General features: G+C 39.7%; 3 protein-coding genes and 1 pseudogene across 3 annotated transcripts; all 4 read right to left on the bottom strand.

The window, feature by feature from the left end:
- Nucleotides 1-11,559: 11,559 nt before the first annotated feature.
- Nucleotides 11,560-15,591, bottom strand: nanos3 (nanos homolog 3). The gene is made up of 2 exons (XM_036560258.1): nucleotides 15,443-15,591; nucleotides 11,560-12,519 (listed from the first exon to the last, which is right to left on the bottom strand). Exons 1-2 carry the CDS (start codon nucleotides 15,589-15,591, stop codon nucleotides 11,748-11,750), a joined length of 921 nt encoding a protein of 306 aa, XP_036416151.1. The 3' UTR covers nucleotides 11,560-11,747.
- Nucleotides 15,592-16,728: 1,137 nt separating this feature from the next.
- On the bottom strand, nucleotides 16,729-26,896 carry si:ch211-286b5.4 (afadin- and alpha-actinin-binding protein). Its single transcript, XM_036560257.1, has 12 exons — nucleotides 26,836-26,896; nucleotides 26,109-26,209; nucleotides 25,854-25,922; nucleotides 23,529-23,652; nucleotides 22,260-22,338; nucleotides 21,257-21,374; nucleotides 20,466-20,643; nucleotides 19,360-19,463; nucleotides 18,604-18,758; nucleotides 17,200-17,315; nucleotides 16,956-17,106; nucleotides 16,729-16,819 (listed from the first exon to the last, which is right to left on the bottom strand). Exons 1-12 carry the CDS (start codon nucleotides 26,894-26,896, stop codon nucleotides 16,729-16,731), a joined length of 1,347 nt encoding a protein of 448 aa, XP_036416150.1.
- Nucleotides 26,897-29,501: 2,605 nt separating this feature from the next.
- si:ch211-286b5.5 (uncharacterized protein LOC100003596 homolog) lies at nucleotides 29,502-37,304 on the bottom strand. Its single transcript, XM_036560264.1, has 3 exons — nucleotides 37,158-37,304; nucleotides 34,675-34,802; nucleotides 29,502-32,595 (listed from the first exon to the last, which is right to left on the bottom strand). Exons 1-2 carry the CDS (start codon nucleotides 37,245-37,247, stop codon nucleotides 34,677-34,679), a joined length of 216 nt encoding a protein of 71 aa, XP_036416157.1. The 5' UTR covers nucleotides 37,248-37,304; the 3' UTR covers nucleotides 29,502-32,595; nucleotides 34,675-34,676.
- A 2,721-nt stretch (nucleotides 37,305-40,025) lies between these two features.
- LOC118800111 lies at nucleotides 40,026-41,005 on the bottom strand (annotated as a pseudogene).
- Nucleotides 41,006-51,308: the final 10,303 nt, after the last annotated feature.

Below are 51,308 nucleotides of genomic sequence, written 5' to 3'. Positions count from 1 at the left end.
CGTTCCCATGCTTTACTAAGCCGTGGCCACGACTTAATCATCTCATTCCCACGCCTTGCTAAGTCGTGGCCATGCATTATTGTTGTTTATACAGGATGTCACCAGTGGGGCTCCGTAGTAAACCATAAAGTTTTGGCTGAAAATGTATTTTAATCCGTTCATGGCGGAGAGGTACATGCAGGATGTGAGGCAGAATAACCTACTTTTTTGACAGTAAATAAAATTAATAATAATTAATAATAATAATTTTATTTATATAGCACTTTTCATGCCGGTGGCAGCTCAAAGTGCTTCACAGACAGGTGATAAAACATAGATATACAAGAAAACATTAGTATGTATTTAGAATCAGAAGAAAATGAAAGATCAAATTAGCAGATAGGTTAAAAACCACGAGACGTAGGTTTTTAATTAAACGCTAAATTAAAGAGACACGTTTTTAGATATTTCTTAAAAGTGAGCGCTGAGCTTGACTGTCTAAGAAAAGGTGGGATTGAGTTCCACAGTTCAGAAGCAGAATAACTCAAAGCATAATTACTACATTTGTGTTGCAGACACTGTGACCCCTGGTTCCCATCCCCGCCACTGTAAAGACATCTGAGTCTGTAAGCTTCTCTACAATTAACCATCTGACATGAAACCACTCTGAATAGCTCAGTTTACATGGACTGAATCATTTCGAAATTTTGAAAAAATGGTGAAATTCCCCTTTAAGTGACTGAAGGCATTCTAACATGTCTTGAAATCCTTCCTTAATATGTCAAGCTTTGGAGAGACATTTAGTGCTACGTGTAGATGGTAGCTGTCATTTAAAGCCATTAAAGCCATTAACAGTGTGGTTTGTGTACTGTTTTATTGGTCTGCTGGACGAGGTGAGTGGAAGTAAACAAGACAGTGACGTGCTAATGGAGCTAAGCTAACGTTAGCAAGCTAGCTGAGTGAACTTAAGCTTCTGTCAGTTCTGGATTATCTCTGCTAAAAGACGTGTATTACTGTTAAAAGCTGCTTTCTGACTGAAAATGTGACCCTAACATCACAATCTGAGTGCTGATATTCTGTAGTGCTCCTTTTATCATTCTGTTTAGAGACCTTGGTGGAGCCACAATGAAAAGGAAGGCCCAAACCACAGGTTAGCTAAACTTCAACTGTAATGAATTTTATTTATTTGAAACGAATTCCAGTTTATAATCTTCATGATTTTTAGGGTGACTGCATGATTGTGGTGCAGTATAGCCACTGCAACTCAACAAATTCAACTTATACATTTTCCACATTGAATCTAAGAAAACAAGCATCTGACTGTTTATCTAATCAAACCATACATCAGACCAAAAATGATCAATTCTGTTAGTTTCAACTCTGTAACTAATTTAAGAAACGTTGGTTTTAAGCATAGAATTAGCAAATACACAAAATGTGGTTATTGGCATCCATGCTGATGGCATAATAAGGAAATTTACTTTCAGTTTTTAAGTTGAGTAACCACATTTTCAGAGTCATTGGCCAATAATACACCGTTACTAAAAAAATAAAGCAAAAAAGAATGAGAGAACTTCTCTTCTTCCCATGATCTTCAGGAAATTCACGATTCAAGTTATTGTTGACCAAGTAATGTATGGAATAACAGCGGTGAATGAAACTAAAATGCAAATTTTTCATGACCTGTTACGGAGCCCTGCTGGCGACATCCCATATAAATAAAAATAATGTGTGGTCACGACTGACTAAGGTGTGGGAACCAGATCCTAATGAGTGGCCACAGCTTAGTAAGGTGTGGGAATGAAGTAATTAAGCCTTGGCCACAGCTTAATAAGGCATGATCTCGTCCCCATGCCTTACTAAGTCGCAGCCATGACTTAATTATCTTATTCCCCTGCCTTACTAAGTCGTTGGCCCAAAATTAGGATCTCCTTCCCATGCATTAATATGGTGTGACCATGCATTATGTTTATTTATGTCACCAGCAGGGCTCCATAACCTATAACGGATGACTCATGAAAAGAGATGTTAAATCACACATTACTACAAAAATCATGATTTTTGAAGTAAATTAATGATAATTTGTCAAGCTAAGTGTTGTTATACTGGGCTGAGACAGCCAGTAATGCTGTTTTCTAGGTTTAATTAATGTTTTAATTTATTTTTCTGTTATTACATTTTATTAACATGCATATTTTGTTCGATTCCTGGCCGGGCGACCTTTCTGTGTGGAGTTTGCATGTTCTCCCCGTATCTGTGTGGGTTTCCCCCAGGTACTCCGGTTTCCTCCCACAGTCCAAAGACATGCAGTCAGGCTAACTGGACATGCTGAATTGCCCCTAGGTGTGAATGTGTATGTCTGTCTGTCTGCCTGCCCTGCGATGGACTGGCGACCTGTCCAGGGTGTATCCTGCCTTCCGCCCAATGACAGCTGGGATGGGCTCCAGCACCCCACCACAACCCAGAAGGATAAGCGGTTTTGATGATATGTATGTGTGTGTGTGTGTGTGTGTGTGTGTGTGTGTGTGTGTGTGTGTGTGTGTGCATATTTTGTTGTTGTGAACGTCACTTTACCTGTGTTTAAAGAGAACCCGGACTGTTAAGACATGTAGGCCACAATGTGGTGTAGATGTCCAGTCCCATTCAAATATTTTGTATAAACCAAGCAAAACACTTTATTTATTATTAAAAATACACAAAATCCTTTAAGTAGTAGGTTGCCATTTTCGTTGCTGCATTAAATGCCTGCTCTCTGTCGTCCACTGAGCGAGGAATAGCAAGCTAAATATCTCATTTGACTGCAGTACATCATGCAGCCTTTCCGACTTTAGCTAGAACCTGACATTTACTTAAGAGAAAAACCCATTTTATTGTCATATTTTCGGTAGGATTGAGTTCAGTGCAACCATATGACATCATCGCAGTTCAACAATGGAGGCTGACTAGAGATTTTTTTTTGTAATAAACAAAACATTCCCATTTGGTTTACTTGTCATATTTTAATAGTGCTAGATAAGTGCACTGTTTTAAGGCATACAACAGTCAGGGTTCCCTTTAAAATGTCTTTAAACTTTACATAGATAGATGTAAATGTAATATCACTGGGACACAAATGGCGCCCCAATCATGCAGTCACCCTTTAAGTGTTTACAGGTTAAACTGTGTTCAACCTAATGTTATAGTATTTAATGAAAAGTGAATATTCTTCACCCTGACAGAGTTCAAACCTCCCCAGCAGAGAACTGCAAGGGTAAGCAGGCCGAATAGCACAGAGAGCGCCACATCTGGTGAAACAACAGAACTACAGCCTACAGACAGCAACCAGGTAGGCCTTATTGTGGGAATGGACAGTGGCCCCAGAAAGTGTTTGGACATTTCTATATTTATTTTTCATATTTTAAACAAATCATGGTGGGACTGTCATTTTCTTTTTTGGGAAAGTATTCTTTCGAAATGTGGCTGGGGAGTTTAAGATCATTGGGCCTCAGTTCATCAATATCTTCCTAAATGTTTTAAAAACTGCTCTCGAGAAAGATCCTAATAAAAAGCCTACGTCAAATTAATGACATGTTCTGAAAGCGCAGAATCTTCGGGAAAACTGCAAAAGTGGGTTTTAAGAAGAAATTTCTTCTTAAGAGCGGTTGGTGAATGAGGCCAGTTATCATTTGAGCAGCTTCTTTGCAGACTGTTTAAGGTTTTCGTCCAAAATGCCACTGTACATTTATGAGTTCATGATCCCCAAACACAAGTTTTCCAGAAAAACAGTCCCCAACATCTACGTCTGTGCTGTAAAGTCCCCAAAGTGCAGTCTGACTGGAATTCTTCTCCAAACTTTCTCCAATATTCCATCAGTTTGATGTTGTGCTAAACGTGTTATCATAAAGTAACTCAGTTGTCTTATGTGTTTCTACTATTCTTGAAGATTGGAAGCCAGAGTTTGCTGTATCTGCAATCAGCATCACTCATAGACAGCTATGAAGAACATCAGCCAGAAATTGACTCCGGCCTTGTTAAAATCCTCGCTGATGTGGAGCAAACCAATATGAACAAAACAGAAAGTGCAGAACGTAAAGACATTAAACACAAGCCCCAGAGTGGTCTAACTTTGGAACATGAACCTGAGGCCGCTGCAGCCGTTGAAGAGATGGATAATGAGACCGAGGACACTTCTAGCCATGAACCACAGACATCTCACATAGCTCAAAGCTCCCCAAACAATCCATGCCATAGATATTCTTTGGACGAGACTGGAGAAGACATTCTTTGTGGAGATGTTCAAGAGAACAGGATCAAAGTGCTGGACCCAAAGACCAGAGGTGTTCATCTAGAAGGGGTTTCAGGTGCCGTAGGTGAAAAATCCTGCTTTGCTAGTGAGACAACGTCACAGGCCACTGAAGAGACAGATTCCTTGAAACCTCCAGCGAAGAAAAGATTAAGAAGGAGAATGGGTATGTGTGGACTAGGAGATAGGAAAAGAAGGTTCCTCCTTGAAGGACAACACTGCAAGCAGGCTCTTAGTGGAGGAGAGAGGTTGGAAGTGGTGGAGGCAGCAGGAGAGAAAAATAAAGACAGTACTATAGTGGAGAATGAGGGTACTGCCATGATGGATGATGGAGGAACAACAAAACAGGTGCTTTTAGAGCAAGTGACACCAGAGGGAGCGTCGTTAACTAGGCAGGATGTGAATAAGGTCCAAGATGAACCATCTGTAGTTGCTGACGTTGAAGTGACAGCCAGTGCTGAACCTTACCTCCCAGGAACTGGAACAATTGACGATCAAGATATGGAGATCACTATAAATCCCAAAGGTCTCCTTGAGGAAGAAGGTTTTCGTTCTAATAATAAAGTGACCGAGGGCACTCTTGAGGTTGCTCAAGAAACAACTGATTCCCTAGTTGCCGAGGAAGCAAGCTATGGCTGTATTGATGTCACTAATGGAGTTTGCGAAGGTCCTAAGGAAACACTTGAGTGCTCAGTTGAAGTTATTGAGGAAGTGAGCTTCATTGGCCTTACCGATGAAGTTTGTGATGGATCTAAGGAAACAACTGAGTGCCCTTTTGCAGAGCAAGTGAGTTATGGTGTTACCCATGAAGTTTGTGAAGGTTCTAAGGAAACAGAGAAGTGCCCAGATGCAGAGCAAATGAATTATGGTGTTACCCCTGACGTCTGTGAAGGTTCTAAGGAAACATCTGAGTACCCAGTGGCAGAGCAAGTAAGTTATGGTGTTACCAATGAAGTTTGTGAAGGTTCTAAGGAAACATCTGAGTACCCAGTTGCAGAGCAAGTAAGTTATGGTGTTACCCATAAAGTTTGTGAAAGTTCTAAGGAAACATCTGAGCACTCAATTGCAGAGCAAGTGAGTTATGGTGTTACCCATGAAGTTTATGAAGGTTTCAAGGAAACATCTGAGTACCCAGTTGCAGAGCAAGCGAGTTCTGGTGTTTCCGATGAAGTTTGTCAAGTTTCAAAAGAAACGACTCTGGGGCCAGTTGCAATTCATAAAGCAGTAAGCTATGGGTCTACCGGCGTTGCTGATGAAGTTTGTGAAGGCTCTACTGAAACTACTAAGTGCCCAGGTGCGATGGATGCGAGCTATGGTTCAATTGGTGTTACTGATGAAATTTATGAAGTTTGTGAAGGTTCTGAAGAAGCGACTCAGGGCCCAGCTGCAGTTAATGAGGCACCGATCTATGGGTCTAGTGCTGTTACTGCTGCAGTTTGTGAAGGTTCAAAGGAAACTGCTAAGTGCCCAGTTGCTGCCGAAGTCATCTATAGTCCTACTTGTGTTCCTGGTGATATTTATGAAGGTTCCAAAGAAGCCCCTGAAGGCCCAGTTGACAAAGCTGAGGAAGTGTGCTATGGCTCATCTGGCATTACAGATGGAGTTTGTGAAGGTTGTAAAGAAACAACTGAGCTCCCAGTTAATGTAGGTGAGGGAGTGAGCTATGGCTCTTCCAGTGTTTCTGAAGAAGTTTGTAGAGGTTCTAAAGCACCAGCTATGAACCAAGTTGAAGTCGCTGAAGAAGTAAGCCATGGCTCTATCGCTGTCACCAATAAAGTTTGTGATGGTTTTATAGATCCCACTGAGCGCCCAGTTGAAATTCCTGAAGAAGTAAGCTGTGGCTCCATTGGTGTAACTGAAGTCCATGAAGTTTCAATAACAGTCAGTAAGGAGGTCCAAGAATCTATAACTGCTTTGGAAGAAAGTGGGAGGGAGATTGAAGAGCAGTGTCTAGCTGATGATGTCAAACACTTAGTGCCCCCCTCTCTTGACCTGGATACCACTACAGAACAAGATCTAGATGGACCTCAGCTGAGCATGCCCACTGCTACCGAAGTGGACCCAGTATTTATGGACCACACAGTCACAGTGGCAACTGCTTCCACCGAGGTAGCATTTTCAGAGATACATGATGCAGAAGATCAGTGTGATGAAGTGGAGTTCCCTCAGACCCCCTCTAAAGCAGTGCCAGGGAGCATAGGACCTAGTGTAGAAGGGGGCAGCAACACAGAGGAGCTCAGTGTGCCAGAAGCACCCACTACTGACCAGGAGGAGCCCATGCATGTAAGTGTGGAGAAACTGGAAAAAAATGACACAAGTACATTTCACAGTTAAAAACTATGGAAGACCATTGCCTCCAGGTAGAGAAGAAGAAAATGCCAGTGTTGACTTACTTTCTTAAAAAATTGCTTAGTATCTTAAAAAATTACTTATGTATTTTTATTCTAAATATTGACTTAGTATATTGAAATAATGACTCATTTTCTATAAATATTGACTTAGTATCATGAAATAATGACGCATTTTCTATAAATATTGACTTAGTATCTTGAAATTACTCATTTTCTATAAATATTGACTTGACTGATTTGAGTGATTTTTAAACAATTATTTATTTTGTTGAAATATTGACTTAGTATTTCAAAATAACGACTTATTTTTGTGATATTTTGACATAATATCTTAAAAAAGACTTTGTTCTTGAGATTGTGATATAATACACAATGATGGTTCTTCAAGGGTCCTTAAGTAAAGAAAATGGTTCTATCTAGAACCCTGAACACTCAAAGAACGTTTTGCATGTTTAAAGGGTTCTTTGCATGGTGTAATTGTTCTTCAGACTGATTGGGAATGTGCCGTACATGGTTCTGTATAGCATCAAAAAGCATTCTTCAGATAGATGGAGGATGTGCCATAGATGGTTCCATATAAAACCTTTTTGAAAAGGGTTCTATATAGCACTACAAAGGGTTCTTCTTTTGTAGCAAGCCTGACATTGTAACAATAGAGAACTCTTTTCCAGATATAGAACCATCTACAGAACATTCTTCATCCATCTGAAGAACTCTTTCATGATGTGAAGAACCCTTTAATAATGGAAAGGGTTCTTTGAATGTTCATGGTTCTATATAATGGTTCTAAGCGTGTATGTCAAAATGATCAGTTATTATTTTGGGTCAGTAAGTCATGGTTTTAACATAATACATTAATATTTGGGAAAAAATAATTTTTCTCATCTACTTGGCGGAAATGGACTTCCACATAAAACAGAAGACGTATAGATAAGCAAGCTTATTTGAGGCTGCTTAACAGTTTGACTTAGATGTTGTAGGCATGCAGTCTGAACAGCGTTAATTGGTGGGGTATAAACTAACTTGTTAGCTACATTTGCCTTGTAACTCCAGTGTAAAACTAAAGAACCAATCATGTCTTGGATGATTGACTATATTTGGGTAGGGATAGGGTTTGGGTATTTTATGTTTGGCCTATAACAACTGCTTAATCTAAGAATAGTGGACTGCATTACAACGTTGTAATAAGATGTAGCTACTAGCCATAAAAATAACACTTTTACCACACTAGTGCTTGTTTTGTATCAGTTTCATCTAGGCCAAGATGCTTGTGACCCAATGGTGACCCTTGCTATTACCCAGAAACCAGTCCCCAACTCCACCCTGACCCCTGCTACTGAGTTTCCTCAGGACCACGACATTGTTGCCTTGTCTCTTTACTCTGTAACAGACTCCCAGCTGAACAGCATCGCATTAAGGTGAGGTTGAGGGTGACTGTGGTGGACTCTGAAGTAACACAGATATTCTAGTTAATACAGGCCTATGACATATTGAGAATATTGGGTAGTATATTATGATATATTGGTGATTCCAGTCTGGTGGGGTTCTCATAAGCATGATTTCCAGTTAGCCAGTTAACTTAAGCTCCAGTGGTCACTCCAATTGTGCCTTCCACACTTTTGTCTTAAATTATGTGGGTAAATGAGAAATCCAGCTTTATGAAACATCCCCTTATGTGTTCACACATGAAGATGGAAGACTGCGAATGTTTTCAGTACATACTTTTGCATTTTCTGTGTTTTATTTGCTTCATATCAGCATGGAGGTGAATGACCAACCTATCCCAGAAGCCTTTCTTCACCAAGAGGATGCCACAGAGCTTGTCTGTGGCCTTGTAAAAGAACTCTCCTCCCTGAAGTAAGAAATTATGAACAACACTGAAAAAAACAGTACATTGAATTTGCTTCACTGAAATGAACTAAACGAATAAACATGAATGAAATATATTAATACAATTATGGACTTTTAGCTCATCATCAGTGGCGATTACTGTGTTTGGGTAATCTATTTTATTCATGTGAAACTGATGGACATTCAAGTAAATTCAAAGCCCTAATTGTCCAGTGCAGAGATGTTGGAAAATGGTCAAATAATAATGAATTATGACTGTTTTTGGTGCATAAAACCACATAAATGATATAAATGGGTATCAAGGAAAAAAAATGTAACAGCATTTTATTTGAAGTAATTTTGGACCATTTCTGTTCGTCAATTCATCATGAACCGTTCACACAGTGTGAAGGGCAGCTGTTTTTAGGTAATGGTCTGCAGTTGCAAGGTTTTGATGTGATAGGGACGATATATACTGCTCAACTATGCAATCTCCCTTGTTTTTTCTCTCTTATTCAAACACGTGTACGCTCAGCCGAACGGTGATGGCGGCCCACAGAGAAACAGAACTCCTGCGCCGTGGAAACCGGCCCCTGAAGGCACCGATTCGCCGCCCTCACGGCCCACACAATTCTGAGATTTAGCATTTACACCATAGCGCCTGGTGGTCAAATGGTCACCTTCTGTCAGAGGACTAATTTAACCTGTTAATAGTCATTCATTTTTGTGCAAAGGATTGTTGAATGACTATTATACATTTTCAATAGAGAATCATCTCTATAAATGCACAGGCTTGGTATATATTAGGTTAGTATTTGGGGCTTTTTCAGGCGAAACGGAACTGAGAAACCCTACTTTGTGAAATACTTGCCCAGGTTTGCTAATACAAGTAAGCTTACATTCACAGTTCCTTCATTTGGAGGTTGTTTTTATGTTTGAAGTATGCCGTTAGATGTTTGGGTCGATTTCTTATAACATTTTTGTCATACAGGTACAGAAATCTGCCCCATTGTTCAAAGAACTCAATAATTTTAATGATGCTTTTCAGTTCAGTTCCTGTTGAAATACATTTTAATATTGTTTTGGTCTTATATATCCAAAATAGACTAGCATATGTGCTGAAAACTCTAAATAACCATATTTGGATTTGCTTTTTAGTTCTAACATTGAAACAAAAGGCCCTTTTTCCACTGTTTTGTCATTCAGCCCTGCATTCCAGCTTGGATTCTTCATTTGAAATGACTGTAACTGTCAGGGATCAGTTAGTATATTGTTTAAAGTGGACCATTTCCATGTTGTTAAAGACTCTTATGCTCCAAAAGAATAAAGACTGTACTTTAAAACCAGTCACTTCCCCATGCCATTTTTATTTTACATACGAAAAAGCTGGTCTGGAAAAAAAGCACATTCTGAATTATATGAGCTTTCACTTCGTTTCAGATTTAGACACACAAAGAAGCAAAACATGGCAATTATTTAACACATTATTAGATATTCAAAATATTTGTACATGCAAACAAACCCAAAAGTGCTGAAACTTCCAAATCGAGCAAAAAGCATGTAAAGTTAAGCAAATACGTGAACACACAAAGTTAGCTTAAAAGAAGGCAACGTTATTTTAAGAGTATAAAAACAACATTTAAAAAGTCATTTTTCCATCAAACACAAGCAGTTCAATCACAAAGAACTTAACAACCATCCTTCATCAGCTGCTGATATTAAAATGATTGAATATGAGCTTCTCAACTAAATGATAAAAATGATAACATTCATACTGAATCGACGCAGATTCGCACCTGTGAATACAAGTTTGTTGTCAATGAGCTTCAACCAACCTAGCTAATAAAAACGCACATGAGTGAAACAGCACACAAGCAAATGCAAAATCCACAAACGATCACCACAAAGTGCACACATCAGTGAGTATAACAAAGTGCAAGCAGTTCAAACACAAACTGGAATCCGCAGGCCTTTCTGGGTCTTTACAGCACGGCCTTTGTAGCTCTATAAACACTTAAAACAACAATAACATTATGACTAAATTTCAAACACTAAAAGTAACATTATACACTGAAAACAGAAATACTGCATTTAAATGTGATTGGCAACATAATTTCTTATACATAAAATAGAGTTGTATGCTACAGTTTTAACATCCCAGTCAAATTACATGTTTCATTGAAAAGAAGTTAACACATCGTCTGCAGGGAACAAAAATATGGTATTTTTCTGCACATTTTACAGTACAATTTCTCTTCACTTGCTGAGTTTAACGTATAAAAATGTGCCATAATTTTTTGCACAGGCCACATTTGATGTTTTATTTTTCCCTCAAATGTGTTACGTTCTGTAATTCTGTATTTAAAAAAGTGCAGTAGTGTGTTCTCTGTAGAGGATGTGTTCACTTTTCACTTAGAAAATCAACAAAACATGGAATTTGACCCAAATGTTTGCACACGACCAACATAATTACGGCAAAAAGTTAGCAAACTTAAAAATTATTTTATGCTGTTGTGGTTTATTTCCTTCTTGTGGTAAATTTATTCCAAATTCAGCCACCGTTTGCATTTAAATAGGTTCATTATGTTACAAAATCACATTTGAATCACATAAACTGCATTTTCTTCAGTGTAATGTTGCATTTTTTTGTGGAAAAATGAAAAACGTAAGAGCATTATAGCATAATCTTTAGATTAAAAGTAGCAGTAAGGTGTCAATGTCACATCACCTTCTTGTTGCAAACCAAATCCGAGTAAACAAAGGCATAAAAAGCACTATCCCCCACAGCCAGCTACTGTATAGCTTTAAATTAAGGGAGTGGTCATGTTATTTTGAACTTTGTACATACGTTCTTCTTTTTTCTTCTCTTGGTCACACTATTTTTGGTTTTTCTTGTCTGGTCATGTTCTTTTCTTGTTTTTACCCCACAGCGTTCTTGTCCTGGGGAGTATTTCACAAAGCAGGATTTCTAAATTACCCAGATAAGCCTAACGGTAAGGACTGTCCCTCAATAGAAATGTCCCTCAGCTCTTCTCTTTTTGGACAGGCTTGAGTTTAGGCTTACGTTATCTGGCTAAACTGAGAAATCCCCCTTCCTCTTGTGAAATACCCTCCTGGGGGATCTTTCACAAAGCAGGATTTCTCAGGTCAGCCAGATGACTTAAGCTTAACGTCAAGCCTGTCCAAGCTGAGGGACATTCCCATTGGACAGTCTTCAACTTTGGGCCAAAGTTATCCAACTGAACTCCAGCTCTGTAAAACACCACCTCTTTGCGAAACGCCCACATGCTCACATTATTTTCTTTTTATTTTTGCCTTTTTTTGTCTTTTCCCCCTGATTTGTTGTACACCGAGCTGTACGTGCTGTCCACCAGGGGGCAGAAGCGGCGGGTGTGGGCATGTGCTCCTGTGGCACCACACTGTGGGCACGCGTACCGGCTTAAATAAGGGCAGATGACGGAACCGCTGCGATCCTTGAGCCGGTGGGAAGTGAACACACTCTCCGACTCGCCGTTATGCCTGCAGAACCCGCACTGCTGCTGCTGGGGCTGTTTCTCCTCTGGAGAGGAAGAAGAAACGCTACTGGGTGATGTTGAGCAGTTACTGACCACATGCTTTCTCCGTTTGGCTGGCGATGACATCCAGTAGATACCGAAAAAGTTATCTGGTGATTCTGAATGGTTGCATGAACGTTGCTTGCCCTGTTTGATTGGCAATGACATCCAGTAGGAATAGGAAATGCTACCAGGTGACGTCAAGTCTCTGATTGGTGGTGATGCTTGATGCTCATGGCTCACAGGATGTGAAAAGTGAACTGAAGAGACTTGCCATTCAATGATCCCACTATGCAACGAGGATGAAGATGGTGACGATGATGACGAAGGTGGCGAGACCGGTGGTGGTGGCCAATCATTCCAACCAAACCCCGAAGCTTGCTCGGAGGGAACTTGTGGAACTCTCAAGCTGGCTTTCCGCATGGATGTGACCAAGTCTGCAAGGCCCAGGTAGTCACGCCATGGATCAAAGTACTTCTGCTTCTGCTCGGAGGGCTCCATCAACACCAGCTGAGAGTGAGCGCTGCAACAGCAACATCAACAGCAACATTAACACCACCAACTACTACACCAAAAACAACTATTTACATTAGACCAATATCAACAACAAAATCAACACCAAAACCAACAATGACATCAAAATCAACACCAACATTAACAGCAACACTAAAATCAAAATCAACACCAACAACACCAACAGCAACTATACCAACATTAACATCAACATCAAAATCAACACCAACAAAATTAACAGCAACATTAAAATCAACATTGCCACCAACTTCAACTACATCAACGTTAACATCAAAACCATCAGACATCAAAGTCAACACCACATCAACTACTTCAACATTAACATCATCAAAATCAACAACATCAAAATCAACACCAACAACATCAACACCAACAGCAACTATACCAACATTAACACTAACATCAAAATCAACACCAACATTAACACCAATATCAACTACATTAACACCAACATCATCAATTATATCAAACTGAACACCAACATCATCTAAATCAACACCAACAGCATTAAATCCAACATCAATTGCAATAACACAAACATCCATGGCATCAAAATTAACACCAACATTAACACAAACATCACCACCAACTTCAACTACATCATTAACATCAAAACCATCCACGGCATCAAAATTAGCATAAACAACATTAACACCAACATCAACTACTTCAACACTAACACCATCATCAACATCAAAATCAACACCAACAACATTAACAACAACACCAACAGCAACTATACCAACATGAACACTAACATCAAAATCAACACCAACAACAATACCAACACCAACAGCAACTATACCAACATTAACACTAACATCAAAATCAACACCAACATTAACGCCAACATCAACTACATTAACACCACCATCATCAATTATATCAAAATGAACACCAACATTAACACCAACATTATCTAAATCAACACCAACAGCATTAAATCCAACATTAACTGCAATAACACAAACATCCACGACATCAAAATTAACACCAACAACATTAACACAAACATCACCACCAACTTCAACTACATCATTAACATCAAAACCATCCATGACATCAAAATGAATACCAATACCATTAACACCACATCAACTACTTCAAAATTACCATCAAAATCAACTCCAACAACATTAACAGCAACATAAAAACAACACCAACTTTAACACCACCATTAACATCAAAATCAACACCAACAATAACACTATCATTATCAACATCAAAATAAAACCAACAACAATTACTTCATTAACACCATCATCAAGGTCAACACCAACAACATTAACACTAACATAGACACCAACAGCAACTACACCAACATTAACACCATCAACTACATTAACACCAACATATTCAACGACATCACAATCAACACCAACATTAACACCAATTTCAAATGCATCAACAATAACACCAATGCTAACAAGAACATCAACTACATAAAATCAACACCGGCATCAGTGTCAACACCAACATTAACACCAAAGCTGACGCTGTAGCTGATGTGGCTGCATCATCACCTGCAACAGCAACATTAGCACCAATGTCAACATAACCACCAAAACCAACATCAGCACCATTAACACCATCTACAACACCAACAGCAACATTAACACCTACAACACCAACTACATCATTAAATCCAACTACATCAACATCATGAACATACACAAACATCAAAACCAAATCATTAACATTAATATAAACATCAGTATTAACACCAACATCAATTGACACAAATATCAGCACCAACATTAACACTAATAATGCCAACACCAACAACCAACAACTCCAGTATCAAAAATAACACTAACTTTACAACAATAACTTAAATTACAACACTAACATTACCACATACATATGCAATACTGCTGTCAATGTTGGTTCTGATTGTGTCTGAGAGAAACATCAGCACTCGAACACAAACCTCAACACCCAACATTGACACCAATAACAACAACTTCATTAACACCATCAACTACATCAACATTAACACCAACTTTGTAAACACTATCAAGTACTTCATTACACTGTCAACATCAAAATAAAAAAACCATCAATAACATCAAAATCAACACCAACAACTACTTTAACACTGAAACCATCACCAAAAACAACACCAACAACATTAACACTAATTTCCACACCATCATTAACAACATCAAAATTAACACCAATCTCATCTACATCAACATTAACATCAAAACCATCAACGAAATCAAAATCAACACCAACAACATTAACACCACCAGCTACTTTAACATTAAAAACGTTAATCAAAATTAACACCAACAACATTAACACCAATCTCAACTACATCAGAATTAACATAAAAAATCAACACCAACATTGGGGGCAACATGAAATTCAACACCAACATTAGCACTTTATCCACATCAAAATCAATACCAACAATATTAACACCAACCCCACCACAACCATCAACACCAGCATTACCACAAACGCCAGCATGAACAACAATATCAACACAAACTCAACCATTTTCACCCCCGAGGTACCAAGAAAAAAGGCGGTGCACGTGCTCTGTGCGTGGCTCAGGTGTGCACCAATCACAGAGCGGACTGAAAATTACAGCGTGCACTTTGAGTGATCTCAATTAGCCGCTGAAGGAAACGGGAGTTCAATGTTTTCCGTCACACAAACTGAAGTTTTTCACACGTGAAACTCTCGGTGAGCCTCTCTGGGAGCGCTCGAGCTACTGTTCGGTTCCCGGGAGTTTTTCACTACAAACTTTAAAACTAATTCACTTTACAAAGCCCACAAACGCGAACAGGAGCGCGAGAGGTTCACGAGAAGGTCAAGTGACAACGTAGTGCTGTTTTTAAACACATTCTCACACTGTTGGCTACTCATCTTCTTCCTGACCCCAACACTGACCTTTCTCTGACCTCTCGTGCGGGATCTCTCGGCCGTGCGCGAGCGGCCACCTTTGAGAACCCCAGCAAATACAGCGAGGCAAGCCTGGGGCGTGGACGGGGCTCATAGACAAGCCCCGCCCACTGACAATCGCTGCCGCTTCAGCCACGCCCCTTTTCATTTCGGCGGCAGTTCTTGAGTTCACGCTGGAAAGTGAGGGCGGGCCTACAGATGTAGCCACGCCCCAGGCTTAATGAACGGTCCTCAGCTTTGCTTTCTCAGCTCGATTGCAGGGCGGAGCTTCATGTTGGGCGGGGCTAAACAGCAATAATCGTGAACTTTCGGCTCTGAGAAGCCCCTAAACCAGCTCATCCATAGCTTTTAAAGTAACCTTTACCCTTTTGTCCTGTCAGTTGATCATATTAAGCATGATTTATCATATTTTAGAAACAAAATTACTGTAGAGGAAATAACATTTATTTGTATCTCTCCACTATGAATGCTTTTTTTAACACATTTTTAGCCCAGTTCTGATCTCAAGACTGTTATTAAACTACGTCATACATCAGGCAGCATATTCATAATCGTTTCAAGTAATAAATTTACATGAGGGAGCTTTTAGAGGTGGACGCCTGGTTCCTATCACCACCACTGTGAACAATTCTGACTAAGTTTCTCTAGAGCAAAGCATTTCACACCAAACCACTCTGAATGACTTTGTTTACATCTTAACCATTTAGTTATGCAGAAATTTTGGAATTCCAGTTAATAATATCATGTTACACCCCCCCCATCCCCTAGCTCAGAGACCCTCATGCCGTGTTTCACTTACAAATATGTCACAGAAGGAAAATGAGTTGATTTCTGATTCACACCAACTTTATCAAAGGTCACACCATCTTTTGATTACTGACAGTTTTGTCTCAGCTTTTTGTCTCAGCACCACAAAAAGAGAAAAACCAAGTTTTCTGAAGCACAACCAGTCAAACATAATGCATGACATTCATAATGTTTTAAGAATTTTATTTAGTCAATACATAAATTTAGAAAGAAATGATGTACAAAACCATTCATTCAACACACACACAAAAAACTACCGAGCGTAATGTGTGTAAATGCTGCCGTCCTTCACCCAACCTAACCCCAACCAAAGCAACCAAAACATCAGCTTTGGCCTCTTTTACTGCTTATAAGTCTAATAAGACTAATAAGTCATTTTGCCTCTCAGAGAGCAGAGTAATGTCATGAGTTCAGCGCAGAGAGAGGCTCTGGTCCCCACACAGTGATAAATACACACACAGACAGGCCTGGGTTTGGACTAAAAAGGCCAGTCATCCATGTTTTGGTGGTCAGGGCTGAAAACGCCTCCCTGTGGCTCCTTCTGAAAAGGAGGAGGACTCTCCACTGACCTGAGAGAGAGAGAGATAGGGTAAGAGTGAGAGAGTGACAGTTTATTTCATATACAGATAAAGACATACAGAGAGAGACAGAGTGTGTGAGAGACGGAGGGAGGGAGAGAGAGGTAGAGAGACACAGAGAATGTACCTGCAGTAGTAATTGAGCTGCAGAACAGAGTAAAGTTCCGGAGTGCTGGGGGTCATAATGTTCTGAGCTGACCCAGGCCCCTCTGACCCCTCAGAGGAGGGAGTGATGGGAGCACAGGGGGAGAGAGCCAGACTGTCTGGAGCTGCCATTCCTGACACACACAGTGTGCTGTAGTTAGCGAGTGTAAAGGCAGTGTTAGGCTGTGTTTGTTCACTGTGGTGCTGGTGTGGGGTTTCATACGTACGCAGCTCTCCGAGTGCTGTGCTCTCTCTCCTGTTTGAGTGGCTGGTCTTCGTTATTGGAGATGTAGTGAGGAACTGCTGCTTCATGAGAGCTGCCTTCTGCTGCTCAAACACACACCTCTATACACACACACACACACACACACACACACACCGAAGTGGTTAGATCATTACTTCAGCCACTTAACACCCATTTTCTATATCGCATCAAGAAGTGGACACTACAGGGAATATTAGAGAATACATTATAATCCCTAATAGGGTATGAAAAGGGGTCCATACCCCCCTCCCCCAAGGTCAGCTTACATTATTTATCCGGTTATGGCAATAATAATAAATTATTCTCATTAAGTTCACCACTGATGGTCAAGATGTAGAAATGGTCAACAGCTTTTGCTTCCTTGGATCAATTATTAACAACAAAGGATCCAGTATTCTTGATATATTACACAGACTGACACTCACCAGAACAAGGATGAAGAAGCCTGAAATGATCTAAACTGGAATAGAACATTGCCGCCACTCGTTGGGAATGCTGCACCCCTCAGTGTGAATACTGTGCCCATTAGCTTGGGAATTCTGAATCCTCAGAAAAAATACTGTGCCCTCCTTAGCTGGTATATTGCAGTCGGAATACTTTGAGCCCTTCTGTGAACATGCTGAACTCTTTCGTTGGGAGTGCTGTGCTTCCACAGAGGAAACGCTGTGCCCCCCTCAGTGGGAATACTCCACATCCTTAATTGGAATATCACACCCACTCAGTGGGAATGCTGCACCCCCTCAGTGGGAATATTGTGCTTCTTCAATTGGAATATTGCTTGCACTCACTGGGTATACTTCGCCCCCTCATTGGGAATACACTGATCCCTTAGTTGGAATACTTTGCCCCTTCTGAAAACTGAATATTGTGCCCCATACTGGGAATACTCAGAGTTGGAATACTGTGAGTCTCCATCAGAATGCCCTCTTAGTGAGAATACTGAGCCCCCTCTTCAGATTTTCCACTATTACATGAAACTACCAGTTAGATCACTGATGACCATTAAATGATCAATGATGATCATTAACATTCCATATATTTATTTATTTATTTTTTGGATTTTAATCCAATTATCTCCCCAATTTAGTCGTTGCCAAATCCACCCGCTAGTTAGGACTCCCCCAGTCACACGATACTATCAACGCTAGGAGGGTGAAGGCTAACACAGGCTTCCTCCAAGACCTGTGAAACTGTTGGTTTTGGATAGTAAATAAGATGGCTGTATTTGTGTTGTAGTCATGGTGACTCCTGGTTCCTATCACCACCACTATGAATCATTTCACATCAAACCACTCTGAATGACTCCGTTTACATTTCAACCACTGAATACAGCAGGAGTTTTTGAAAAATCTTCTCACCTCATGGCCCTAATCGGATTGCAGCATCAGTGAAAGCCTGCCTCTCCTGCTGGAAGCTCCGCCTCTGATGTTTAAGCTCCACCCACCGGTCCTGAAGCCGCTCCCATTCTTCCAGATAATAGGAGTCGATCAGAGCATCTGGAAGAGGAGAGTCCACATTGTCCTGAGAGAGAGAGAGAATTTTTTTGACATTTACAGTAAAACACCACCAGTGCCAGTCTAAAATAAATGATGGTCATCAGTGATCTATCTGGTAGTCATATCAATGTTTAACTGAAATAAGGGCCAGTGAGAGAGAGGAGATGGGTCAGTCACCATCCTCTGTTTAACATACACTCAACAAGCACTTTATTAGTACTATTCATACTATTATTAGTATGATTTCCTGGAGATCTACTTTCCTGTGGAGTTTAAGTCAGACTTGCATCTAACACGCTGCCCCCTCCATACCCAACACGAATGCATCCAAACCAGCCAATCAGGGACTTGAAGTTAATTAGCAGGTGTGGCAAATTGTGGTTAGAACTAGACTCCACAGAAAGTAGATCTCCAGGACTAGGGTTGGTGACCGTTGGACTACAGTCTGTAAACGTAAACCTGTGTAAACCATATGGTTGGTGTTTCTGATTAAACGGCCAATGAAGGTACAAGATTGGTGTTTCTAATAAATTGGCCACACAACATTTGTTTATGTATAAGCCTTGTTTAGTGGACGTGTCGGCCATACTGGGTGCGTATTAGGTCTGTTAGGTATGTATTAAGACCTGCAGTAGCTGCTGCTGAACTTGGACCAACTCTCTGCTCTGCTCCAGCTCTTCTTCAAGCTGAGCCAGGAGCTTCTCCTGATCCGTCCTCACAGCAACAGGGCCTACACATTCACACACACATAACAAAATGACAAATTACAACCACACGTGCACACAAATGCAGCGATCGTTAACGGACGGGTTCAGTAAAAAAAGTTAAACGTTACTTTACAATTATATTATGTTAATTGAGGCCTACCAACTACCATTCATTGCTAGAAAAGTTAGCATGTTTGCTGAACCTATATTTCTTATGCTATGTTTACGTCACCAGATCAAAAATCAAATCTTTTTGCCTTAATTGGCCCATTTCATGCAAATCTTTTCCACTTTTTTCCCCAAAATAAAAGACTTTGATCAAGTAAGTAAACATAGTTAAAGATTCCCAATGCACTGTTCACTCCCCAGTCCACACATGGAAACTCTGCTGCAAAAAATAGTAACTTTACAGGAGACGGCAAAAACATTCTTACCTTTCAATGTAAGTCAATGTACAGAGATTTTATTCCAAGTAATTTTAGAGCATTTCTACTGGTCCATTCATCATGAAATTCTCAGACGACATAAAGGACGGCTGGTGTGTCGAACTGACATAGAAAAATAAAAATCGACAAAAATGGAGATACACGGTTTTCTTTGGACAGGGACGATATGCAAAGTCTAATCAATAACGTTGTGAGTGAACCCCGTGAACTATGAATATAGTAACCAGCAGAACAAGTCTTCGCCGCCAAGATAATCAGCCCTAAACTGCTCTCTGCTGTTCACTATTAGAGTGAGATGAAGGTGAGAAATGGTCAGATGCTTTGCACTGTTTACTGGCTTTAACTTCAGGTTTGGCGCTGCTGTCATGTTAACACTGAAGAATGGTGCATGCGCAGTGAATATAAAACACCTAATTTCCAATCTTGAGTTCTCATTAAGGTCGCAAGGCCACGAATTGGACATGCATCGGATCTAGGACCACATATGAAAGTGGCCTTATTTGAAAAGATCAGACTTGCGTGTCCACACAGCTCTGAAAACACCGTAAACATCGAAAAAGTAAAAGTAACAGCTCTTACTCTCCGACTGCAGCTCCCTCAGTCTCTTCTTCACCTGCGTCCACTCCAGAACCACACCCCCTGTCACATGATCACCGAGCGACTGCTCTGATTGGACCAGCCAGCTGGTGTCCACTTCCTGCTGCTCGTCCTCCTCTTCCTCCTCCTCCTCCTCAGCATCCACACTGTCCTGCAGGGTCTGTCCACAGGTTCTTAATGTAAGGGCTGAAACGTCACTTGGTCTCAACAAACAGACAGAATAGAGCACAGCGTCAATCTCAGGCCCTGTTCGCACACGCCATTAATATATTTATGAGTGGGGGTGTAATGTGTCTTGGGGGTGACTTTGGAGTCACTCATACCACCTTTGGGGGTGGTGAAGGACACAAAACGGACACAAATGAACAAAAGTGCAGACACAGTTCAGACTTCAAGGCGACCTCTGATACTGTTTCCAGCTACTCTCATGTACTTTAGTCCTTGTGTATAAATAACAGTGTCAGCGACAGAAACCATGTAATCAAGTCTATTAGAGATACTGAACAACTCCACACAGTCCGAGGCCAATGTAGTGATCTAGTCATGCAGTTTAGCACCATGCTAATTGGTGTACATAAGCTTTCATTACTTTTTAGCTACATTAGCCTCGTAGCTCCAGTTTAACTAAGACAGCAGACTTTAGAATCATGTCGAGGCTGATTATGTTTGGAGTTTGGGGTGTTTAAAATGTTCTGATCAAACTATTCCTCTAATTTTAAAAGAGACCTGAAAAATGAGGAATATCAGATTTGAATAAACCAGCTCTGTCTCACCTGCTGCATGTCAGTTCTGAGCGCGTGCAGGAGAGTTGTGAGGCTGTGGCGGAGCTTCATAGCCTCTCTAAGCTCCGCCTCCCTCCTCTCCAACATCAGCTGTAGAGCCTGGTCTTTCCTTTAGAAAGAGAGTGATAGAGACACACAGAGAGAGAAAGTCCATCAGAGAGAGTCAGAGAGACACACACACACACACACAAAAAGAGAGAGACAGAGAGACACACACAAAGAGAGAGACAGAGACACACAAAGAGAGAGACAGAGACACACACACAAAGAGAGTGAGTTAGAGACAGAGAAACACACACAAAGAGAGTGAGTTAGAGACAGAGAAACACACACAAAGAGAGTGAGTTAGAGACAGAGAAACACACACAAAGAGAGAGACAGAGAGAGACACACAAAGAAAGTGAGTCAAAGAGACACACAGACACACAAAGCGAGAAAGAGACAGAGAGAGAGAGAGAGAGAGAGAGTCAGATAGACACAGAGAGAGAGACAGAGAGAGACACACACAAAGAGAGAGACAGAGAGACACAAAAAGAGTGAGTCAGAGAAAGACACACAAAGAGTGAGTCAGAGAGAGACAAAGAGACAGAGAGACACACACACAAAGAGAGACAGAGAGACACGAGAGACACAAAGAGAGTGAGTCAGAGAGACACAGAAAGAGTGACAGAGAGACACACACAAAGAGAGAGAGAGAGAGAGACACACGAAAGACAGTGAGAGAGACACACACTGAAAGAGTGAGAGAGACACACAGAGAGGAAGAGAATGAGACACAGAGTCAGAGACAGTCAGAGAGAAAGACTGGAACACACACAGAACATAAGAGTCAGAGTGATAGAGTCAGAGAGAGATAGAGAGAGTCCAAGAGAGAGAGAGAAAGAGAGAGAGATAGAGCGTGAGGCAGTGGCAGGATGGGACACAGAGTCAGAGACACAGATAGTCAGAGAGAAAGACAGGAACACACACAGAGAGTGTCAGAGTGACAGAGTACCTCCAATCAGCCCTCGCAGCCCTGGACACAGGCTCCCTTCGTCCTGATGGCTTCGGAAGAGCATTCATGATCTCTATGGCTGCAGGCAGGAAAACAGAAAAAATCCATTTTATTCTTTTTAATCATGTTCATTTTAACATGATAATGCAGTTTGAACTCTGGCCACTAGGGGGACATTTTAAAAAGTCATTAAAGTCAGTGTGAATGGGAAACAGTAACATCCTCCTTCTGCACTGTGAGGTATTAGTGAGTGAAATGCAGGATCATGGAGGGTCTCTGAAGACAGTGGTGGAAACCAGAGGAGAAACATGATGTTATAGGTTAATGTTATTGTCTCCTGCCTACTGGTGTACGGTGATGTAAAACGGGTTTTAACTACAGGTTAGACCAAAAGTCTTTACATTTTGATGGAAGATTACAGGAAAAAACAGAAATATTTTGTTTTCTATATGTTATGATGAATCATGGTTTATATGAACAGAATGGAAAAGGTTTGTTTGGATTTCAGGTTGAATTAAAGGTGAACTTTTTCAAAAAGTATATATAATTCATTGGTTGAAAATGAGATGTAAACAGAGTTATTTAGAGTGGTTTGGTGTGAAATGGTTCACTGTAGAGAAACTTACAGACTCAGATGTCTTTACAGTGGTGCTGATAGGAACCAGGGGTCACAGTGTCTACAACACAGATATAGACATTTTATTTACTATTCAAAACCACCAGTGAACCTACACAAGTCTTCTGTTTCATATGTAATGTTGATGGTAAAATAGTCATAAATCTGAAAAGATACATTTTCTTTGAGGGCACTTCTTTGAAGGCATTTCTGCCTTCTAACTTCCTGCATGTACCCATCCGTCATGAATGTTTTTTAAAAAAAAATTAGAATTCAAGCTAAAACCTTTTCAAGACTATCATAAATCAATGTCTGAGACATCATGCAGCATTTTCATAACCATTTTAGAGGCATTAAACTCTTCAGACATCTGGTTCCTATCAGCACCACTGTGAATAATTCTGATGAGTAAGTTTCTCTAGAACTTTTCGTACCAAACCACTCTGAATGACTTCGTTTACATCTTCACGGTATACTTTTAAAGAAAAAAAAATCAGTGGAGTTCCTCTATAAGAAGTTGAAGCAAGGATACTATAAGAGGACAAACATCACTCTAGTGGTTCCTCTTGTTTCCTGAATCCAGACACTGATCCAGCCTGTTAAATATGTGCAGTATCAGTTGTTTTTGTTTTTATTGTGTGCGTTTGTCTTACACGCTCCGCGGTCCCTGTGTCGGTCAGTGACCTGAGAGAGTTTTTCTCTCATTCTGTTGGCGTGCTGCTCTCTGCGCCTCAGCTCCAACCCCTGCTGGTTAAACCGAGACTGCAGCTTCACATTCTGAAGATAGAGAGGCAGAAATAAGGAGACATACATGCTACTGAACAAGCAATAACAGTCTGGTGTCAATTCTCTGTTCAACCCTGCACACTGTAGCCTCACCACTGCAAAAAGAACAAGGTTTGCTGGGATATAAGTAAAACCTGGCTTGCATCGCAACTTATAAGGGTTGGCCCTGTAATCTGTAGACTGATCCCCTGTGATGCCACAGCCACCTGTGACCAGAAGTCCAAAAGATGCCCATTACTCAGCGCGATGATAGTCAACACAGGCTTCTGTTCACTGACAATCGGCTGGCAGTTAGTGTTCTCCTCCAAGCATCTTGAGCTGTCCAGTGATGTTGCGTTAGTGGTGGTCAGATGTGATAGAAGTTCATGTGTCTCAGAGGAAGCACATGCTAACCTCTCAGACTGCTGGCACTGGGTTATGATACATAGCAGGTGAAACTGGATAAATTGGGTGAAAATTGAAAAAAAATCAACCCCCAGATAGCAGAAGTGTGGACTCAGTCCTGGCCCACACTTACTCCTTCCATACCGCTGTGGAATGACGTTTATCTGAAACTGGTTTAGTAATGTTAACTTGCTATTTGGTGTTTGATGGGCATAAAATTTTAAGCCACAAATCATTTTAAACCAAGTTTGAATTCAATTGCAAACTAGGATTTTTTTTTTGTAGTGTTGACGCAGATTTTGCTGGACTACTTAAAGACACAGGGACCCAAAATCTGTTTTTCTTTCTAATTAGGTTAATTTTGTTCTTGCAGGCAAACAGTAAACATGTACCAAGTTCACCCTTTGAATATTGTTCCAATGACCAATAAAGGACTGATATACAGTATAGGAGCAAAAGTAATGGGACCCACCTTTTAATCAGTGAATTCAGTTTCATTCATTCTCAAAGGCACAGGTGTATAAAATCAAGCACTTAGCCATGCAGTCTGCCTTTATAAACATTTCTGAAAGAAGGGGTCGTTCTAAAGTGCTCACTGAGTACGATCGTGATACTGTAACATGATGCCACCATCGCAACAAGTCAATTCATGAAACCCCCCCTAAACATTCCACAATCAACTGTGAGTGGTGTTGTTGAAAAGTGGAAGCGTTTAGGAACCACAGCAACTCAGCCATGAAGTGTCAGATCACGTAAAGTTACAGAGCGGGTCGCGCATAGTGTGTAAAAGTCACCAAAGCTCTGCTGACTCAAAAACTGCAGAGCTCCGAACCTCCTCTGGGATTAACATCAGCACAAAAACTGCGCCAAGAGCTTCATGGCAGGTTTTCCATGGCTGAGCAGCTGCGTGCAAGCCTTACATCACCAAGCATTGGATGGAGTGATGTAAAGCACCCCGCCACTGGACTCTGGAGCAGTGGAAACGTATTCTGTGGAGTGACGAATCACACTTCTCTATCTGTCAGTCTGATGGATGAGTCTGGGTTTGGCGAATGCCAGGAAAACGTTACCTGCCTGACTGCACTGTGCCAGCTGTACAGTTTGGTGGAGGAGGGATGATGATATGGGGTTGTTTTTCAGGGGTTGGTCTAGAACCCTTAGTTCCTGTGAAGAGAAATCTTAATGCTATAACAAAGACATTCTGGACAATTCTATGCTTCCAGCTTTGTGGAACAGTTTGGGGAAGAACCTTTTCTGTTCCAGCCTGACTGAGCCCCAGTGCACAAAGCAGCTCCATAAAGGCATGACTGGGTGAGTTTGGTCAGGAAGAACTTGACTGGCCCTCACAGAGCCCTGACCTCAACCCCAACAAACACCTTTGGGATAAACAAGAACAGAGATTGCGAGCCAGGCCCTCTCGTCCAACATCAGTGTCTGACCTCACAAATGCTCTTCTGGATGACTGGGCAGAAATTCCCATAAACATACTGCAAAATCTTGTAGAAAGCTTCCCAGAAGAGTGGAAGGTGTTACAGCTGCAAAGAGGGGATCAACTCTATATTAATGACTATAGATTAAGGATTTATGGATGTCATGAAAGCTCCTGTATCTGTATCCATATCTCTGACAAAAGGGCCCCAGATCTGTTTTAGGATATGTAGGCTAGATACGCTTGTTGTAATGCGGGCTGCTTTTGGCTGCCATGCAGTTTGCCAGTGCCAACAGTGAGCCAGCAGTGCCATACGTTTGCCAGGAGTTGCCCACATCCACATGCTATCTGAGACTGCTTATAGCTGTTTATGACATACCCTCTCCCTCTCTAACCGAAGTGCATCCTGCAGCCGGGCGATGTACTGATCTCTTTCAATAAGCTGCTCCTGTAAACAGGAAGGAGAACACATATTTAAACATCTGTGTAACTAGAAATGTCAATCAGTGACTCAAGTAAGCAATACAACTGACTTATAATATCCTCTTAGAACAGAAGTGTCCCTCAATCTTTAGTCTCGCACATCAGGAGCTTCTGTGTTTGTCAGTAATGCTCGTTTTCTTCTATGCTGTACCTGAAGGGAGCTGTTCTTCACCTTCTCTTCCTCCTGGAGGATCCTGTAGGAGGTGCTGTGGGGCGGACTGGCCTTCAGGGACGCATGAGTGGTCTGTATTTCTGTGAAACAGAGAGAAACATTTCCCTTCCTATACACTGAACTGTCAGATTGCATCCACCTGGCTTACCTACACTAACTAGCCATTTGAGCTTTGTAACCTATCTGAAATGGACCACCACTGTCCAGATATTTTGGTGGAGGACCACACTCCATGACACTGACATGGTAGTGACACTGCAGCTCTGTGACCTCTGTAACTGACCATTGACACTGAGGATAATAAATAGATAGAAACAGTTGGGCTACATGCTGTAAATATACATCTGTATCGTGGAGCTATGAGGTGGGTGGACATTACAAAGTAAGTGTAAACATAAGAAAGGTCAATGTAGTTGTTTCTAATAAAGTGGCCAGTGAATGGAAACACAGGGGAGGTGTTTCTAATAAAGTGGCCAGTGAATGGAAACACAGGGGAGGTGTTTCTAATAAAGTGGCCAGTGAATGGAAACACAGGGGAGGTGTTTCTAATAAAGTGGGCAGTGAATGGAAACACAGGGGAGGTGTTTCTAATAAAGTGGCCAGTGAGTGGAAGCAGAAGGAAAGTGTTTCTAATAAAGTGGCCAGAATATTTATGTATAAGCAGTTAAGTTGTGAATCAATGTGGAGCTGTAAGAGTAAATCATACCTGAGAACTCCTGAACTCTACCAAAAGATACTAGTGGTCTTCCTCCATGTTTGTATGCCATCGTCTACGCCGGACCTCAACACACACACACACACACACACACACACACACACACACACACACACACACACACACTTTCCTGATATAATTAATATACATATTAATAATTAAGGTAGATAGACTTAAATTCATGCATGACATATAAACATGTACAAACTCAGGCTAAATGGTTTTCCATCACATTGGGGTTCAGTCAACAAACCCTTTGTAAAACTGGACGAGATTTGGTTTGTTTGCTGTCCATTACCTGAGTGTGGACTCTCTCTCGCTCTCTCCGCTCTGTCCTTCACAGAGGGCCTGTAGGTGGAGGTTACAGAGTGAAGCTGAGAGTGGGCTTTCAGACCAGCTCAGCTGACTCTGATTTCTCCTAATCAGTCAGCAGCTACTGTGGCCGGATTGAAGGCGCTGAGCGTGCTCGTGCTGTTTTATTAGGCAGATTAGGTTGAAAACTGTTGTTTAGTATTCCGGTTTAATATCAGAGAAACGTGCAGGAAATAACGGTGATGTCGACACAAAGCTCTGTAAAGCAGTGAAGACCTGTACGAAAGAGAGTGAACTACTCCACGCGTTTCAAAAACAGCGTGTAATAGCGCCTCCTGCTGGTTAATAACATGAAGAGCAGCTTATTTGTTTGGGCTTTGGGCTGAAACAGCTCCTCGACTGCTGTGAGCTCGTGTTAACTCAGACAGTAGTGCTGTTTCTAGTGATGTAAAATGGTGATGGTAGAAATCGCGAACCTTTCGATTCTTTTCGGACTGTCGAATGGTCGAAGCGGACATTTCATACGTCATCACAGCTCCATCCAATCAGAATGACTTGCGCCTCTGCTTTCTGCATCGAATAATACTGATACATGTGTTTTATTCTTGTGTATATTTGACAAAGCGTTAAAATTAACAATCAAAATAGTTTTATTGTCAATACTTTTTGGTATTTTTTTTATTTTTTTGCCGATACAAAAATCTGTATTCATTTATTCATGTATTTGAAGTCTGTATACTGCCATATGACACACATTAGCAAATATGGATTTCTCTTATACTGTATATATTTATCACATAGGGACACATATGTAACATACACGCCAACATACATGACACTGGCAATTTCAAATATGGGACGTACATTTCAGCCATATATCAACACATAAAACACAGATGTGTGACACAAACATATATAGAACAAAATAGGAGGGAAAACATTACTCATATATGAATGGCATACTTTATTCATATATTATATAAGGTTTTTAAGCATCTTCTTTGTCACTATATAATCAAACTAAAGATGTGCACATTGTAAGCAGTGCAATAAAGTCATTAAAACGTTAAATAAATTAAAATATTGTTCCCTGACACATTTAAATACATTAATATTTAAAAGCAAACAGATAATAGTAAAGTAACCATTATAACTGCACTGGGATGAATATATACAGCATATGACCACTATTTGATACATATATAGGTACCCAATATATATGCACATATAATTTTAAATATATATCTGCCTGACTTTTTTATAATATACAGTATGTCCATTTATGGTCATATGTCAGATTTCTGAATGGGTGACCTCAACCCAACCAAGGTTTTACTTCTTATACTCAAAATAATGCTGGGTTAAAAACAAACCATATTTGAGTCATATCCAAACCCCATGACCAGCACTGGGTCACTAACAGAACACTGGGTTAATCTGGCCCAAAAGATATGGTTACGTTGACCTAGCACTACTTATTCACACAAGCGAATGAAAAACTCCAGCAAACCTCCTTTACAACAAACCTGCAGTGAGAACGGCAGTGGCAGTAAACTTGATCTAGGTACTGTATTTGCTAACATCCATTGTAATATAATATCTAAGGATGCATAACCTTCCAAAACAATTTAAAGCGTTGAAACAAACATACCAGAACATATGATTTTTGACAATTTGTCATTGTTTAGCAATAATTTGATGATTTTACATTTATGTTATTTAGTAAAAGATCATACAAAATCAAAAAGTCAAAAAGACACAACTTAACCATATCTTTTGGGTCAGATTAACCCAATGTGTGTTCCGTTAGTGATCCAGCACTGGTCATGGGGTTTGGATATGACTCAAATGTGGTTTGTTTTTAACCCAGCATTCTATCAGTCATTACGATCATAACTGATCGTAATGACGGATAGAACACTAGACCAATACCTGCTTGGCGTTGGTCTAGTGTTCTATCAGTCATTACGATCAGTTATGATCCACAAGTTGATTTAAACCTAAAATATCCACTCTTAAAAAAGATGGTTCTTTAATACAGAAAATGGTTCTAAATAAGAACCATGAACCCACTGCATTTGCATTTTGCATCATGAAAGCGTTCTTCAGATTGATGGAAAAAGTGCTATAGATGGTTCCAAATTACCCTTTCATCATGCCAAGGGTTCTTTGAGTGTTCATGGTTCTACATAGAACCATTTTCCTTACTAAAAAAAAACCCTTTGAGAAGCATTGTTTTTTAAGAGTGTGGATTCTGAATGAACCTGACCGAATTGGAACAGTCCCGTTCCAGGGGCTATACGTTTGACACCCACAGTTTAAGCAAAGAAAGACATCCAGACGGATCAGGGTCAAAAGGAGGCTACTTTACTAGTGGATAGAAAACAAGAACTGTTCAGAAGTTACACTATAAGGCACACAGATTTAACAGCCCAACACAAAATCAAAACAGAAAGATATAAATACAGGTGGTATCTACCAGGTTTATTAAAACTGTTCACCTTTCATGTTCTAATGAACATGACTGACATCAGCGTTTACTTTCCACACTGCGCAGAACATGAGTACATAGACCGAGAGGAACTCACAAGGCTGAATCTCAAGTGGCTCCTACTCTACGTGTAGTGCACTATGTAGGTCATGAAAAGATGCCGTCTACTCATCAATAGTTCATTATATATCTATCAGAAATCCATTTACATTCAGTTATTCGATGACTCCCCAACATTTAGTGCACTATTTGGGTGCAGAAGTCAAGCATATGCAGTGCACTACATAGGAAGCATGGAGACATTTCAGACTGAGCCCATAGAGGAGATTAGCATTTCTGCTAAGCTAATGCACACAGGACACTACAGGGGGGAAAAAAGGCTTCTTCAAAGTAACAAACAATATCTAAAACCAAAATGTAGTTAAAAATAACCGTTCACACCAGGGCTGGGCAACGAGGAGGAGAAATCATGATAGCATGACAAACTGTTAGCGCCCCTTAACAAACACAATGTAGCAGGCTAGCTATTTGGCCAGGCAACAGGTTTCTGAAGAGGTCTACGTTTGTATATATATTTGTATGTATAAGTTCACTTAAAGTTCATCAAAGGCACGATTGTGTGTAAAATCAACAAATTTGTCTTCATGACTGCAGCTCGAACATCGCATGGCAGGTTTATGTAAGTATGCAATCTTCCTTCAAAAGTGCCACATTCATGCACTATTAGCAGAGATCTTGTAGAGAAGACAGTTACCACTCTATAATATCTTCCGGGTTTCTCAAACGCTAGAGGGCGCTCCCGAGCGAGTCCAAAATGAATGGGTTAAAATGGAGCATTTGAGCAAAATCATAGATTATAAATGCTAAAACATTTTTAATTTAAAGGAATACATTAATTCCTGAACACAGAACAGCATAAAATTTTAACACTTATATTTTTACGAGCTTTTAAACGCGATTTATTGGAGTTTAAAATGGCGCCTCATGGATGTTCATGACGTCTGTGAGCGCCAACAGCCAATGAGCTGCTTCGCTCGCCAACCAATTAGCACTCAGTAGCAGTAATGTTAGCGTCCTGCTGCCCAACAACCATGTGCTGTAGAAAAAACGAAACATACAGGTGAGTTTTCTTTGCTTTTTTTTAGTGAAATTCATCCTTTTACTTTCTAAAATTAAAGTTCTGGGTGAGTGAAACTATTTTAACTTTTTGTTTTAGCTGTTGAGCTCCATTTACTCCCATTCACTCAGACTCGCTTGTGGACGCCCTCTGGGGTTTTGCGATAATGTTTTTGATATAATAGGGGAAATAGGAAGTGGCCAGGCTCCTCATAAACCGTCTCCGCTATTAGGGCTAATGTTAAAAGAATAGGTTGACCAAGCATGCTAATGTGGCTAAAAATGAATGGAAGCTGCTAAGCACCAGTAAGCGTGATGCCATTGGTGGTTACTTTCTTTTATTCACTGTTAGAAACATTTCTTGACTGAACTATTCCTTTAATATATGACTTAAATTTGAACCAGACCCATCTGTGTTGGAGTAACACATTAGAATGCGAGTTCTTTAATACTTCAGGATGATGACTGTTTATAAATGAATATGAATCACAATGGAAATTAATGTTTATGCAGCTACAGGGAGGGAAAGTGGTTAGTTCGCGCCCTGCTGGTTGCGTTCAAAATGTAGGATAGCAATAAACTGGAGGTGCTACATATTACAGATTGTATGATATAATGTGCCAAATGGCCCCCACATTCAGTTGTATTTCACACTGTGTGAATGATCCAAATGAGTAGCTTAGTTATTAGTGTTTCCCACAAAACGGACTACAAACTCTGTCCGTCAGTCATTCCATCCTATGAAGTGGCACCATGGGGTTTGTGGTTTAATTGTATTTTTAATCTTTACAATTATATAACTTCATATTGTGTATGAGAGTTTTTAATATTGTGTTCGCAGCTACTGTGCTTGCATGGTTGCAAAATGGCTTTCTCAAAAGTGATTTTCAAACTGTAACCAAAAATATCCCTATTGCAAAATTAATAACAATTCAAAATGTTTTCAATGCAACCAGCAGATGGCGCAGTTCTACACTTTCCCTTCCCATTCAAACTCATATAGAATGCTTTCCATACTGCAATTACAGAACGTAGACGCTATATCACCCAGCCCTGCTTCTGCTTCACAGCACTAATAAATTAGTAAAAGATTACTTTTAAAAATTACATCTACAACTCACTGTTAGAATTTATTTAATATAAAAAGTTCCAATATTTATCTATTAAAAACAGATTCTCATTTTTTCTTCATATAAAAGCTTACAGGTTAACAGTCACTGCTGGGAAACATTTTGGTTTGTTGGAAATGAAGGCCATAGTGAGTTGGTAACTTTAAATAGGAGTGCAGTCCTGCTTTGAACGATCCACTTCATGTCTATCAACAGTGTGAACGATTGTATTCAAGGTTTCTACTTCAAATTCAAGATTTTTTGCCTGAAATGAAGGAGTGTGGTTCTTTGTAACAGTCTTCTTGTTTCTTTTTTTTAGTAAATTTTAGTGTTATATATTTACTCTTAGCACACTCTGAGGGTGCAAGTACAAAGAAAAAGAGATTGTAACCATTTATAACCCTTTCTGTCTTTAGGAACAGGAAATGGACCACTAAATCAGGATGGTTTTACGGGTCATGTAGTTTTGAGACGATGTGAATACAGTACTGTAGTGCATGAATAACTACAAGTGGATCGTACCAACGTGGATTGCACAGTGTAAGATCAGCTTTATCAGATAATAGAGAGTCCATAAGAGGAGACGAACGCAGCAAAAATAATTCTCACAACTCTGTAGTGAAGTGTGTGTGTGTGTGTGTGTGTGTGTGTGTGTGTGTGTATAGTGTTTCAAGACGTTCTTTCAGATGACCATCAGCTTCAGCGGTCTTCGGCCATCAGCAGCTGTAGAAGGGAAAGAAAATGAGTGTGCATGGCACATCAAAACAGTTAAAAACTTGTATAAAATGTAGAAATGTCCATAATTTATTAGCGGGCCAACAAAATTTTCACCTAAAAATTGTCAAAATCGCACTTTCCCTTTTTATTTTTAGCAGTAAGAAATGATAACGAAAACAATAAGTAGTAATTAAAACTGTTTTCTTCGCTCTCCTACGACAGTCAGCACAGATACATTCTCTAAAATATCAGCAGTGTGGAAGTACTGGACAGTTTCCATGAGAAAGAAACAGTTTATAATCTCTGTTCTTGAGAATCAAGTGGAGAGAGAACACCCAAGAACCTGTTCACTACAGGTTTAATACCACCTGAAAACATGACTCATATGCAGAACAGAGCAAAACAACAGAAGCAGGTCCCTGCAAGCATGCCAACGGCATCTGTATACTCTACACTTTCACGCTTAAAAATTATGGTTCTTCAAGGGTTCTTTAGTAAAGAAAACGGTTCTATATTGAACCATGAACACTCAAAGAACCCTCTGCATGATTAATGGGTTCTTTGCATGGTGAAAGGGTTCTTCAAATTGATGGAGAATGTGTTTAATATATATAAAGGGGTTCTATACAGCACCAAAAGGGTTCTTCTACTGTTACAGGCCTGGCATCGTAACAAGAGAAGAACCCTTTTTGATGCTGTATAGAACCATTTTCAAAAAGGTTCTATATTTCACCATCTTCAGCACATTCTCCATCAATATGAAGAACCATTTAGTGAGGCAAAGAACCATTCAATCATGCAAAGGGTTCTTCGAGTGTTCATAGTTCTAACTAGAACCATTTTTTGACTAAAGAACCCTTGAAGAAGCATCATTTTTAAGAGTGTATGATATGATGAAATGATGAAGGAATTCACATGCAAATGCGAATTAAAATGGAATTCACTGTCTCTGGGGATGTTGGATTCCATGGCACAGACCACAGCCCACATACTGTAATCATTTCAGTCAGCTTATTTTATGTAATCTTTTTTTTATTTATCATCAGCTATTTCTGTTTTTCGGCCCAGCATGTCATGCATTTAGTGAGAGTTTCGGTTTTGACCCAAGACTTTCATTTCAGTACATCACTATAATTTATATTGACCCTCTACTAAACGCATTATGAGAGCAATTTAAAAAAATACATATTCAATTTACTTTTCTTGCATAAAGTGGACCTGATTTTCAAATTCAAAAACATTTTTGAAATAATAATGTGTGATCTATGTTGCCTTGAGGCAACACTGTGCGACAATAGGAAGAAATTATACAGATCCGTGTTCCCTAAAGTGGCTTCTGACTGGCTAAATCCATTCCACTGTCACAAAATGTTGCTTCTAGGCAACAAATACATTTCTGCAAATTCTCATAACAAAAATTACGATTGTTTAAGAAGAGATTTAAAAGTGTTCGTTAAGAGATAGTATGACCATACACATGATTTTCTTTGACTTAAACTGTTCCCTTTATTGTTAACCATTGTTGTTAAATATGTATAATGTTACTGTAAAGTGAGGAAAATGGGTTTGTTGCCCTGAGGCAACATCGTGCAATAGAAGCTTAAATAAACTTCAAAGAATTGTAACGTAGCAAGAGTACATGGACTCATGGAAAAAGCAACCCTCGCCTTTGTTAGGTGCAAGTTGAGACAAACTGTTTACTCCTCAGTCCATATATATGGAAACTTAAGCTACAAAACTAAGCCTTTTAGTACGTTCACAAATATCCAACTATTCGTCTCCGCCCACTCACTCTGAAGTTCTAAGGAGTGTTTCAACCTGGACTGCTTTTTGAATGAGGGCAGGACAGCCAATCAGAACAGAGCTCATTTGCATACATCAGGCACAGTAACAAAAATACCCTGTTTAATTGTAAGAGATGAAGAGAGGAAAGAAAATGTGAACAAAAATAAAATGGGGAGCAGCCTCGCTAAAGAAAAGACAGCAGAGGTTTGTTGGACTGAGTATCGTACATCAGTAATATCATTCAGGGTGGGATAGGTGGAGGAGGACTGAAATAAAGGTTGTGTAGGTTGATCTGGGTACCTCTAAAGCAGCCCACATGACTTGGGTGGACGGAAGGGGTTGTCGCCAGATGGGACGCCCATCAGCAGCGGGTCTTTATGAGCATTCTGTAGGCAGAAGTTCTTCAGGTCTGTGGCTGCTTGAGACACCTGGCAAAGAAGACACTTAAGAGTCAACCAAAAATGATCACTTAAATGACTTCTTATTCACAATGACCCAGAAATAATGCCATCTGAACTCATTATGTTTCCAAATAGTTAAGTAAATCTGATGCTTTTGCACTTTTCCAGACTATTTTCAAATGATAATACTTCTAGACTTTAACAATCGACTGTTTTAGGTCCAATCCCATTTCACCCCTCGCCCCTACCACTTTATCCTTAGCCCTCCATTTTGCGCGTTCACATCTAGGGGTAGGGTGTCCTTTTGTTGAAACAGAGGGGTAGAGGCAAAGTGTTAGGGCTACATGGCCCTCCAAACGAAGGTTTTATTAGAGGCTCACTCCAAACAAAGTGTTATGAGGGGGGAAAAAAAAACAAAACAAAAAAAACAAAACAAACAAACAAAAAAAAACACAACACACACATGATGGCTGTAGAAGAGACCAAATAAACCCATAACTAAAGCCCAGCAGTGAGGAGCTGAACTTCACCCTCCTCTGCTGTCACTGCAGACTGGCAGGGTCACCTACAGAGCAGCGCTAGTAGCTGTTAATGAAGTAATGTTCTTTATTTGAGGGTCCTATTTTGTAGGGAAGATTTCAACCACTACCCCAAGTAACTCGGTTCAAAGGGGCAAAGTCACACTCAAAATCAAGGGGTAGAGGTGAAATTAAGAAATGGGATTGGGCCTTAGTCCTTCACATTTGGCTCCTGCTAAAGATGCACAAAATCAGATCAGTATTGGCAGATAAAAAAAAAACACAGACCTCGGACATATGTTGAGGTTTTACCAATATCTCTAATGAATCTTTCATGATGTATTAATTGTGCAGAACAGAACAGAACATGTCAGCATTTTAATTTATGTTACTGCTATTGTAATCCAATAGAAACCCAACAGAATTAAATAATACAAGACTAATCCAGGCCATCCTAGTCCTAGTTTTACAGTTTATAAATGCTTATGTATCTGCATTGGCAGATATGTACATGAAAAATATCAGAAATTCCCATATTGGTGCAGCCTAGTTCCTAATTCTTTTTTTGTGTTTAATGTCTTTCTGTGCTGGTTCAGCTCTTCACTTTGGAGTAAACCTCTCAATTTGGAGATTTAGCATTTTATTTTAAAACAAAAGGATCCAAAAAGAGTCTAACACACTTCAGTTCCTGTGCTGATAGATGCTGAGTGTACTAAGAAGTTCCACTGCAGTTCTAGATACTCAATAGACAAACAGATTCTGGACCTTATTTATTTTTTTTAAGCTACTTTCACTTCAGCTCGAATCAAGTCGTTATGTCATTGAAGTAACAATACAGTCGTGTGTAAAAATTTGGGCAGGCCTGGCCAAATGACACATTTTGTTCATTTTCTAAGTGAAGATTAAGTGAACACATCTTTTAATGCACAATTGCTTTTTTTTTTTTGCTGAATTTAACAAATTGGGGAAACATACAAAACACAAAACGTGGCCTGAGCCTCAGTTACAGCACATTTAACAAATCGTTTTATTTCATTTCTCCCCCTCAGTGTGTTAAGCTCTGTAAATAAACAGAAACTGAGCGTTAAAATTTGCAGAAAAACATCATATTTAAGTTTATTCCCTGTAGAATTAACTGTGTCAACTTATTTTCACAAAATCAACAAAATATATCATTTGACCAGGGGTGTTCAAACTTTTGCACACAACTGCATCATTATTTTGTCCTCAGATTAATTAATAAGCACAAATAACATATAAAGTGGCTGTATATGAAGGGTCTCGGTGCAAAAAGTATTACACAAACACTATCAAGACATTTCTGGTGTGGTGTTTTACATAAACAAGCAAAATAAATGCTATATTTTGAATAATAACTCCTTTATTAGAAGGAAAAAACGTCTTTTATCCCAAAAGCTACAGATGAATACACTGCATTTTGGAATTAAACTCTTCACTTCGTATCTGAAGCTGTTAGTAACTCACACGTTTGTGTTTTTACAGTCTTTGGCCGTTTTTGCATGAGCAGGAAACAAAACAATAACCGGCCACTTGTTTATGAGTGAGTGAGAGAGTGAGAGAGAGAGTGACAGACAATAATAGAGTCGTTTAACACCTCTAACCCCTTCCCCCCCTCCAAAAAAAAATATGAATTATGTTATTAATAGGCTAAAACCTCACTTATCTACGACTACTTTACTTCACAGAGAGGGCTGAACAGCGAGCTAGCAGGCTAATCAGCTCCTCCGCCGTCTGTTGTTTAGTTAGCTACGCTAGTTAGCCAGATGCTACCACTTGTTTCCCACCGAAAACTCCGCTGAATAAACTTTTATCCGCCGGTTTAAAGTTAATTTTCCGCTCTTACGTGGATTCTCCGGATGCTGGCCTCCAGCCGGAGCTGTTTGACAGCTTTGTGAGCGACGGCCAGGTTGGTGCTGGCGTTGTTGTTGGACATTATGGAAAGTTTGAGGGAAGCCGAGGCGTCCAGAGGGAGACGGAAGTTTTAACAGGGAGCGTTTACTTTGGGCCGAATCTCAAATGGCTCCCTACACCCTATATAGTGCACTTCTTTGTTCATGAAACTAGTTCTTCTACACCCGAATAGTGCACTAGATGGTAGACAGGGAGCCGTACAGCTTATGGGCGAATATAAATGGCTCTCTGTTAGACATTTAATGTGCTATTTGGGTGTAGAAGCTGTTGTTTCGCGACCTACATAGTGCACTACGTAGGGAGTAGGGAGCCATTTGAGACTCAGCCAGACGCACATCCTGTTGCCAGAAACTCGCAGGCCTTTTTTTCTTTAATCCTTTATTTATTTATTTTTTTATTAACTTTCATATTATTATAGACAGCTGCATTTAAGGTGAGGCATGTATAGATCACAGAATCACAAATCCAGTATAAAATAATAATAATAAAAAAATAAAATATGAAAGAAAGGTAACAGTTTGTTTTAAGGTCTGCAGAACACAAATGAGTTTACATCACAGTACATACATTTGGAGCCAGCTATTCATTCAGCCTAATCAGAAACGGTAGAACTCATTCATATCACAGTAGCTACATTTAGAGTGTTTTCAATATCAACCGATGTTTATTTTGAGGCCACATTGTTTAGCATTTTTATGTTATTTGAACAGAAGGTCTTTCCTGACTATAAAAATTGTAAATTAAAATAAACAGACATGCTTCTATTATAAAATGCAAATACTTATACGTGTCATGGGCCTTAACAGTAACACTTCTCTCTTTTTTTTTAAAGTGGAACAGTTTCAAGACATCTAAATTAATGGTGATATGCCTGAAGGGACTCACATCAGTTCTTAAAAAAATTGATATGTATTTCCTTTTTTTTGCTTTTATTTTGCTTGCAAAATATAAAAAAAAGTAAAATAAAAAGAAAATGTTAAAAAAATAGAAAGATATTTAAGATGGATAGATAGAGAGAGAGTTGTAGAAAGATAGATGGATAGATACAGTGGTGCTTTAAAGTTTGTGAACACTTTAGAATTTTCTAGATTTCTGCATAAATTCGACCCAAAACTTCATCGGATTCTCACAGAAGTCCTAATAGTAGGTAAAGAGAACCAAATTAAACAAATGGGACAAAAATATTAGACTTGGTCATTTATTTATTGAGGAATACGATCGAGTGTTGCGTATCTGTGAGTGGCAAAAGTATGTGAACCTTTAGGATTAGCAGATAATTTGAAGGTGAAAGTAGAGTCGGTTTTCAATCAATGGGATGGCAATCAGGTGTGAATGTCCACCCTGTTTTATTTAAAGAACACAGATCTATCACAGTCTGATCTTCACAACATGTTTGTGGAAGGGTATCATGGAATGAACAAAGGAGATTTCCGAGTACCTCAGAAGAAGAGCTGTTGATGCTCGTCAGGCTGGAAAAGGTTACAAAACCATCTCTAAAGAGTTTGGACTCCACCAATCACAGTCAGACAGATTGTGTACAAATGTAGGAAATCTAAGACCACTGTTACCCTCTCCAGGAGTGGTCGACCAACAAAAATCACACCAAGAGCAAGGCGTGTAATAGTCATTGGGGTCATAAAGGAACCCAGGGTAACTTCTAAGCAACTAAAGGTCTGTCTCACAGTGGCTAATGTGTATGTTTATGAGTCCACCATCAGGAGACCACTGAACAACAATGGTGTGCATGGCAAGGAGAAATCCACTCCTCTCCAAAAAGAACATTTGCTAAAGATCACATGGACAAGCCAGAAGGCTTTTGGAACAATGTTTTGTGGACGGATGAGACCAAAATAGGTCTTTTTGGTTTAACTGAGGAGGGTCATGATTGGAGAAAGGAAAACACTGCATTCCAGCATAAAAACCTTATCCCATCTGTAAAACATGGTGGTGGTAGTATCATGGTTTGGGCCTGTTTTGCTGCATCTGGGCCAGGATGGCTTTCCATCATTGATGGAACAATGAACTCTGAATTATACCAGCAAATTCTGAAGGAAAATGTCAGGACATCTGTCCGTGAGCGGAAACTCAAGAGAACGTGGGTCATGCAGCAAGACAACGACTCTAAGCACACAAGTCATTCTACCAAAGAATGATTAAATAAGAATAAAGTTAAAGTCCTGACCTTAATCCTATAGAAATGTTGTGAAAGGACCTGAACGAGCAGTTCATGGGAGGAAACCCACCAACATAACAGAGTTAAAGCCGTTTTGTATGGAGGGCTAAAATTCCACGAAGCCGATGTGCCGGACTAAACAGTTACCAGAAACCTTTAGTTGCAGTTATTACCGCACAAGGGGGTCAAACCAGATACTGAAAACAAAGGTTCACATACTTTTGCCACTCACAGATCTGTAAAATTGGATCATTTTCCTCAGTAAATAAAAGACCAAGTCTAATATTTTTGTCTCATTTGTTTAATTTGGTTCTCCTTATCTACTATTAGGACCTGTTTGAAAATCTAATGAAGCTTTAGGTCAAATTTATGCAAAAATCTAGAAAATTCTAAAGGGTTCACAAACTTTCAAGCACCACTGTAGATAGATGGATCGATAGAGTTGCAGATAAATATATAGATAGTTATAGGGTTGTAGAAGGACAGATATATAGAGAGTTGTAGAGGAATAGAGTGCTTTGCTTTGCAAGCACTGTAAATATTTTAGTTTATTTAGTTATAAAAAGGTCTGCAGACCCCGTGTTGGACGTGTGACTCAGTTATGTGAATATTCCCCCGAAGGCTCAGCTATTTTGCCTTCTTACAACACAAACCCACACAGAGAACTACTGTGGCAGCAGCTGCAACCTGTAACACGGTGATTAGATTATATGCCTCTTCTAACTCTGCAACACATTTTATGTTTTCATTCTGCTCATCTCTCAATTTGACTGCCATCTCCTTCAGCTTATCTTGCTTACTCTTCTTTTCTTCTATGGTGCTTTGCTGGACTTTCTGGTACACCTGTTTTGAGTGAATGTAGCCCATATTTTCATGTAATATTAGATTTATCTTTTTCAATAACTCTTTAACTTGAGTTTGGTTACTTCTGTCATGGTTGTTGAAGACGTGATATCTACCTTCGCAGGTGTCTACAAGATTCTGAAGCTAATAACTGTTACTGATAAACTTCTCAATGGGTTTTCCGTTCAGCAGATCTCCACCAGTGAAGAGTATCATGGTGAACTTCAAAGCTTCTTCTCCAAAGTTCTCCTGAATCCACTTCACGGCATTCATCTCCTCCTCTGTGAATCTCCCCAGTCTGATCACCAGCAGGAACACATGAGGACCAGGAACGATCATGGAAATACATTCAGGGGCACTGTGGGCTGTTTGTTCTGATATTAGCAATGTGTCCATCACCCCAGGGGTGTCAATCAGGGTGATGTTCCATCCACCCACAACTTTGTTCTTAGTCTCACAGTGTATAGTCACAGATGCTGGAGACGCTTCGACTTTGAAAGCTTCTTCACTCAGGATGGTGTTTCCTGACGCACTCTTCCCAGCTCCTGTCTTACCCACCAGCATCAGTCTCAGCTCATGATGGTTCAACTCATAGCCTTGAAAATACAAGTCAATAGGTAGATTGTCTCTGTAAGTGATTTAAATACAGGGTTTGAATTTCAATAACTGTAAAAATTTTGTAATGTGTAGTTTGATCTGAGTTTACCTTTGACGGCAAAGCGCAGCATAACAAACACTGCAGTCACTGCCACCATAGAGGCCATCCAAATGAATGTGCCACTTTTTTTCTACCAGAAACAGACAAAGACTCTCTTGAGTGAGATAAATAGTGAAGGGACACATGTAGAATTGTAGACATCACAATCAACATACTGGTTTTATTCATAAAGTGATTACAGCACTGACTAACGATGCTGGACACTAAACAAAAAACCTCCACAAAACGTTTCTGATTTTGTAGACTTTTACGATGTACCTCTCGAGTCAGTCTTTTGTTCTCATCTTTCAAGAACGCAATTTCTTCTTCCATCTTTCTCCTCTTCTGTTCCTCATCTTGCATGATCTCTTCTTCCATACCGTTTGGGTCTTCTGGAGAAGCGTTACTCTTCTTGTCCTTTGTGACGGTCAGCTGGATCTGCTGCGAAACCTCATCTGTGTTGTCTGTTTCTTTGCTCTCTGACTCCTTTTTCACTGGGGGCCTGAAGGTTACAGACATATCGAGGGCAAACATGAAGATAAACCAGTAGATCAGGAGGAAGTGCATGACCCCAGAGTTTGAGAGTTACTATAGAAACAGATGCAATTTCCAAATTTTGTAAAGAAAAAAAATCTAGTGGAAAATATTTTTGCAAAAAAAAAAAAGAGAATTTTTATGAATAGTGATGTAAATGTAATGTAATTTTGAATGAGATCTGGCTGCTTGTCTAGCCATGTTTGTGAAGCTGAAAGTCAATGGATTGGCATGAATATGTTGATGAAAGCTTTGAGCTTTCTGAAATATAGCCAAAAACTACACATCCTTCCAGTTTTTTTACACAATGCTGCTCCCATAAGGTAAGCTAATTGCTAAATAATTTTCAGCGCCAGGATTCGGAGCAGGATTCTGAATTTGCTTTCATTCAGGGAGAGATGTGGCAGAAACACAAAGGAGTTCGAACGCTACCAGTATCGTTAATATGTTCACACACACTCTTCAGGCGTCCTGTAATGAAAGTGGTTTTATGGGCTTTACATACCTCTTGTAGCCTAAACCAGAGGTCGGCAACAAGCAGCTCCAGAGCCACATGCGGCTCTTATACTGTCCTGTTGCGGCTCCACAGCAGAATTAGATTTAGATTGATTTTTAGGTAAAAATAAAATAATCCTCCTTTACAGTAAAATAAAGCTCTGCTGATCATTCAACACAGTTTAACAGTAAATGGTCTTAAACGCAGGAGTTAATGTAGAACTGCTGATTCACCATTTAACCCTCAAGGTCGGTGCGCAGACTGCTGGTCACCATAGCAACAACAACAATCTCTCCTAGCAAGTAGCTAACGAAAAGACAAAGAGAAAGATTTAAGATGAACATCGATAATTTAGAGATGAACTGACAGACTTATTTGCATTTATGGGCACTCCATCTGGTTTCAGCTTTGTAAAAGAATCAAATGCTGAGAGACATTTGACAAGAAACTATTCTATATTTGCAGAAAAGTTTCCTGCTGGAGATGTGAGAAAAGCGCCTATAGCTGAGCTAAAGCTTAAAGCAGAGCAGAGTAAGTCTGCGTTTTCTTAGTTTTTCATTTCATTTTTTAAATCCTATACTAGTACATTAGCACATACTGAGACATATTTACATCCAAGATGGAAAAATAGACATAATGGACATGGTTTGATTTTTGTTGAAAGGACAAAATGACTCTTTATAATATTTGGGTTGACGACCTCTGACCTAAACAGAGCCAATGGAAACTGACAATGGATTTTTTCTGCAACAGTTTAATTTGTCAACAGAAATAATACAATATTTGAATCAATGAATAAACTACAATCTTGAAAAGACAATTTAGTTCTTTAGTACAGACAGTGGTTCTGTATTGAACCATGAACATTCAAAAGAACCATTTGCATGCTTAAATTGTTCTTTGGATGGTGAAAATTTTCTTCAGATTGATGGAGAATGTGTTGTATACGGTTCTATATAGAACCTTTTTGAAAATGGTTCTATGTAGTACCAAAAAGATGTTCTGCTGTTGTGTACGATGCCAAGCTTGTAACAACAGAAGAACCGTTTTGGTGCTATATAGAACCTTTTTCAAAAACCATATACAACACATTCTCCCAACGATGTTGAGACCTAGATGAGACAGAGGTCACTAATTTAACCCTTGTGTGGCGTTGATGTTGTTACTCAGTGGTCTGGTGGACCCACTGCATGTGTTAAATCAATACAGCCATAACAATTTATGTAAAAAACACCAGATGTTTAAAATATCACAAGTGTCCAGCGTAGGGGTCTCCTTTAGCAGCTGTAGCCAGTCAGCAGCCTGTCCATGTTGTCCACCCTCACACACACACATGTACAAACACACAGACACACACACACTAACAGCAGGCCATGTAGGAGGAGAACAGAGTGAAGGACACAGCACCTCCACACCTTTACTCCTCACAGGTTCACCCAACACCACATGTGTAATATAAACGTGTGGGGGGTGAACAGAGTAAAACACTGATAATGGGTTATTTTATATGTTCTTCACAGAAAATGAGCAACGGCCAAGAATCTGAGGTTAAAATAATAATAAATCACATAATTTTTTCCTTTGGTAAACACTGAATATGGGTCCCACAGACCGCAACATCACACAAGGGTTAATTTCGAGACCAGACTCAAATATTACAACACTAATGATGTCATAATCTTTATTAATCACAGAGCTAACACGACTAAAAACAGGTGTGGCCTGCGGGGCAAAGTTGGTCCATGTGGCCTGCCAGAAAGTGACCCCAGCCCCACTCCTTCATCCAATGAAAGAACAAACATAATTTTGTACTATATATTACTATATAATATATACATTATAGATTTTTATTGCCCAAAGCATAGTCTTACTATTATGTAGTGTTAATCTTACAAAATATATAAAAATAAATGATTTATTAATTTATTTATTTATTATAATTTTATTTGATTTGATTTTATATTTTGGGCTATGGTGTTAAAAGAAGGGGGGGTTTATTCAAGAGAAAAAAGGAGGGAAGGTAGGATGTGTCTATGGCACAAACTGGCTGATGTTTAGCCAGAGATGTTGGGCCTGTGTGAGGGACTAAAAGTAGGCTGCTTTATCCTAGCCATATTAGTTGCATTGCAACTCGTTTATTTTGTTTTTATTCAGTAATTTCTTTCACTTTTCACGTGTTTTTGTGCAAAATAAAATATCATGTGTGCCAAGTCGAACTTTGGAGTTGATGTGGGTAAAAATGCATTTATTAAGTTAACATGTTATTGAGCTGTATTATGCTTATGATCTGAATTCAGATACTGAGGACAAGCAAATTAGCTCATTTCATAAAAGAGTACGACTGATATGCTGCATGCAACGTATGTAAAGCCCGCATGGTGCACAAGTCTGTCCCAAATGCACGTGTTCAAACCAAGCACCCGCAAGTTCTCTTGCCCTATAGTTCTGCATGTTGTTGATGTCACTAAAGTGTGGGCTTTGAAGAGAACCACAGGGCTTAGGGTGCCATTTGGGACTGGACTATTGTTGAAACAAGGTAATTTTCTCACTGTCCTTACAGCAAATCAGCACAGTTTCTTAGACTTTGTCATGATTACTTGCGGGAGCCCCCGGTGCACGCACACATAAAACCCATGGGATGATCCAGAATGGATTCTGTGTGACACAGTTCTTCTTCTAACAACACCCATCCTGAGGACTTATCACTCGGTTTCTGCCCAGGATTACCAGACTCAGAATGTCCTGCCTCACTGTTGACATTGTCCCTGTAGATTGTAATAATAAAGTAAAAGAAATATGTAATACTTTAAGTTTAGCCAGAATAACACTATCATCTTAACTTCATACCATCTAAAATGTTTTATAATTTCTATCAGTAAACTGATTTCCTTGTTTATGTATTTCATTATTTATTATCATTACTCCTCGTGTGCTGGAGATCATGTGGCATGGATGTTTGAAAATGTATGAAATCTTTTTGAGTCTTCCACATGCAACAGAATTGAAACTGTATAAAACACGCTAAATAATACAAAATAAGGCTGGGAAACTTACTGTCTGCAGTTACACTTCTCTACGTTTTTCTCTCAAATTCATACGACTTGCAGAACTCGTCTCTCCCTCAGTGTGTGTGCACGTGCTGTGGTACCCCGAGTTCATGAAAGACACTGGAGGCATACGCAACAATGAAACTGAAACAAAACCAAAGCTGGCCACTTTTCAGTGGCCTCAAAACAAGACATTTCAGTCCTTTTCTCCAAACTAAGCTTTTCTCATCTTCAGTCTTATCTTCTTCTGCTGCTGCTGCTTGTCCCTCTTCTCTCCCTCTGTTGCCTCTCCACGTTTATAAAAAGACCAAACCTCTATGCACCCTTTCTGCAGCTTTCGGCGAGGATTGCAGCTGTGGCCTTTTACCCAAAACTGAGAGATGCAGGCAAAGACCAATGAGAGCCGGGGGTTCTTTACAGCTTTCTGATTAACATGGTGGAGAGAAAGGTATTCAGATGTGAGTAGTGATTTAACTTATGATTGCAATCTGAATTCAGATACTGAAGACAAGCTTTACTTTAGTAACTCAAAAAAAAAAAGTATGACTGATGTGCCGCATGCGACACACAGGAAGCAACATGAAATGCGAACGTGAAACATGAATGGTTTCTATGGGTTCTTTCAGCAGGGTAATCCTGCTCTTACTTTAGCGTCCTCCCTAAACATTAAATGTCATCAGATTGGCAACTGGTAGCTGCTATAATAGTTTGTGTGCACAGTTTTAGCTTTTATTTTCACACTCACTGCTCACTCCTGTAAAGTGTAAATATCATAATCATTCAGAAAGTCTAAATAAGGATAATTTATCTACTTCAGACTTTAAACTGAATCATTCACGTACTTAAACGGTTTTGTGTGTTTTTACTGAACAAATCAAGACAAACCATTGTTACAGAAATCTTCCATCTGAATCTTTGATGACCCCCACCCAATTCACAAGTAGCCCAAATAAATAAGGGGTGCAGTCTAGTGGTTCTCAAAGACTAGCTGCAACATAGTTGTAATATTTCCACAGTGAAAAAAATCAGTTAAAGCTTTGTAGTAAAAGTCATAGTAAAACTTTGTCTTACTTTTCTGCGAAATCAGGTGGGGAAGACAGGGATCTGTTAGGTGGGTCTTGTGTGAACATGTCGTTGAACCTGAACCTATTTGTAAAATAAACCACAACAAAAATGTCATGCTCTGATATTTCTATTCTCTGAATACTGTACATTCTGTGAATTTTCTGGGACATTTTTTGTCCCGTTTAAGGTGGTGTTTTTCCTGTTTTTCTCCTGTTTGTAGTGTTATCCACAGCAAAGTCTGTGTGTGAAGTGACTACATGCTTGAGTAATGCATATGTAACAGTAATAATGTAGGCTATCCAAAACGAATGAGTCTTCACTCACAGTCAGGGTTGGGTAGTAAAGGAATGCATGTAACAATGTTACGTTGGGATACAAAACAGGTAAATGTATTCTGTTGAAGTTCCAGAAATAAAGACAGTATCATCAGATTACAGGATTACATTCAAGCCACATGTGAACAATCACCTTTTATCAAAATTCACCCATTCTGAATGATAAATATATTCAGTTTCAGCATTCCACGCTAATCAACATGTATGAGTTTTAAATGACAAAAATGGGAGCTGATTGTTTTAGTCAGCTTTAATGATGAACTGTCCATTTGAACATTTTTTGCACCCATGGTTTGAAAACTCGTCCTCCGTTCCTTGTTGTTCTTAGTTAACATTAATGTTGGCTCAGTTCAGCACGTCGGCAAAAGTCAAATTTGTATGTAATGAAACTGTAGAATCTTATGTGACAAAAACCAAGAAAAAAATGCTGACTTCCAGTTTGCTGCTGTGAAACCAGACATTGTGTAAAATCAGGGTAAACACCTGATTCAATGTCTTGAAAACACTGCAGATTAGTGTGGAATGCTGAATACTATGAAAGCATAGCTTTGCAAACTACCAGTTACTCTACACTGGAAGTAGCTGAACTACATCAAAGCTACCCTAGAAAGAAGTCTTCTATGGTTAACTAATGCCAGCCTTACAGCAAACGAGTTTTCAAGCGATTTCACTGTTGCAGACAAATTTTCTGTGTCGAAGTAAAGTCACGAGTCACGTCGCGCTCGTGTCATGGTCAGGCGGTCAGGATGGCTGTCTTAAGTCAGTCTTTTTCTTGTCTTGATGCTGCAACAAATTCAACCGTGTTTAATATTATCGCAAGTTTTAAGTCTTGGCTAATAGTGACATGCCAGGGACTTTAAGAATGGCTTTAGTGAAGAAGCATCAATGTTTTTTTTTTCATTTTTTTGCTTTCTGTTACAGTGGTTTCTGAATTGCTGCATGTTTTGCTGATGTGTAAATCTTCATGTTAAATAAAAAAGTAACTGCACATTTTACAGGTTAATTAAAATCATTCTGGGTGATGATCTGCCAGAATATACAGTTCTACAGTGAACCAGGCTGAGCCGCCGATCTTTACATGCCCAGCCAGCGTATCTTCCCATCTGTACCACTACAGAGTGGAGAAGGAAAAGTGTTTATGTGCTTGTAAATTTCCACCAGGTGCATGATGGGAATTAAACTCAAAAATCTAGTTGCAGTCTTGCAAATAGAGACCCTGCAAGATATATATAATATAAAAATATATATAATGTTACTACTTGAATCACTATGCAATATGCAGTTAAACTACCAGCTACTGCACAAGTTAGTTAAACCTCTAGTTAAATTAGATGAAGTTCTAATCAAGTCAATTCCAAATTTATTTATATAGCGCGTTTTACAACAGACGTTATCACAAAGCAGCTTAACAGAAAAAATCCAGGTCCAAGCCTCTGTGAGTGTCGCCAATGACGACAGTGGCAAGAAAAAAACTCGCTAAGAAGAAGAAAAAGAAACCTTGAGAGGAAACAAGACTCAAAAGGGGAAACCCACCCCCCTCTGGTCGACACCGGCTGGCAACCAGTAACAGCAGAGAATGAGATTTAACGATCAGTATAAGACACAGAGAAGGGGAAAACAGGAGAAGCAATGACTATGATAAAAAAAAATGCAGCAGCATCATCAGGAGGGTCAGTGGTGGGCAGGTGAGGTTTGCAGTGTTGTACAGAAGAAGTTCCCTGGTCAAACTGGTCCACCAGTTCACTACTCCCCAACACTGATAGATACACTGTGTAAGACCTGTTATATTTGTTGTAGGTCCACAGCAGTCTGAGCTCCTCAGTCCAGCAGCCCACCCTGCCGCCCGGTTCCTTATTTCATTTTCTGGAAGTTAACAACACTAATTCTGTCAGTTATAGTGAACCTGATTTACTGTCACAGCTGCCTGAAATGAAACCGAAAGTTCCTAACTTCTGGTTTTTTATGTGGAGGTTGGAACCTGCTGTTCTGACACTGCATCATCGAACAGTCTGATGAATGTATGTAAATGGCTCCATCAGAAGACATAACAGTCCACAGATGGTGACTAAGGGGCCGTCTAAAAAGTGCAAAGTGCGCACGTCTTTCTTAAGTTTAATTTTCCACGTGTTTAGATAAAAAGATAAGGAATTCACATCAATTCACACGTGATAAAGACAGTAGCTTCCTTTAAGCCGACTACACATCCCAGTTAAAAGAAGCCAGTCTCTTTACCACGAGTGATTTGATACGATTTTGCCTTGTTTTAGCTGAAATACGTGGGGATTTTGTGGACGCTCCCTTAATCATTAAAGCCTCAGTGACCTGCCTTTCGGAAACATTAGTGTGCAGTGAAATTTAATGATGGACATTTTTTGAAACACTAGTTCTCTGTCTTGCAGTAAGTTTGATCACTATTTTGGACGTTTAGTTCATTGGAAATTGAGCAGAGAAAGTCAGATTTCCAACAGATGTCAATATAAACCAATTTTGTGTGGTCAAACGCCATTGAAAAGAAGCTGGAAGTGGTATGTAAGTTAATACAGGCCTATGCTATTTCCGTTCAATCTACAACTTCTCACCATTCTAGACCACCAGGAAGTCAGCTGTCTCCCTGTGGCCGACTGAAAATGGGCTAAATGCTCTAAAATAAAACCATAGCCTATGCTTTATCTCCCCCTTCTCATGAAAAGGTAAAAATTATGATTTATTCACCTGATTATTGAAAGAAGACACAGAAGAACAATGTGTGCAGTGTGTCTGCTGGCTCCTCTTCGGCTCTTGAACTTTCCCTTGTGCTCTTCTGCTCAGCACCCCCCCCCCTTTTTTTTGCTGCTTTCTCTTTTCCTTTACTTTTGTTCATCTAGTGAGTGCATTTGATCTACACACAGCACACAAGCATAAATTGGCTACAGCAATGGTTTGAAGATCTGTTAATCTGTTGGTCGACTCCAGTTGCCTGTGCTATGATTGTGATTGGCTGATTTCCTCCCTAGGCTCTTATTCTCCAGGGTATATTTTGGTTTGTCCATCTGAATTTACATGACCAAATCGTAAGGCAAATTATTCAGTATTCAGTGCATGAAATAAATGTAAATTATTATTTATTTATTTTTTTGTAAAAGCTCCCCTCAAATGAACAGAACATGTGTTTTATGATCACACATATTGCTGTATGCTTACAATTTACTGCTGAAAGCCAAAAATCTCAGACGCTCTTTGTATTATTTTATAAAAATAGTTTTTACAGAGCAGATCACTGAAGAGACGCCATCTGTTTATAGTTTATAGCCCAGATTTGTGGAAAAATGGGTCGACTTTCAGTAGAAAAAAAAGAGTTCAGCTTCTTTTATTATAAGGGTTTAAAGTTACATCACCCATCTATTTGACTGGAAAGAAGACAGTTACAGCTCTCATATGACCCCCACCTTCTGAATGTAGCTTATGAAATATGAAAGTTGTGAAGAATATGACGAAGTGCGTTTTGGAACCACCAGTGGTTCCAAGGAGTTCAAGAGGCTACTGAACCAATCAGATTCTCTTCTCACAGTCTCAGCGTGCTTACGTTCACTTTCACTTTCACTCTTCCAATGTTAAACACTTAGATCCTGAAACACAGACAGTGCACATAAAAAAGGTTCATTTAACAAATAAAAACAGTACTATAATGATTTTACAGAGCCATAAAACACACCAGGTGAATTTTTCTACAGTTTAGACCTATAGTTAGATCTGAAGATGCAGCTATTCTTTAAATTCTTTAAATTAAAGTAAATGAATCGAATTTTAATGTTTTGTGCATTGATGTAGAATCTTAAGAGAAATCCCTCTAATGCATCGAAGGGAAATTGATAAGCTAATCAGTTCTTTTTTTGCTGGACTTGTCTTGGATTAGCACCGAAGTAATGCACAAATGATGGTTCCTTTGTTGCTTCAGATTTCTGAAACATTTTTTTTGTGCCTCAGAAACACTGGAGAAGACAAAGTACAACTGCTATAGATGATGGATGTGGGCTGCTACGCAAGCCAGACAACTGGGCCGTAGCATTGCTCGAAGCCTCTTTCTGGGGAATGTGCTGAAAGTGGTATGCAAGGAGGTTGAGGTGCATCAAGAGCTGAGGCTTCCATGCTAAGCTACAGGCTAACCCTATCTACCTGGCTCTAGCACCTCTTATTTTCTCTAATGTCTGTTCTTTCGACAATGAACAGGACCAAACTGCAGCTTACCTCTCTGGGAAATCTGGAATTGCTGCGTTTTTGTTTTTACAAAAGTGTTGCTCAATGACAGCATTCTAGGTACAGTAGTTCAGTTAGTCTGAATAGGCTAACACACACTGCACCAAAAGGGTAGCAGCTCTTTTAAGACCCACATTTTAACACAATGAATGGTGCAGGAGCACTATAGTAGTATCAAGTCACTGCTTGGCATTGGTGGAGTTTTGCTAACGTAAAGAAAGTGCTGAATGAACTCTGCAGGGCTAACAAAAACCTACAGGCTGCCAGTGGCGCCCCTCCAAATTTTTCATAGGGGTGGCAAAATGGGGCCACTGAAAATCTTAGCGTGGCAAACCAAAAGCCATAACTGCATTTCAGGAATTCCATTATGCTGTTGTAGTATATAGTTGAAAATAATGTCAATATGAGAATTAAGGAAGGCTGTCAAAATTGGCCCAAAATGACATTCAGTTATTCTTTCTAAACTTTCATAGGTTCAAACTATTTGAAAAACTACTGTTGTGCATTATGTCCATAAGGGGCAAACCAATACAACAAGAGTGTTGCAACAGATTCAGTTCCACCTCAGATTCACGTTCCTCTTCATGAATCAAGCCCCCAGGAGCCGCATTCACTGAGAAGATATCAGCACCAAATAACACTGCAACTATGGAAAGGAAA

The sequence above is a fragment of the Colossoma macropomum genome, unplaced genomic scaffold, assembly GCF_904425465.1.
Source record: "Colossoma macropomum unplaced genomic scaffold, Colossoma_macropomum, whole genome shotgun sequence".
NCBI classification, from domain to species: Eukaryota; Metazoa; Chordata; class Actinopteri; order Characiformes; family Serrasalmidae; genus Colossoma; species Colossoma macropomum.
Note: the sequence above shows the minus strand (reverse complement) of the source record. Positions and strands in the feature narration are given on the sequence as shown.

What these genes read in the sequence shown, in the direction of transcription:
- si:ch211-286b5.4 (XM_036560257.1), bottom strand. Translation starts at nt 26,896, where the DNA reads ATGGCATACAAACATGGAGGAAGACCACTAGTATCTTTTGGTAGAGTT. An exon ending in GAGGGAGCTGCAGTCGGAGA is followed by an intron (nt 19,464 to 20,465) that starts GTAAGAGCTGTT and finishes GTGAATGTGTAG; the next exon opens with GCCCTGTTGCTGTGAGGACG. An exon ending in CACAGCACTCGGAGAGCTGC is followed by an intron (nt 17,107 to 17,199) that starts GTACGTATGAAA and finishes TGTGTGTGTCAG; the next exon opens with GAATGGCAGCTCCAGACAGT.
- si:ch211-286b5.5 (XM_036560264.1), bottom strand. Translation starts at nt 37,247, where the DNA reads ATGTCCAACAACAACGCCAGCACCAACCTGGCCGTCGCTCACAAAGCT. An exon ending in CCAGCATCCGGAGAATCCAC is followed by an intron (nt 34,803 to 37,157) that starts GTAAGAGCGGAA and finishes CTTCTTTGCCAG; the next exon opens with GTGTCTCAAGCAGCCACAGA.
- nanos3 (XM_036560258.1), bottom strand. Translation starts at nt 15,591, where the DNA reads ATGAAAAGGGGCGTGGCTGAAGCGGCAGCGATTGTCAGTGGGCGGGGC. An exon ending in CGAGAGATCCCGCACGAGAG is followed by an intron (nt 12,520 to 15,442) that starts GTCAGAGAAAGG and finishes TTGCTGTTGCAG; the next exon opens with CGCTCACTCTCAGCTGGTGT.